At 39.4% G+C, this 65,486-nt stretch overlaps 2 protein-coding genes across 2 annotated transcripts; one reads left to right on the top strand and one right to left on the bottom strand.

Annotated features, from left to right (window-relative positions):
* The first annotated feature begins 17,372 nt into the window (after positions 1-17,372).
* On the top strand, positions 17,373-48,159 carry LOC102797773 (LIM domain only protein 7-like). Its single transcript, XM_087839558.1, has 29 exons — positions 17,373-17,455; positions 17,631-17,718; positions 21,642-21,712; positions 22,159-22,228; positions 24,871-24,977; positions 25,531-25,561; positions 27,648-27,761; positions 27,843-27,996; positions 28,709-28,856; positions 33,322-33,381; positions 34,126-34,294; positions 35,020-35,156; positions 36,071-36,251; positions 36,455-37,051; positions 37,698-38,012; positions 39,561-39,675; positions 40,339-40,500; positions 40,591-40,769; positions 40,866-40,929; positions 43,670-43,695; positions 43,801-43,908; positions 44,002-44,085; positions 44,354-44,547; positions 44,731-44,775; positions 45,058-45,110; positions 45,194-45,365; positions 45,476-45,658; positions 47,429-47,531; positions 47,823-48,159. Exons 2-29 carry the CDS (start codon positions 17,650-17,652, stop codon positions 47,865-47,867), a joined length of 3,756 nt encoding a protein of 1,251 aa, XP_087695684.1. The 5' UTR covers positions 17,373-17,455; positions 17,631-17,649; the 3' UTR covers positions 47,868-48,159.
* Positions 48,160-59,468: 11,309 nt separating this feature from the next.
* LOC102797480 (BTB/POZ domain-containing protein KCTD12-like) lies at positions 59,469-61,164 on the bottom strand. The gene has a single exon (XM_006780322.3). It carries the CDS (start codon positions 61,013-61,015, stop codon positions 60,218-60,220), a length of 798 nt encoding a protein of 265 aa, XP_006780385.1. The 5' UTR covers positions 61,016-61,164; the 3' UTR covers positions 59,469-60,217.
* Between the last annotated feature and the right edge of the window lie 4,322 nt (positions 61,165-65,486).

Here is a 65,486-nt window from a genome sequence, read left to right as displayed (position 1 = left end):
TCATAAATGATTTTAGTGGAAGGGTGGAAGCCATTCTTAGGGAAGGGTAACAGGGACAGGGAGAAAAGGCTCAGATATGTCAAATGACACAAGAACTGAACTGAAAATCAGTAGTGACAGGTCTTATGAAGTGATGAATTCAGATTTGAAATTTTGGTTCAAATATGGTTCAAAATGTATGAAGGAGGTGGGAGAAGTAGAACAGTGAGTGTCTACAGAAATCTGTAAAACATCGTGGATGCTCTGTGATGGTTTTTTGGGGCTGCATTTAAGCCAGTGGTGTTGGAAACCATTTCAAAACTGATGCCATTATGGGTTTGACTCATCATACAATACCATCCATAAAAGTCGTCATGATCTGGCAATAAAAGCCTACCTGAGCAGAAACACACACAGTGGAACACTATTAGTCATGGATTGGCCTCCCCAGAGCCAGGATGGAGTGAAGCAGTGTGGGATCATCTAGACAGACAACAGAACAAAAGGCAGCCAACATTCAAAGAGCTTTGAATGTCCTTCGGGAAGCCTGGAGAACTTTACCTGAAGACTACTTAAAGGAATTACATGAAACTTGATTGCGAGAGTTTAGGCTGTGAATAAAGGTAGTCATACCACCTTCACATGAACCATCAAGGATGCATCTGATTGGTCCCAAACGTACTCTGCAGAATGACAATGACCCCAAAATAAACACTCTTGAACCAGTTATGAGACACAATTAATGTCACCCATCAACACAACAGCAAAGTCATCACACGTTTTATTTTGCACATACTGCACCTCTGCACTTTTCTCTAGATTCTCAATTCTCTGAAGAAATCTTCAAATTATGACATATGGTAGGTAATAATGACAAGTCAAAATATAACCTTAACAAAAAGAAAATTCAAATAATGCTTACAACAAAGCTGATGATAATAAAGTAATAATCAGCAAAAAAGTACAAAAGGAGAAATATGCTGAAAGTTTACAGGCAAAAGATAGGTTGATAACTAACAAATACAAATACACAAGGAGCAAACAATGCAACCAATCACCTTTCCTACTCCTGTAGAAAAAGGCAGGCACTCAAAAACATGGAAGAAAATGACACAAGTTAATGACACACAAAAGAATCAAACCTCAAAACCACAACAATATCCACCACCCTTCTTTAATTTTAACTTTTTCTTTCTGACTGTAATGAAGCCAAATCATGGTCGTTTCTAACCCAGAGTAATAAGAGAGCCCCTACCTCGATTTATTCTACTCTTGTAAATATTTAGACTGGGTAGATAAAATTCTGTTTTATTCTACTTTGGTATGAATACAGACTCCATTTCCTCACAATGCAAACTGTACTAATATCATAATAATGATACTAACGGACACATTAAAAAAAAAAAAGCAAGCCATCCCGAACACAGGGGTGCATTTCTCATGAAGCAGCAGGCTCCATGTATAATGGAACTGGCAAGTCATTGATGCACATTTTTTTTCTTTTAAGTACACATTCAATATTCCAGTTACACTGTACAAATCCTGCTGCTTAGTGAGCCGCATGGACTTATTTCTGCTTCAATTTTGGATTTGCTTTGCAGGCTTCACTACCTTTAAGGAAGTATGGGCCCAAGTTCTTTGTACAGTCAGTCGAAAAAAATTTACCAATTTAGACTAGCTCTCCACTAATGCATATTCCCTTTTAACATTAGACAGGGAGCTATAGATAAGTAGCAACTGGAGTAAATCCCAGCAGTTAAAAAGCATTAATTAGGGGTAAAGTATCTAAAGCCACTCGCCACCCCAAGAGAATTTCTATATTTCTGTTTAAAGGAAGTTCCAGAGAAGAATCACCAGGTAATGTTAGTTTGAAATTTAGATTATTTTGGTGAACATGTAGTTCAGTGCAGACTTCCGAGGACACCTTCTTGTAGCAGAAGAGCTGAGGCACATTGGCTTTCCTGTACACGACAAATGGCGCATCATCGAAATTTCACACGTCCCATGATAACTTGTCATTTTTATCATTTTTGAATGTTGCAAACAGCAATTAGTGTGCATATATGGCATGTACATGTGCTTTATTAGGCGCACATGTTCAACTACTTGCTATTGCAAAAATCTAATTAGCCAAACACATGGAAGAAACTCGGTGTATTTACACATATAGACATGGCAAAGATAACTTAATGAATTTAAAACTGAGCTTCAAAATAGGGAAGAAAGGTGATTTAAGTGACTCTGAATGTAGCAGAGTTGTTGGTGCCAAACAGGCTGGTCTGAGTATTTCAGATCTACTGGATCTACTGGGATTTTCCACCAAAACCTCAGGGGTTAATAGAGAATACTCAGAAAATCCATTAAACAGCTGTTTTCTGGGCAAAAATGCCTTGTTGATACCAGATGTCTTCAGGTTGATATGAGAACCAGTTACTCAAATAATAATGGATTGGATTTATATAGCGCTTTTCAAGGCAGCAAAGCGCTTTACAATGCCATTATTCATTCACTTTCACATTCACACACTGGTGGAGGCAAGCTACGGTTGTAGCCACAGCTGCCCTGGGGCAGACTGACAGAAGCGAGGCTGCCATATCGCGCCATCGGCCCCTCTGGCCATCACCAGTAGGCGGTAGGGTAAAGTGTCTTGCCCAAGGACACAACGACCAGGACAGAGAGCCCGGGGATCGAACCGGCGACCTTCCGATTCCGATTCCCAACCCCCTGAGCCACGGTCGCCCCCGCAAATAACTACTCGTTACAACCAAGGTATGCAGAAGAGCAACTCTGGACACACAAACATGTCGAACCTTGTAGTATGTAATAGAAGACCACACCAGGTCTTAAGAACAGAAGACTGAAGCTATTCTGCTGTCAAACTTTGAAAACAGCAGTAAAACAGGAAGTAACACACAAACACACACACATGAACCTGATAGAGAAACTGAAGATAAACAAACATGGATATATGACTAACTGCAGGGATCACAAAGATTATATAGCCTCATGAGGAACACAGACTGGAAGCAAAAAGAAACTATGACGCACCACGAAACAGTATAATACTGAAAGGACTAGATACAGAGCTAAAACATAAACCACATCGCAAATCCAAAAGAACAAATCATGAGCTCTGAGAAAACTCAAACCATCCCAGAACTCAAAACTCTGGATCAAAATATTGTGACAGAGAGATTCTCATCATGGATGTGCAGCCGACAAATCTGCAAAAACTGTGCGATCCTGTAATGTTAGTGTGGCGGGGTGAGGTGCCGTGCAGGGAAGGCGGACGCACCTGCACGGCATCCGCAATCACCCCTGCCGAATTAAATATTGCACTGGGTCCTGTGGTGTTGGTGTTGGTAATGTTGAGCTGGCAGCAGGAGAGAGCTGCAGCTCTGTGTGTGTTTGTCTTTAAATAAAGAATGCTGCAAAGCATGAACGTGGACGCGGGTCCGCTGTGGGTTTGTTACAGTTAGTATGGACCAAAATCTCTGAGGAATGTTTCCAGCACCTTGTTGAATATGCACCACGAAGGATTATGGGAGCGCTAAAGGCAAAAAAGCATCCTAGGCAGTGCTAGCAAGGTATAGCTAATGAAGTGAGTGTATATTTAAAAAGACGCAGCCGATTCATTAATCCCTTTTCACACCTTTTTCAGACAAAATCAGCATAAAGGACTGTAGAAACAGTTTCTCTATCATACAAATAGCACAAGGTCAATCTGGGGGTTAATCAACAGACCAGTGACTGGTTTTTCTGTAGCCATTCAAAGATGTACATCATACGCCCACAGAAAAACGATGACAGCAGACTACTGTTAATCATAGGCCTGACCAATATGGGAAACAGACAGTACATACATATACAGTACAGTAGTGTTCATTCCAGTGATAGGACCAAGAAAATTGTATGATTCATTCATTCAGAAAAATCACAAAGTGATTGATTTAAATAATAATGACTAAATAATAGGGCTGCCACAAACGATTATTTTGATAGTCGACTAGTCACTGATTAATTTTGCAATTAGTCCATTGGACGTAAAACGTACAGCTTATTGCACCAGCACGCATCTGCTCTTATATAACTATCATTAGCTTACAGCGGAGTATATTCTCGAGCATCTCACACTTCTGATCATCAGTTGTCTGCTTGACATTTATTCAGCTGTGTAAAAACTATAACTTTAATCTCAGCCAAACCGATTTACTCAGGAACAAATAAAATACTAAAAAAAGCCAAACAATAACATTTTTAAGTTATCTAAGTGACTTATATATCATGTTTAACCTGAGTAGCGAAAGACGGCGGTGGGTTTGAAAACGATTTGCCCGGAGTCCGGTGTTCTCGCAGGCTCTAGTGAGCCTTGCCCCCGGCTAGCTATCGAGCTGGTGTGTAACAGACGTCTCCGAAAATGTCGGAGCGCTTTTGAAAATATGCGGTGTCTTGATAAACTGAGCAGATATTTGAAGTTTACACAGCTACATTCTCGCCTGAAAACATGTCAAACGTTTATTTTGTGACCCAGAAAGAATAATAAGAATAATATTAAAACTAACTAGCAGCCACCATTGTTGAAAACTGAGCAGGGCCGCGCTATGAATTCTGGGATAGGCTGGGCCACGAAGTATACACCCGACCCATCTTTCAAATCTGGGGAAATGAAGGGCACATTTTGATCGTCGACGTAATCGTGACTAGTCGACTAATTGTGGCAGCCCTACTAAATAATAAATTGACTAGTTTTTGTATGGTGCTTTTCTACTCTATCTAAGCACTCAAAGCAACTCTACATGTATTAGGTATATGTGCTGTCCAGTAGTTTTATGCTGTTTGCTGTTGCCCTTCAGAGGATAGGTGTAAATATCTCCTTTGCATTTGGATTGTACCAACTGGGCTAGGTTTGGCTGTTTTGTTTTGGGGGTTGTTTTTTGTGGGTTTTTGTCAGGCAGCCCTGCTTTTTTCTGCGAGAGCTCTCTGTCTCACCACCTTCACTGCGCCAATAGATGTGTCACAATGAAATGAAGGCAGGTGCTGCATTTTTGCCTTTCTTCTCACTTAGCGATGCTGTCTGTGTGGCCAGAGGTATCATTCAGTTCGCACTTGGGAAAAAGAAAGGTATTTTTATTGGTTGACTTTTTAAATATATACATTAAACAGTGACACATAACATTTTACATGTTAAATACACAGCTTGTAAAAATGCCTAAGAGCTGCAAATAATGCTGTAGTTCCACATAGGAGCAAGTGGCCAATTTCAATGTGTCTGTGTTACATTACTACATTTCACAAAGCACAAACCTCTGTGCAGAACAATACTAATTACCAACACTCATGGTCAGTCAGGTCTACAAAGCCTATGATCATGCGTCTGGGACACCTATAATTAACTGGAAATTGGTGTGCAGAATATAATGGACAAAGAAGGAAAAATGTCCTACAGTATAAACCACAAAGACTCTTTCGAGTGTTGGTTTAGTGGTACAGATGAACCAAAGTATTGAAATAGTATGTGTGTTGTGCAAACGATTCATCTTTTATTAAGTGCTGTGCTGTCCACTGTGTTTTAGTCTGTTAGACAGCTACGAATGTGCGTGACTTTTTATGAACAATATTTTGTGCACTGTATTACTGACTGACCATCTCGCATGAATCATTTGCCTCTGAATCTAAAAGATGAACTCTTGTAGCTGAAACAGTAAAATAACTATTGACTTATATTTAACTAAACCCAGACCAAAGGTGCTGACGCATCTTAGTGCCTCCTCTGCTCTTCTTCCCAGGTCCTCTATTATCATATTGAATTTGCATCAATTCCTTGCTGTCCCAGAGCAGGAGCAGCACCTTTATCACCATTCCAAACATGTTCTCTCCCAAGCAAATCCTTGCATTAATCTCTGCCCACTAACTCAGAGATGTCACCACTCTCTGTCTTTGTATATGGACTTCAGTACAACCACATGAATCTTTACTGTACATGCCAACTAGTAAGCATGAATGATACGACTTCTAAACAGTAATGATAAAACAAAAGCAGTAGTGCAGGTCCTCTTCATCGTGTATTTATTTTGTTTTCAGGCTGATAAATTGCTGCATTGGAATCGGCTTGTTTTGTTGGGTACGTTGTTTAATGTCGTTTTTGACCATTAATTATAGCATAATATATTGTCGTGGTGTATAATAATTATTTGCACTGCTTAGCTGCACATATATTTGCTCCAATGTTTTTAAAAAATGAAAGCTTGTCAAAAATGTCAAATGTTTATCTTGATAATGTGCACGAAAGTGCAGCCTAAATATTTCACATGAAATATGCTGAAAAAAAACCCACATCAACATTACTACTACGACTAAGCAGTACTTGGGCCTGAGTGGAGTAACTCAGATTTACAGGGTTACAACAGTGTACATTATATTGCTGTGGTAACTCATGCTTCACACCTATTCTTCCACAGAGCAGGTTATCTTTGAGATAACACATACACACAAAACCACCACATACTGTGACCAATTCTCTGGAAAATACTGGCATTATTCCTGGAAGATCCATCAGACCTCACTGCACAGATAGCAAGAGGGTATCTGTGTTCTTAAAGATTCTCTGAACCCTTTCATGCCAGCTGCAAGCAAATTTAAAGCCTACTGTATGGCAGCATAATACTGAGAACAGCAAATCCTGCACTTCAATGGACTTGACATGAAATCTATCAGCATATTTAACCATTTCAATTCTGATTTTTAAGTTTTCTTACTCAGTCTCAGAAAGCTTAACAACACCAGGGTTATAATTGGACAAAACATGTGCCACAAACTACAGGAATAGATCTCAGCAACATGTTATTTTTTTCGTAATTATAGTCAGATGGTGTCATTTAACTTCCACAGTCCACATTATTCTTTTCCCACCTGTCCTTGGTGGCTTTAAACAGCTACGCAAAAAGTACTTTGAAGTATAATCTCATTTATTAATGCAGCACATTTTGTAATAAGACTACATACACTACTGTGTGTTTGATAAAAAACTCATACACTTCTACTTTGGCTGAAATTACGGTAGTGGAAAAAATGTCAAAATAATGTTCTTTCAGTTCAATTAAATTTTATTTATATAGCACTGAGTCACAACAGTTGCCTCAATGTGCTTTATATTGTAAGGTAAAACAAAGTAAAACTGAGAAAACCCCAAGAATCAGTTATTCACTGTAAAATTATGAAAACATTGAATATCTAAGTAATCAAAAGAGAATCAGAGAATCCTGAGAAATCTCTGTGTTCAAGGGACAAAACCAAAAGTCAATATTGGATATCTCAAGTTCTTCCAGTACTGAGGTAGCACTGCATTAAAAACAGGCACGATCGTCTCTTGGAAACCACTGCACAGACTCAGGAACACTTCCAGAAGCTCTGTCATCAAAGGAAGAAGCCAAATGTGAGCATGATCTAGAAATACCGGTGTCTTTTCTATTCGAAAGCTCATTTAAAATGGACTGAAGCAAAGTGGAACACTGTTCTGTAGACAGACAAACTTGAAATTTGAAATTCCTTTTGGAAAACATGGACAGTGCATCCACTGTACTGAAGTGCTAAAGTTCAAAAGCCTACGTCTTACATATTTCAGAAAGACAATGCTAAACCACACACAGCATCTGTTACAATAGCATTGCTTCATAGTAGAAGAGTCTGGTGCTCCTCAATTCCTAGACTTTTCTTGTTCAAAGAAAAGGGGATGCTACACACTGGTAAACACGGCTCTGTCACACTTTCTTTTTGAGATGTCTTGCTGCCATTAAATTTAAATTCACCAAACGTTCTTCTTAAAATAGTACATTTTCTCAGTTTAAATATTTGATATAGTTTCATTTATTAAATATTTATTTATAATATAGCATATATCTTTTGTTGTGAGAAAAATACGTGTTCATTGACTTGTGTGATTTGCAAATCATTGCCTTCAGCTTTTAAAAACAGTTTGATTAAGGTGTGCATCAATTGTTTGTGTGTCTTTTAAAATAGGCTTCACAAGCACTGTTGATGCACGCCATGGTAACTTGCATTTTCCTATTTTCCTATGTTGATGGGTGAACTTGACATTACATTAAACATTAATTAAATTAATGTTTAATTAATTAATTAAACAATTAAATTAATTAAATTAATGTTTAATTAACTAAATTTCACTGTTACGAAGTTTCAATCCTGTGTTAAGCATTACACTATGTGCTACTGCAGCAGGTGTCTTGTTATGCACCATTAGTACTAATAATAACTTCAAAATTATAACCTTAGTTATACAAAATAAATTGATATTATGTTGTGTTGTTATTCAGTTAAGCTGAAGATAAACACTTATATTGCTGATGTTTTATGATCACAATCACTGGTTAAATTAAAAGGTAAAAAGAGGTTATGACTGTTTTAAAAAAGGCGGAATATACTAGAACTTCTGCACCAATAATAGTGCTTTAGTAAATAACTCAATGTATTTATTTACTAATGTGTTAAAATAGTATTTTTATTTTGAGAGTTTTTATTTTAAATGAATTATGACCACTGAGGATTAGTATTTCTTGATTTATTACAATAGCAATCCCTTCTTTATACAGTTTGGGTTTTTAGATTCCACCGAAATCCATGAATTGGTGCATACCGTAACTTAATCACCATATGAACAAATGTGCTTCTAAATAAGTATCTATGCAGACTTTTTAAATTATACCATGACCCACGAATAGCTCCTAAATAACTCATTTGCACCTTGTTTAATATTTTATTTAGAAACAGTTATGCCATCATTTAGAAAGAACAAAAATATTGTTAATAAACATGTTATATATGAAATTATAAATGAAGAATAAACTATTCTGTGCTTATAAATTAGATATTAACATGTACTAATACTGTGTGTGCCGTTATTTTTTATGTTTCTTGGCTGTGACGGTGAAAGTGTGCAGGGAGAGGGTGTAGTGTCTGAACTGGAATTCAGCCAGTGAGTTATTAACCAGCTTGTAATGGGACCACTTAGTGAGAATGCCAATGTTAAGGTAAGAAAACTAAGGAAAAAATAACCTGAACTTACTTTGTAGACAAGGCACTAAAGGGGTCTTGTTGCTGATCAGAACTAATTTTTTGTATCTTATCACAAATCCGCATCTTAGTAACCACAGTTGGGAAAAGATTTGGTTGAGTCAAGACCTTTTTCACAAAGGTCTCATTATGGGAAACAAAGATGCACTTAAGGATGACTCATTTCTAACAGTAGTTCCAATAAACCATGGCAAAAGCTAGGCCTCCCGTAAGTGAGCTGCAGTTAATACATCTGTGCTTTTCTTGCACTAACATGTATTAATGTCTGCTGCAAATCATCTACTGCTTCCCAGTGATGACAGCATTAAGCAAAAAATATTCTTTAAAAGCATACATGATGTGCCATTCACAATTCCTGTGTCCGCCGACTTATAATTGTAAGTAAAATGTATAACGTGCCATTTCTTAAAGCTGGATTATAAAGGCATTTATTTTTTTTTAAAAAACTCTATGTTCCATCCAGTCATATTTAATTTTTTCTATCAATATTTTAAAAAAATATAAATTTGATCCTTGTTTGTTTTTTGTTTATTATCTTTACAACTTTTAACTTTGCTTATTAGTTATGTAAGATAGAGTGGTAATTAAATGTGGGTGTATTGTATCTTTATTACAGGCATGAGGGTATTGTACTTGAAAAATGCAGATAAAGATTCAGAGGAAAAATGGACAAACCCATACATGCAACAAGGCCATTATCAAATGATGGTTGAACTGCATAGCAAATTGATGAAATGTTATAATTACAGGTGGCTGATGAATTTCAATACAGCACACTGCTGGACACATTCATCAAATAAAGTATGCTTATTCCACATCAGACATGCACATATATTATAAGTTACCAACAATGCAAACAAACTCAGACTAATTAATAGCAGCCATCACTAAAGCCAGCTGAAACTTTTTCATGTGACCATGATGAATATAAACAGTAACAACTACCAGGCTGGTCAGCAATCACCCCAAACAAAACAGTTTCAACACACATATAGAGTGACAATCAATAAATCACCACAGCATATTTACAGCAACAATACAGTCAACATTGTAATAATCAATAAAAGCTTACTTTGTGCTGTTGCCCCTTCACTGCCACATCACAGGGATCCAGGGTAGTCCTGCAACTTTTCGATTGCATCTTACTTGCTCTTTTGCTTCTTCTTCTAATGCTTTTCTAAAGCTTATTCCTCTGTCTGACTGGAAAAGTGCACCACCCAACTGAAATTGATAACCAAGAGAAGTTAGTATATCCATTTTTTCCTCCTCTCCAAGTATATTTGGCTAGTTGGTGCTAAAGGCTATATTTTAGCTATTGGCAAATTGCTAAAGCATAGTTGTTTCTGACTGGCAGTGGTGAAGGGGTTAAATTGTAGTTTTTGGTCGTCTTGTGTCTTTTGTGTTATGTGTCTCCGTCATCATGTTTAGTATTAGTCTTATTCCTCTGTTAATTTTTTAAAGGTTACTTCCTGTTTTATTTTGAAAGTTCGTTTTCTCATATGTCTTTTGTCCCCCCCGTCGTCGTTAGTTTGACTTGCTTTTCATTGTTTCCACCTGTGTCTCAACCCCAGTCACTCTAGAGCACACAGAACACACAGAAACTTTAGTCCTTCCCTTTGACCTGTTTGGATTGTCTCCCTTCCCGTGTTACCAGTACTTCCAACTTACTGTGCTCTTCCTATTTGTGTTACTTTTTTTTCATTCTGGTTCATTACTTGTTTTTGTGGTTTGCGTGTTGTTCCATTTCTGTCTATCTTCCTAACATGACATGACACAGGAGCTTAGACTGGTGATCCTATGCAATATTGGTATTTCCACTATTTGCTTGTACTAATTTTATTTGAAATTTTAATTAAACTGAGTTGAAAATCAGTTTAATTAACATTTTTGTAGAATGTTTTCCTAAGGAACTAGATACTCACCCACCCTTTAATAATTTTGACTCTTGAAGAGGGACCTACAGCAATTTCCCTTTAAAAAAATGTTTATGTTGATGACACTCGGCTGCAGAATGTAACATCTTGACGCACAAGCTACTTATTTTCCTTACATTAAAGGACACTATACTGCAAAACCACTTTAGAGGCAAGCAGTAAGACAAAATAAGATCAATCCTGCCTTTTCCCTCAAATGCCCATGATACGCCCACTCTTTGGTTCTTTTGAGCTGCAGCACAGCCGGAGACTCAGAAGTTACATTAAAATGCAATGATAATTGGAAAATCTCCCAGGTGACTGGCACTGCAGAGGAAGCACTCTCAGTGTTATCCCAGCCCACATCCTGTTGTGATAGTGTTTCAGACCTTGGCAGAGACAACATAGACCAGACAGTAGGGAAGAGAGGGCAGAGGAGGTGAAGAAGCCAGACTGTATTATGGCTAAACCTTGATGTTAAGGAATCATTAAAGCTTGTAATCGAGGACATATTTAAATATTTTATGATTTAATCCACTTTATAAAAGCAAGTGGAAGTCCTCAGTCACCAAAACTTCCAGATCACTGTTTTAAACCTGCTTTACTCATCTGGAAATCATTAATATGTTATTTGTAAAACGAGAAGGTAAGTAGTTGTTAACAGCCATTCTTGTGTCTATAAATTGTCACATTTTTAAATATTTCTTGTAATCTTTATGGTCATAGTACTAAACTATGACCATAGGTCATAACATTTTAACTTTAATGCTTGCAGTCTTATACAATAGAACGTTTTATGTTTTTAAGCAGGAAAAAAGGCAAAAGGCTGGTAATGTGGCTTCATGTGATAACACCTGAATATACTGAACCAGTCTTCTTCCATTTGCTGAGAAAGAAATGTATAGAAATTAATTTGTGGAGGCAATATCAAATGAGAAAAAAACATATTAAATTAATTAATTAATGCATTTTTAAAATTGCAGTATGCATGAATATCTGGATAAAATATGTAAACAATCACCACACTTGTAAGGGGAAACTTCTTCCTCTCTCTGCCTTTTTATGCAGTTCACAGAAGAGCACTCTTGGCAAACCCTCCAGCTAATGATCTCAGATTTAAGTGCAGGACCCTAATGATTCACTAATGCAGTCTATACTCCAAGTATAACATTACTACTGTAAAGCTCTCACTCTTTGTGTAAAAAAGCCAATATATAGTACATTAGTTATGAAGACAGACATATCAGGTTGATGCCACCAGTTTCCACCATGAGCAGTGTGTGAGAGTAACAGTTTGATTGTCAGAGACGGAGGAGGCGGTATGATGAATTTAGATGAAGTTCCTGATAAAAAGTGTCTGAGCAACAAAGAGAGTGAGCTACACATAGAGAGAAGCATTTTCCATTGGTGTGATATAGTTTTACCAATATTAAACTTTAAAAAAATATATAATTAAGATGACACACCTTAATAAATTAATTACATTTCATTAATGATCAGATAATTATGTTTTAAAAAAAACACTATGTATAAACATATTGCGTAAAACAGTTATCCATTAGAAATTCAGCTGAGATGCTTTAAAAAAACAGCATGAGGTAATATAAATAATAAATAAAGTAATAAATAGAAAGAAGGAGAATATTTTATTGGTACAAAATTCCCTTGGTTTTTTCTTCAGTTCCTGTAAAATAAAAAAATAATGGAGGACATATTAGCTGTTGACTTCGCAGCTTCTGACAACAGTAATGATGGCGGGTATAATTGAAAATTGAGTATTCTGAGCAGCATCACATTACTCCTAACCTCACTCTGGACTGGACCCAGGGGAACACATAAATGGAAAATATGGGAAATAACTGCGTCATGTGGAGGCAAATCAGACTGTCGTCATTGTCCATTTCACTCTCCCTTTCCCCGTCCCCATCATCCACCCTAAACCACCCCCTCCAGTTGAGCCATGCAGATGCAGAGTTACAGCAACACCCAGTGGCAGCCCAGTGCAACAGATTAGTTCATCGGCTATGATAAGTTGATGCATTCATATGGAACCATAACATAAGTAAAATGTAATGCATTACTTTTGCAGTACTTTTTCTTTCTTTTTTATATTTAGCTGTTCATACATCAATAAATACAGGACACATTTGTAAAAAGGACTCAAAGACAGAGAGCAAAAGCATTAAAGGCATTGTTCTTATAAAATCTGAAACCAAACAATTGAACGGCTAATCATTTTTTAAAAGTGATTTATTTTTTCACTCCCCAAAAAATAATTATGCTAATTATGTGTGTATTATTTAGAATAATGTCTTGACTCCTTATTACATCATAAGCTCCTGGATCATTTTACAGTGATTTCAGTATAGTGATTACTCAAACTACTAATTGTAGTTTACTAGGCATTACATCTTTACATTCAGTTCAGTTTATTTATACAGGGCCAAAACACATCAACAGTCTCCTCAAAGTGCTTTATACTGGAAGGTAAAGATCTACTATCTTTGAGAGAAAACCCCACCAAGTAGATGATTTCCTATGAGCAGGTACTTGGCAACAGTGGGAGGGAAAAACTCCCGTGTAACAGGAAGATAGCTCTCCCAGAGGCAGGCTCAGAAAGGGTCAGCCATCAAACACAACAAGTTAGGAGGTGATGGGAAAGTAAAAGAAAAAAAGGTAAGCATAGAGAGACAGCACAAAACACACACTATTGCAGAGAGAAGACACAATTTCATGACATTAAGTAGTGGTCTCTAAACACCTGGGGAATGAAAAGGGTGAGTGGAAAAGAAATGCTCAGTGCATCACGGGAAATCCTCCAGCAGCCTGAGGCTATAGCAGAATAACAGCAGGGACGGTTCAGGGTCTGATGAAGAAGTAACTTTAAGCTTTATCCAAGATAGAAGGTTTTTCTTTCTGGTTCCAAAGGAGAGGGGACTCAATTTGAGTCTTACCTGTGGTAAATTCAGTTGTTGGACATGATTTGGAAATGCACACATCTATCTATGCAGGTCTAATAGTTTATAGTACATGTTAGAGCACAAACCAAACCATGATGTCCAAAAAATTGTCTGTAGGCATCCAAGACAGGATTGTGTTGAGGCACAGATCTGGGGAAGGACACACAGAAATGTTTGCAGCATTAAAGGTCCCAGTGAGCACAGCGACCTCCATAAAATGAATAAGTTTGTAACCACCAGCTCTGCTAAAGACAGAAGTGAACCTTTCAGAAGGACAACCATTTCTGCAGCACTTTACCAATCAGGCCGGTATGGTAGAGTGGCCAGGCAGAAGTCTGTAAAGGCACACAACAGCCCACCTGGAGTTTGCAAAAGAGACACATGAAGGACTTTCAGACCATGAGAAACAAAACTCTCTCGTCAGATGAAACAGTGATTGATCTCTTTGGCCTGAATGCCAAGCGTCATGTCTTGAGGAAACCAGGGACCACTCATCACCTGGCCAGCATGGTTGTGGCAGCATCATGCTGTGGGGATGTTTTTTGGCAGCAGAAACTGGGAGACTAGTCAGGATCGGGGTAAAGATGAATACGGCAATGTACAGAGACACTCTTGATGATAACCTGCTCCAGAGACCCTGGACTGGGCTAAGTACACCACAAAGATAATAAAGGAGTGCCTTTGAGACTACTGTGAATCTCCTTGAGCCACGCAGCCAGAGCTCAGACTTGAACCCTGTTGAACATCTCTGAAGAGATCTGAAAATGCTCAGGGGCAATGCTTCCCATCCCAAGCTTGTACCATCATATCCAAAGAGGCTTGAGGCTGTAATTGTTGTAAAAAGTAAAGTACTGAACAAAGACTGTGAATATTTATGTACAGGTTACTTTTTTTTTTGTTTTTATTATCAATAAATTTGCAAGAATCTCAAGTAGAAATTTTTCACTTTGTAATTACGGGGTGTTGTGTGTAGAAATTTGAGGTGAAAAAATAATGTATTCAATTTTGGAACAAATCAAGGGTGTAGCATGCCATAATGTGGACCAAGTGAAGCACTGTGAGTACTTTCTGGATGCTCTGTAAACCTTCACTGAAAATTCATCTAGCATATATTAGAACTAAAGAGATGAGCCTTTTCGGCTTTATTCTAATCTATTTATCGACCAGGTGTTCTTGAACAATCACAATAAACACACATCTTATCATTTTATATACACAATGTAAATGGATCATCAGAGGACCAGTGATGTTATTTACATCCTTGTAGTTGATGAGTATTTCGTACTTGGGCTTATAATCCTATTCCTTATCTAATCAGTGGATCAGTATGTGCAACAAACCCTCATGCCTGTAATAAAGATGAAGAGCCATTCTGCTTTTTCAAGTGTGCAGCACTTGTGAAAGGGGTTGTGTAGTACCATTGTTGTTTTTCATCTTGGATAGAGTACTTTATTCATGAAGAACATAAATCAGTGGCCAGCATCTTACATAAAGCCTCATCAGGGCAGGAATTTAACAACCTAGAGTAATTCAAGCTTCCATCAAGAACCACACAAAAGGTGAAAAACCTTTGGTACATAAGAAACATAAAAAAACCCCACTCTGAATGTGCAGAAACAGATTTAGCCTTTTCAGTCAACGCTGCTTCTAAGTTTCCTGTTGTTTTCAAAAATGAGTGGAAAATTGATGTCTTTGGCTGTATCCTTGAGTGAATTTCTAAAGATGGTCATTGCACAGAATTTTTTAAGTGTGAAAATTCTTCTGTAAAATATCAAAACACTGAGAACAGCCTTACTTAATTCTCACAAAAGAGCGACAAAGGATTTATGTTTGAAGCCCAAAAACAAAGGTGGAGAAAAAAGATAATCCCTATTGTTCTGTGTGGATATCAGGTGGTTCAGGAAATTATCTTTTAATTTCCCAGTTTAGGTAATAAATGGAAGGTGTGTGAAGATTATTGATTCACATAATGTTCTTTCTTCTTAATAGGCATCTCATTAAGTTTTCTACAGTGTCCTACACCTCTGCACCTCATTTTACTTTACAATTATGTGATTCCATCACAGTTTCCTATACAGTCCACCTCCTTAGGCATTTGGCAGAAAATTAGATTGGAGTAAGCACGTACTGTAATACAAGATGAGGCCAGTCCACCCTGTTCTCATTATGCTTTCAGATGTGCAAATAAAAAGGAAAAAAAAGAAAGAAAAACAATTTTCTATTCATAGACATAGCTGGTGAAGAGACCTGCCCTTGATGATACTGTCATGTTTTGCGTACGGCAGAGGGCTGGAGCTACAGAGACTGACAGAAAATAACTTTGACAAATGGAATTAAAGAAGAGAAGGAGATTATTTTTTTATCTGTACCCAATGCAAATATATAATTTTGCACATTTGCTATTTAAATATAGCCATCCTCTGAAGTTAATGGATTACATGGCTTGCATTCTGCATACTGTGTGATCGAACGGGATGTCTGGATCAACTAGAAGAGAGAAAGCAAGCTCAATAAGTGCCACTGAATGCACTGCAGATGACAGTTTGTATTTGGTATGTAGCCATGTAGATGGCGCAGTAATGCAGTAGTTGCAAGAAGAGTCTGGTTTTTAAATATACTGTCTTCTCGGGGTCTTCCTGCATGAAGCTTGCATGTTCTCCCTCTGCCTGTGTGGATAACCTGCGGGTGCTCTGTTTCTTCTGCAGTCCAAAGACATGCACGCCCGGCTAATTTGTGATTCTAAATAGGTCGCTGATGTAAGTGTGAGCGGTTGTCTGCCTTTCCTGTCATGAACTGTCCAACCTGTCCAGAGGCGTACTTCTCCTAACGCCCTATGAGAGACAGAATAAGCTCCAGCTCGAGCTGCCGGAGTGGTAAGGATATGGATGGATGGATGTAGACATGGATGTAGTTACATCTGAGGGGTTAAATTATAGACTCTCAGTGGTGTCACTGACCTGCAACTAAAATACGGACCAATACAAAGTGAGAATTCGATGGGGTGTTTTTATACTTTAAACACAGTTCATTTCATTTTGATATCTTAGGCCAAGAGAGATATATATTCTCCATCAGAACTGCATCACTATGATCACACTGGGAAATGAATTCCACCTAGAAAGCTTGATTTGTAAAAAAATAAGACATTATACTCTGCTGTATACGCTAAAAACTACCTTATTTAATGTATTTATCTATCTTTATCTACTTTTTGTTATTATTTAGGCTCTTCAGTATTTGAAATGTTAAAACCTCATCTCTTGGTGATGCAGTGCAGCCTCTGGCCAGCAGGGGGATGAAGAGTCTACGCTCCCCTCCTCGGCTCATCTTTGGTTTCGCTTCAAACTTTGCCTGAAAGTTTTTTAGTGGGCGGAGACCTTCCGCTACACTTCATCCAATAAGCAGAACCTGTCAGTGATGGGCTCCGGGGTGGCAGGATTACGGACGGTCCGGTGTTAAACTAGGTGTCAATTAGCGGAAGACTTTCACCGGTGAGCAGCCAAGCTACAGCGTAAGGTGACCAAACAGGCAGAAATTATTACTGTGCCTTTTCTTAAAGTATCACTTGGATGTGGGTGTGTGTGCTGATACTAATTGACCTTATTTGAAAGGCTTGCTGCAGGTTCGTGGCTTCCGTGCTCCGTAATTAATGAATGTAACGAATTCTCGCCTCTTTTTGCCCTCTCGTTAGAGTTGTTCAGAAGATTAAGATGGAGTGGCGTCAGCAGACCAGTGTGAGCAGTGCAGACGCATTCAACGAGGCCAAACGCTGGATTGAGGTAGCTGCAGGTTCAGTTCTTCACCCTTTCCTGTCCCTTTATTTACTTCTGAGACGTGCTTCTCTTCACTTATTGCAGACAATTAATTACAAGCAATTAAGAAGGTTTGATGTCGCTTTATTTTAACCCGCTGTGAAGACAGGAAATCTAACGTTAACCAGAAGCAGCCATGCAAAAGCACCTGTGCATAATTTGTATCGTTGAAACTCACTATAAACTCATACACTTTTAAACTGACTGAGGCTCTGTGCTCTCAAACATCAAGCGTGGCATCTTTTGCATACTTAATCTTTCGTTTCAAAGGCAAACTGTGCCTTGATAAGACTCAGGGCTTTTTATGACCCTTACCTATCTGAGAAGTCTGTTTGCTCAGAAAGTATTTGACTGCAGGTCTCAGGGCTTCAGAGGTAAATTCAAATACAGGAAAGGCATATAAATCGTTAATATTTAAAAGAAGCTGGAAAATAATAATGTGCACACTTTACTTGAGGTTTGTTTAGTGTCAGTGTGCTGATGTTATATAAGACATGGGTTAAATTTGCTAAATGCAACACTTTGCACGCTACCCTGGCATGTGGTGTAGGCAGGCAGGCTTTGCCTTGCATGCATTGTGGAGGATGTGGTTTGAGTGTGGTGCATTTTCTAGGTTATTTCAGGCTGCTCCTGTCCAAACTAGAAACTGTGATCCTTAAATCATAACCGATGGCTACAACTTGTAGACGGTGGGCACTGGATGTCGACCAACTCTAAATGGGACCAGTAATGTCACTTGTGTCCGAGCAGATCATTATGAGAATTTTGTGCAGGGGTCTCTTGGCAGAAAGCCCGTGCCAGTTTTGCACGTCTATTTTCCTGCACTGACGGATGAAAGAACGGGTGAACCGTGATGAGGCATGTATGTGTTAGACGGGAGTATAGCGAGGCCTGCTGCTCGCAAACAAGTAAATACACTGTTCCTTGAGCCAGATCACAATGGGAACGTGTTGGCACTAATATCTCCAGCTACAGGTTGGGGATAATAAGCTTCCATATATTCAAGCATCCAAACTGTTTTATCATTGGCACAGAACTGGCAGCAACATCATTTAAATGTTTGCTGTACTCGAGGAGAAATTATAATGAATCGGGCTATTTGATATAACGTCATAGTTTCTTGGAGAAGCAGAAGATTCCCCCTCCTGCTGTCCAGCATGTATTCTCCTCATTTAGAATAACACCATCATCCCTTCATTAAGATGAAACATATTGACTGTAATTCAGGTTTTTTTATTTTTATTTTTTAACAAACCCCATGTTTGACCAGTGAATATTTGGCATTTTTGAAAAATTCCTGCTTTATTTCCTGATAGCAACTTGCTGCGGATTAATTGGCGGATCATTGCAGCTCTTAATAATACATTATTGTAAAGACTACATCTAATGATGCTTGTTTTTCTCCCACCCGGGGTCATTTGATCCTTTTTTGGCTCGGAGACACTCTATTTAGACAAATGAAGCAATCTGGCGAGGTTTGTGAGTTGCACACGGATAAAATTCATTTAATTTGTGGTTTCTCGGGGACTATTGTTCATTAAAATGACCACGTTACGCGTTTGATGCTGTAGAACAGACGGCATGCCACGGCACAGCCGCATTGTGTGTTATTGTGTTAACCTTGCGCTGCATTGTTTGTCTGATTCCACTGAGACGCATTCGCTCTGTACCCAGCGCCTGATTCTACTAAAAATGAATTGTAATTGTGGATTCCTGGGGGGACTAATTAGTGAGAAGAATAGCCTTTTGGGGCCCCGTGTTAGTTATGGAGCCGAACCTTAATAGTCCCATTTTTATGTCCTCATTACAAAACCCCGCTTGCCTTGTTCTTGCTCCTGCCATGTCAAATCATTTCCATAGGTTATGCTATAAATATTGTTCAGAGCAAAAACAACTTTTGAGTGGTTGTGTGAATGCTTGTTTACATACATTTTATGGCTGCTTTTCTCTGTAGATGTATTGTAATTATTTGTTTTTATGTGGCAGCTGGAGAATATTTCAGCTGCTCTTGCCCAACTCACTTAATTTACTCTTATAGTTGACAGCAACAACTACAAGAGGTAGTGTGTATATTTTTGTCTTTTTAATTAACTTCAACTGAAACTATGGCTTCCTAATGTTTTTCGCATAGTTGTTTTTGACACAAAGTAGTGTGTATGCACTCACTGGCCACTTTATTAAGTACAACTTGCTATACTGGTATAACTTGCTTGCAAAACACTTAATTCTTCTTGGCATGGATTAAATAAGGAGCTGGAAACATCTCCCAGAGATTTTGCTCCGATCACACGGTTTCTTGATTTGACTTTGCTGTCCCCGCACATCCCAAACGTGCTCTAATGGTCTGAGATCTGGTAACTGCCAAGGTCATTTGAGTAAAGTGAGCTTACGATCGTGTTAAATAAACCAGTTTGACATGATTTGAGTTTTTGGCATCGTGTTTTATCCTGCTGGAAGCAGCCATCAGATAATGGGCACATGATGGACACAAAGGGATGGACATGGTCAGCAACAATACTCAGGTAGGCTGTGGTGTTTGAATGATGTTCAACTGGTATCAAGCAGCTCAAAGTGTGCCAAGAAAATATCCCCCACACCTTTAAACCATTACCACCAGCCTACACTGTTAATACAAAGCATACCTTCTGCGTACCTTGATGGCGGTAGCCAGTAGTCATTTGAGAGACTGTTTCCATCCTATCGGCTTGAAGCAGTCGGGCCGTCTCCAGCTGACCTGTGACATCAACAGGGTATTTTCACCCAGAGATCTGCTGCTCAATGGAGATTTTCTTTTCCAGACCATTCTCTGTAAAGCATAGAGATGCTTGTTCATTATTCATTATTTAGGCACCCATTAGTCGTTACCACAGCAACTGCTGTTCTTCCTGAGGTCCACAGGAAGATCTGGTGGGATTTTCCCAGTAGATCCGCAGTTCTTGAAACACTCAGAGCTCCGTCTGGCTGCGTCAACCATGTCAGGTTTCTTACACATTCTGATCATTGGTTTGAACTTAAGTCTTCTTGACCTTGTCTGTATGCCTAAATGCGCAGTTGCTGCCATGTGATTGGGTGATTACAATATTTGTGATAGCTAAAATAATGGGTGACTGTATAAAGGGCAAATATCATCTTTAATAGTTGAACTCTGCAAGCACTTAACATACTTTAATCATTAATGTGCTGGTTTACACCAGTTTATACAGACAGTGGTGGATATGTGGTGTTGGTGTCAGTACTGTAGAAGTATGTGGTACTATTTTAAGCATGTTGGAACCTTTTTAAAATGTAGCAGGAATTATATACAGTCATACGTATTCATACAGTCATGCTTATTTCTGTTACTTACTGGTTTTGAACACTTGTTCCAAAACTGAATGTCACTGCCTAATAGGCTCTGGGTCCATTGTGGGGTGCCAAAAAAGCTCTGATTGAGATTGACGTGAACTAGAAAAGACCTCTGGAAGTGTGTCATCTAGCAGTAATCCATTAGCAGCGAATGTGAAGCTGAGCTGCCGTGAATCAAGCTTTTTCCAGTACATTTGGACTGGTATGGTGATATAGCCGGTTCTGGTCAAAACGACATACCAGTCGGTCCTGTGTGCCTTTTTTTTTTTTTTTTTTTTCTTTCTTTCTTTCCAGTGTTTTCGGTCCATTTTATTGTTCATTCTTTCTAGTAAAGGCGCGCTGCCAAAACGACAAGAAACAAACAAAAGGAGTCTGAAAATGAAGTTGTACATGCCACACTGCAGCCTATATTTTTCATTTTGTTGGACCTCCAGCTGTGTTTTTAATTGCACTCTTGTTAACTTCAACTTTTCCAAAAAAAAAAAAAAGTCATTAAGCAAAGAAACGCAAATAATTGACTTTTTTTTCTCTCCTCCCCTCTTTAGGAAGTGACTGGAAAGTCGTTTGGATGCAGTGACTTCCGTGCCGCATTAGAGAACGGAGTCCTGCTTTGCGAGTAAGTAATGATGCTCAAACTTTAAGTGTTTTGCAGTTTTACTTTGGTCAAACTTTTATCTGTAAGAATTAATTTGAAAGATAATTATCATGCAGACCTATCATTAGTGAGTGTATGCAGGCTAATTTGCCAGCTTGCCTTCAACAGCCTTGAAACATTTTTTAAAAACGGTAGCATCCAAAACTGCTGTCTGGAGGTTGCTGAGTATCTTTAAAAGTAAGCAAAGATAAACACCCATAAATTAACAAGTGCAGACGCACAAATCTGATGTTTGCTGGTAAACCCAGAAGTTGATTTTACGATGATGGCTTAAAAAAGAAAAAGTTGTGGTTCTTTATCTAAAATACCGTCTGCCAATGGAAGTCAAAATTAGGACTGTTTACCAGTTCTTATCTTTTGTGGCTGCAATATTTTGTAATCTGTTTGCTAATTGTCTTCACTCGCAGCCTAATTAATCAGTTGAAACCCGGAATAATCAAGAGGGTGAACAGGCTGTCTACTCCAATTGCTGGTCTGGTGAGTTTACACTTTATCTGTATGACGTGTGCATAATCAGAGTATGCAAGAAAACAAAAAAGACACCTGTTAGCCAGGAAGTGTTGAAACATTGTGTGGTTTCCTGTTGCAGGCACAAGGAGACAGTGTTGTTGTAGTCTGACTAAACATGAACGTGCATTTCAACCTACTGCAAAGTTTCAGCTTGTTTTTATTGGGTGCTGATGCAAATGAAGATTTTTATTTTGGCTTCAGGCTGTTTCTCAATAGCTTCATACAAGTATAATTGCCAAAACAGCCCAAAGCAAGACCAGGAAAAGATCAATTTCAGGCTCCCAACAGGGTCCAATAGATGGAGCCGAGCGGTGGATGCACTGGTGGTGATGGCGGGAGAGGGAGATGTAGCAGAGGTTCGGCTCTTACTTTCACAACCTAAAGAGCAATACTGGAGCTTTTGTTTGTTTTTAATCTGATAACTTCAAATTAAACAAATTAAAAATCAACATCGACACCTATCGAGAAACTCTTTGAACAGAATAAATATCCTCTGTCCGGCCTTTGAAGCTTTGGCATTATTTATAGTGAATTTTCAGTCTTTATTATATTTTGTTACTTGGGAGTTGGAATTGTTACATGCTAAAATGCACAATGGGGACAAAAACGTTGATCATTATTTTAAATAAATTATGCAGTTTGTTTGTTTATTTACCAAGGCTGTTAAATTATCCACTTCTGACTGTTTTAATAAAGACATGTTGTCTTTACTTTTTCTCATGTTTTCATATTTAGTTTGAGAAATGGTTGTAGTGATCTGCGTGTGATTACGCGTGTAATCATACACAGAAACACGGTGTATATTAGGCAAAAACAGAGTCTGCACAATTCTAACATGCTTGAAAGATAATATTTGGTATGAGCACCTTTCTTCTTGAGCATAGCCTGAGTGCTTTTAGGCAAACTTTTATTTGACTGGTTGTCAGGACTAGCTATCCAGTCTTCTTGAAGTCTAGCAAAATTCTTTGCATGTTGGCTGCCTTTTTGTTCTGTTGTGTCAAGATGCTCTCAAACTGCTTCAGTAATGCTTTCTGTTTCCAGAAAGAGAGCTAACTTTACCTGAGTCGATTACTGTATATAAAGTCTGTGAACTTAACTTGGCAGCGAGCAGGTTTTCTTCAACAAACTGAGTTTCTCTCTGACTCCTAACCTCCTGCTGTACATGAACCTGCTGTGTGACACCCCAGTTCATTTCCTCATTTATAAAGTCACAAAGCTCAAAGTGGAGTAAGCCAATCTGCTGAAGTTTACGTTTTTACAAACACTGAGGCCCAGTTAGATGTTAGTGTCCTATTTTTGTGTTTAACATGGGCGCTTTTCATTCGTTAATGTGTAAGGATGGAGAATGTGATTACCTTGCATATTTATCAGCTCAGAATAAAATCTATATAATCCGCCTTTGTAGCTCCCACTCTGTGCCATCAGGCTGTCAGACAGTCACAACACAATGCAAACACTTACTATACGTTACACACTGATCAATGGTAAATCCTTTCTTGTATTATAAGTGGTCACACTCAAGCAGTCAAATGTCTCACATTTGGATCTTGGAGATGATTCGAGTATGAAATTCAGGTTGAAATTACTTTAAAATCTGAAAACAACTCTAAATGTATTTGTAGATGGTTTGTTCTGAACATTTCATCTTAAGATTCAGTCGTTAAGTTATGTCAAACACTTGAAAAAGGAACAAATTTAGAGTATTGGTCTCGATGTATGTTTCTCCCCTGAAATATCTTTAAATCAGTTGGTGGGTCAACCCAGAACCAAAGGGTTTATAGGGTCTTGCCTGCCAGGACGGATCCAGACTGGACCAGGCCTGAACTGAGATATTTATGTGTTTGCCTTTTCTGATCCTTTATATTTAAGATTTGGAAAACTGCAGTTTTCTGCCTTCTGCATTTTGTCACTGTGAGATTATTACTGAATGATTAGAATTTAAAAATCAAGTGTAAAATTAGATTCCAGCTTCATTTGATGAAAATCCAATGAATGTGCATTTCTCAGACCCTGCTGTAGACAAACATTTTCAAATTGCCTTGTGGTGCAAGAAAGGTACAAGAACTGAACTGAAAATGAGTGGAAAGAAAACATTTGAAAGACAGGAAAACAAGAACTTTACAAGTGACAAGAAAGTCCTGGAAGCAAAATGTAAAGAAATGAGTGGTTTCTCAATACTTTGAACCGTACTGAACTACTTCAGAAATGATAATGGTGACCTTTAGGAGTAGCTGTACTAACATTGACAGACGACTAGATAGGATATGTTAAGCTAATCTAAATAGATCTGTTTGCAGCTCTAGAGTTGTGCTTGGCTGTAATCCTGCCTGCTGTAGTGGTTGAACAGAGCAAGTATGATTTCTAAACCAATGGGTTACTTATTAGATAATATCTACTGAGTGTTTCTTGACAGATGAATAGATGATTAATGATGAATCAGAATTGATTGTAGGTTGTACTCCCAGCTGTTCTCACTTGGAGAATTGTTTGGATGAGGTGGATTTTAACTGTTTAAGGCTGGAGTTGGTCATTACTAGTTTATCAGAAAAAACATCAACTGTTTCTCTAGTTTTTCATGCTTTTTTTCCCCATCTGTTCTGATATTTCAGGATAATGTGAATGTTTTCCTGAAAGCCTGCGAGAAACTGGGACTAAATGAATCCCAGCTGTTTCATCCAGGTGACCTGCAGGACATCTCTACTCGTGTGACACTCAGGTGAATGAACACATACCTCTGCAACTGGACCTTTAAGTCTAACTTTATTGCAATTGCACAGTGATACTTTGTACAATAGTACAGTGAAATTGTTGTACGGTCCCACATCGGTGCTATAAAGCAAGAAAATCAAAACAAATGGCATATACAGAGTAAAATAAATACAGTATGAGCAGAACCACTGTGTATTGGCAAAATACACGAGGGCCTAATGTTTTCCGCGTAGGTTATAGTTACCACTGACTGAGTTTTCAGTGTGTGTATTTAAAAAGATAAAAGTGAACGTGCTGCTTTGCATTCATAAATGTCTGCACTTTCACTAACAAGCTGCTCCTTTATATGAGCTGATGGCCTGTTCTCCATAAAACCTGATAAGTTGCTGATTAGTGAGGATTGCAAATGAGAAGGCTTAAGATGTCACTGTAACTTTTTTCCTTCACAGTTATCTCATTCACCGGGACTTTTCAGTGACGCAATCAAAATGTAAATTGTAGCAGCAGATGTTTGGCTCTTTTGTTTAAGTACTTATTTCTGTCTTGAAATTTTATTTTAGGCGTGACGAAGGCAACAGACGACTCAAAAATGTAAGTCGTTATTCTCTTGTTGGGGTGTCTTTTCCTTTCTGGGTAAATGAGTTGGGTATAAAGCCATAAAGGAAGCAGTGTCCATCAATATATTAGCTTGAACTACTGATGCTGAAGGCTGAAGTATGACAAATAAGGTGGCCTTGAGGAGGGGCTGCTGAGCTTGCTGAGGTTGAGGCAAATCCCAGGAGTCTGGTGTTAAAGCCTTCGTAGAGTTTAAAGAATGATGGAAATATAAGAATACATAAGTAGCAGAGGCCGTCTGGAAACTCCCATCTTAACTGCCTCAAGTCTGTGTGTGGAACTGAGTGATGCACATGGACGTGTGAAGCCTCATTTGAATTGCACAGTAGCTGTGAACTTTAACCCCGGACGGCGGGTTTTGTTTTTTCCTCCAGACTACAGTCACTGAACTGGGTGTAGCCTTCTTTTTATTTGTATTTTTTTTTTAGTTAATTATTCTTTTAAATGAACCACTTGGGGTGAATTTGGGCCAATTGGAACAGTTTACCAAAGCACTGCAGCACACCAGCATGAACTGTTGCACTCCATGTAATTAAAAATAAAAATGTTAATAAAATACAATACAAAATACACTTGGTCTTTTATATAATCCATCAGATCTTTTCTTTAAAGTTCTCATTTTGTTTTTGTGAATACATTCAAAAAATTGTATGACTTAAGAAAAATATTTAAATATTTAAATAATATTTATTTAGATGAGATTCAGGGTTTATGTACATCCGGGTAGTTTTTTTTATTTATTTTTTTATTAATCCAACCTTCTGTTAATTTTCATCTACTTTCCCCTTTTTATAAGGACTTTTGAAAAGCCAAGAGTAATTATGGGTTTCTTGCTTTATTAAATAAAATGGAATCATGCATGGCTAATATAGGATTAACCTGTGATCTGTTGCAAGCAGTGAAGTAATTTCCTTGGCATGAGAGAGAACTGGAGAGAAAGAAACACATTTTATCCTAATTAAGTTTGACATAAGCCCCGAATGCTTGTTTACGCTCTGCTTGTACAAATTAGGGGAAAATAAAACTAATTGCAGCTATAATGGCGCCAACAGTCTAATATGGCAAACAGAAATGCTTACTTTTGAAAAAGGGATTATTATAGTGAGTCGTGGAACATCGTTTTCCTTGGAAAATCGAAGTAGCTTCGTTGGTGCACCTTGATACTGACACTGATGGCTGAAATTCAGAAAAGGAAAAATTGATTCTCACACATGGCAAAAAAAACTGAATGCACTTCAGAGGTGCATATTTCAATTCTTCATTTTCCTCTTCATCATCATCATCCTTTTTTTTTCCTCTCACTGCACTGCTTTAAAGAAATAAAGGCACATTCGATCATCACAGTTTTGAGCAAAGTCAGTTAAATTTCAGCTAGGAAGCATAAACTGTCGTCAAACAGGTTCAGGCAACAACAAGAGAACCAATTAACCGGGAGTGGTGTTACAGGTGGGGGCTGTAGACCACTGCTTGCTTCGTTTATCCCTCCTGACTGAGTTTCCTGTAGTTTAGCTCTCTGCTAGTGTCCTTGACATTACTGGTAACCCACGATGGACCTGCAGCTCATTCAGGCTGTGCTGTCACAAGAAGGTTTGCTGTTTTTCAACAGTGTGGAGGAGATCACAGGAGACGGGTGGTTTTTCACCAGGAGAGCTAGACGGGGCCATAGAAGGGCATCAATCCAAGTTGCTTTATGTGAGGAGGAAGAAATTGTTCTACTTGCATAAGCACAAAATGACAGCCAGCGGGCAGCTCATGAGCACGTTTCTGACCAAACTGTCAGAATTGGACTCCATCAGAATGACATGAGGACCTGAACTGGCAGTTCTTTCAGTGGCATCCCCTTTTACATTTGCTACAGCATCACCGGACTCTTCCACGTGGTTCAGAAGAGAGGGGTCGTAACAACACTTGGAAAGTTGTCTTGTTGGTGTTGTTGTATCTGTAGTACACCTGTTTTCACTTTCAAGTTTAACTGAAAGCGATGATCAGCTGTTCTCTTAATTTGTTTTGAGCAGTGTAGTGTCTTTTGGTCATATTTGTAATTCTGTCTATTCTTTCTCAGGTTCTGATAACAGTTTACTGGTTGGGTCGCAAGGCTCACCTGGACACATTGTACAATGGCCCTCAGCTTAATTTGAAGGCTTTTGAGGGCCTGTTGGGGCTGGCCTTGTCCAAGGTAATTTTTTATTTTTCTCTTTAAGTATTTAAAGATTGCATTACTTTATTTTTATACTTCTATTAACCCTTCCTACTCCAGGCTCTAGATGAGGGTGGTGTACCTGTGAAAGACAGCAGCGATAGTTTGTGCCAAAATCCAGAAGAGGAATGTCAGTACAAGAATTACTGGCGAGGCAACTCTGCAGACAGCATTGACTCCTTTAACTCCCGGGCCCTGCACCCAAATGTTGAAGGTACATTTGTGATACAATGACTGGGGTGTGAAGGAATCTGTGTTTGGTTTCTGCTAAATATTTTGACACTGCACTGCAATTTGTGGAAAGATTATGGAGATTATAGCTGATGGTGGCTTTTTTTTTTTTTTTTTTTCCCCCCCTTTAGTTTATTGCTGTCTTTTGTTTTTGAAATGTAACTCTGCTCATTGATTTTACACTAACTGCTTTTGAAACTTTTGCAAAAGTGAAACTTTTTTTTTTATCCTTGTAAGATCAGCCTGAAACTGCTGAAGTGACAGAAATGTACCCCAAAAATGTGTTTTCACAAACTTATAATGACACATTTTTGGGGGATTCCATGTTAATACTGTTAATCAACGTCATTTTGGTGGATCAACAAAGTTCTGACCTGCTGCTCTTTTATGCAAGTTTTTTTTTTTTTTTTTTGTCTGCAAGTGTTGATGTCAGGCTCAGTGCATGTCAGTGATGGATTCTGCACTCTGGTGTGATAACTGTGTGTGTGATGGGAGAGGTTAAATACTTGCCCTGATACTCCCTAAAGGCTTGACTGTGTGAAGGCTCAGTCATCCAGGAAAGGTTTCTTTCTGATGTGCAACCTTCCTTGTATTTTGATGAGGTTTAGTTCAGCTTTTGTTTTTCATACATGTTTTATTTTCCCCCATTTAAATGTATATTTTTGGGTTAATTTTCGTGTCTCTGTGATATCTAGGTTTTGGAGGCGACGCAGAAGCTGAGCAGGTATTCAAGATGGAAAACAAGCAGGTGACAGCTCATCAAAACAAAGGCTATGTCCCACCACTCAGACGAAAACAAGGACCAGAGGAGAATGGAAGTGGCTTCGCGAGTCCATTTACCAGGTGCTCCAGATGTTTCTGTGGCCAAACAAAAATTCCTCACACGCTGCTGCTACCTAACTTACCCGTAGGCGACCTTTCAAAAAATAGCTTTTATATTTCTAACTTCTTGCTTATTTTATGTGTGATTATGAAGACGAGTGCATAATGTAAATGATTAAAACAATAACATACTGCTGTCTTTATATGAAGCTGGAGTTCCTTAAATATGAGCCCGAGTTTAGTCAGTGGAATACAGTCGGGTTGTTTTTCTTTCAGGCTCGGTTTGGATTAAATTTCACACTTGTCAGAACTGTTAAAGGCTGCTTGGTTTCCGACAGTTTGGAGTTTCTAATTTGCAGCTGAGTGCTTTTTCCTTCACACTAAACCCTAATCCAAATCAATTAACAATATGAACAATGTCTGCATCCATTCATGGGCACAGCCATCACAAGTAGTCACTTTGGTATGACACAAACAAGATGGTTATTGTTTTCAAGCTACTTAAGCTGTTCTTTGCCTGCTAGACTTGTTTAAAACGTCACTGTCAAGACTAATTTCCTATTTATTTATTTTTTTAAGTGTCTGTTACAACTTAAATTAGTTATTAGCTGTCAGTGCGCCCCAGGGTGGCTGTGGCTACAATGTAGCTTGCCATCACCAGTGTGTGAATGGGTGGATGACTGGATATGTAAAGCGCTTTGGGGTCCGTAGGGACTAGTAAAGCGCTATATAAATACAGGCCATTTACCATTTAAATTATTCTTCTAAGGATTATTTTTGAGCTTGGATATTGTCACTTTTTTTATCTCGTGTGAGATGAGCACCAGACTTGGTAACACGTCACCGCAAAGGGTCAGTTTGGCAAGTGAACCTCTGCGTTCTCATGATAGCAGTTCCCAAACTATCAACACGGATCATTTGCTATAAATTCTGATCTGATTTTTCTATGAGAAAATTACATTTTGCAGTCTTTGACAAGAGTGTTGGTTTAAATCATTGATGTGCAGTGACTTTTACAGAAGGGCAAGCAGAGATGATGTCATACATGTTAATCTGAAAGTGCTGGTGGAGCCAGCACCTGTTCAGTTTGCCTGTTTTATTAAATCAGACATGGCAGGAGCCATGTTCCCTCTCCATTAGCATTGCATTGCTTGCTAAAGAAGTGATTAAAATGATCTTTTATTGGATCAGTCGGAGCCAATAAAAGTCGGATCCCCTGAAACTCTCTTACTCTTATTAGTAAGAGAGAATTTATCACAAGTGCTTGTTTACTTGCTAATGCTAGCTGTTTCCACACAACAGGCAAATGGTAGCTGATCTCAAAAGCAACGAAAGCAGAGCCGCAGGCAGCTTGTCCTCAATTTGCAAAAAACAAGAAAAAGCTGCTTGTTTCCCTGCTCAGTCCACTGTTAACAGGACACAGACGCACCCATAGACTAAAGACATGTTATAGATTTCATGGAAATTGGAGGCGAGTGGAGTTGAGCCCCCTCCAGATACTTTAGCCAACTGTGGCGACAAGATGGCAGTAATATAAAGATGGAAGCAACTGGATGAAAGGTTTTGACAGAGTGCTGCTTGAGGTAAAATGAGATTGCTTTCACTTGGTTTTAACTGATGCGTGTCGTTTTTGTTAGACCGTTTGCTTTGCTTGCCCTGATGGAACCTCTGTGCTTGAAACTATGTTCTTGTGCTCCTAATTCATAGACTTGCCCTCTGTATTCTGCATTTGAAAGGCTCAGTTGTAGCGCTTGGGTTATCACCATGTTGGCTATTAAAAGCCATGGTTGTCTATGAAGCGTATAGTTTATGGATGTTTTATACATGCATCACACAGCCTCTGCTAATAGGTACGAAGTAACTGACAAAAGTTTGCTTTATAGCATCCACTCTTTGAGAGGTTTTGCAACTCAGTTTTGAGGAGTGAAATTCTCCAAAATGGTTGACTTGTTTTTAATAAGACATCCACAGTACAGTTGTCACAAAGGGAGACATCCTCTATAAAGGCCTACTCTGTTTATTAAGGCTGTCTTTTTTTAAAAAAAAAATGTTTTAATGCTTTGTATCTTATTTTATTTAACATAAGCAATACCCTAAAATAAGCTAATAGGCCTCTCTGGCTTTTTATTAGCACTGTTATTGTGGCATATTTAAGTTTAGGGTTTAAAATCTCACAATCTAACTACAGCACATGTGCTCACAGTTTGCCAGACACCAAAAGTTTGAATGCTTCAAAAAAGAATCACTAAAGCTAATGAAGATTTGAATGGCTACATGAAGCTGAAGATCAGGAATTTTTCATAGCGAGCAAATGGTTTAGTTTTAGTTCAGGTTTGTCTCCATTTATGTCCATAGTGATAGCAGAGCCATACGTTTTAGTTTTCCAGAAATCTCACAGTGAGAACACAGGATATCATCTTTACATGGAAACTAGGAAGCTAACTTCAAATGCCATTAAATGTCATGAATCCACACTGATACTTGCATTGAAACTGAGCGAATTTAGGACATCTTTAAGTCTCAGTGGTGCTGCAGTGTTTGAGCTTAGGAACCAAAGAAGCGAAATCACTAATGACGTCAGACTTGAGAGGTCGATGGGCACGGACCTCTCTTTGGAGTCGGGCTCATGCGGCCACTCTAGGAACTGTCGTTTTAAACATTATTTTTGACTCCACAGGTTGTTGCTTGTGCCAGGCCTTTTTTTTTTTCCCCTGAAACTAAATATGGATGCAAATGCTCTGCTTTACTACTATTTACTCGGCCACAATAAAAAGCATCTTCACTACATGAACAATGAAAGTAATTTTGTAAATCTAACAATATCCTCAAGAACTAAAGAGTGATTTGCTTTTAGGCATTAATCAAATGTCTGCTTGGTAACATTTGGAGCCGCTTCCATTCCAGCTCATTCCAGCTGATTTATCTATGATCACTATTGGCTGTGGCTAAACGTAGATTTGGATATATCACTGTTTACTGCAGCACTGCAGATGCCCCTCCGTCTCCTCAATGCCACTTCACTATCTGTTCTCCTGAGTGTGCCACTGAAGAGCTTTTCCTGCAAGCTCTGTGTGAGGAAGACTCGGAGGATGATTATACTGAGGCAGACCCAGTGCTAGACGACTTGCATTTCAGACGAATGCAGCAGACACTTCATCAGACATCTGCCAATCTGCATTATGACCGCTTCTTACCCCAATATTGGACGCCTGAAGAGGAGGTTCGTGTACGCAGGATCTACCTTGGCTCCCAAAGACGTCCCTGGTATCATAAAATGCAGCGCCTGAGGTCTGTCTCTTTTTATCATTCAAAGCAGTGTTAACAAAGAAATATGCTTAAAACTAATACAAAACAATGGTAAAATTGCAGTATTGTACTACTTAAAGCTGGAAATAATTCATGGATTGCTTTGCAAAGCAGAAATAAAATAATGGCTGCCTTTACTGGCTTGAGCTTAGTTTTTACTTACATTAAACTCTAACATGAAGATGTGATGCTAAAATAACCAAAAGTGTGACGCAGCAGTGGATTTATATGCCAGCTGTAGCAAACTAAATATTAGTTTGCTAAGCACAAGGAATTAGCTAGCAGTAGTTTGCAAGAATAATAATGTAATTTAAAGCTGATCTAGGATCTTGCAGTGTGTATATATTTTTTATCCTGTTTTTAATCCTTCATTGTAAGACCTGTGTCTATAAGGTCTGCTGCTAATTGTGTTGCACACACTTTATATATTTGCTGTTCTTTTCTTTGACTGTAGCCGTAAAGCCTTGGCTTTTGCAGAAGAGTTTGACGTTGACTTCGTATCTGGAGAGCCCCACAAGCCTGAACACAAGCCTGAACTTTTGCAGCTGTCCTGAAGATCCGTACATAACAAGCACACGATCATAACAATCCTAACCACAAACTGCTCTCGTTGTGGATTGAAGCCTTTCCACACATTTACAAATATCCAGCTAATGAGAAGATGTTAAAACATGCACAGTTTTCTCATTTATTGTATGAAATTATCAAGATCATTGTTTTTTGTTTTTTTTAAAAACCAGCCAAATGTTTTATCTGCCCTGCCACATTGCTGAGTGATGCATTTGTTAGTTTGTTCACATTCTTTATAACATGAGCTGTGCCTTCAATATTTTTTTTCAGTTTACTGTGTGAATGTCATTGCTTTTGAAAAATAAAGTATGATGCCACAGGTCAAGAAACTGCGTGGAGTATTTTATATGCAATACAAAAAATGTTGTGTGTGTGTGAGAGATGGGTTTGAGTGGCTGTGGTCTTGAAGCCATGTGTATTACAAAAACATGGTCTCATTCATACAGCACCTCTTTTGTTGTGTTTTGTGGTCTAACCTCTTATCCTGACCACTTTTTTTTTATTAATTTATATTATGCAGCATGTTGCTGGATGCTTTATCAAACCAGGTCCACTACATGTAGGCACACGATGTTCATCAGTCTTCATGTCTGTTTCTCTGGTTCTTTAGAGCCAGTCAAACCCAGGTCAAGCCTGAGAGACCAGTTCAGGTCAATCCTGGCTGGATTTGGTAAGTTCCAAAGTTTTAAACATAAATTCGTAGCAAAAATGTGAGGCCGCTTTGACGTGACTGCTTTATTGCTGCTTCATCCAGGTATGCTTTTGTTTGCATTCAGTTTGTAAAGAACCAAAATAATGCCACCACAATAGTTTCCCTTTTCATGAAGGTGGAGCATGTGGTGCACATCACCTCTATTAATTTTCTGGGCACAGGCTTGACAGTGGAATTTATGACAGGACTGTTTGTAATCAGTCTTGGTTCTTCCCATCAGATTATGTCATTGTTTTGATAGACCACCTTCTAAATACTGCTGTAAGTTATTTGAATGTCATGTATGACATCCTCTGTTGCCCAGAGCAGTGTTATTACCTGCTATGAGTCATGACTGTTGTGTTATCCAGACAGCAACATCTGTTACATTTTTTTTTCCAATACTTTTGCATTACTGGACTGGCATGCTACATTTGTGCTCGCACTTCGCTGAGGATTCTGTCATTTCATTGCAGAATGTGCTGCTACAGCTGGCAGAACTGCACCCTGTTGTGTATACATGTGTAAGCATGTGCAGTGTGTGTGTGTGTGTGTGTGTGTGTGTGTGTGTGTGTATGCATGCAAGCAATGTGGCTGTTATCATGCATACCCTGCTACATGGTGCTCAGAAGTGTCACTTTCATGCAATATGAAGCTGCAGTGTAATCATATAATGTCATCCATCATTGTTTAAGTGCCTTTCCTCCCGTGTGTCTGAACCAGGAGCAAATCTCTCAGTGACATCCCGATGGTGTACCCTGTGCGAAAGGCTCCTGATGCAAACACTACTCATGATGAAAGTCAGGACACCGGATTGACGAGACTGTGGAATCAAGACAACAGAAGGAAGTGTAGCGTTGCTGCCAAGGATGCCGAAGCTCAGTGGCAGGATGTAAGTTGATGCATAAATGCTGACAGCAATATTTTTCACGGTCCGTTTGGTGTTTTGAAGCTTTTGAGCATTTTTGTCATCAGATGGTAATCGTAGATCTTCACATTTTGCTTTTTCTGCACATTTAAATAACTCCTCTTTCGTATTCTTATAAGTTGAAATTTAAAGCTTATTTTTGACATTTCATATTACAAATTCAAGATTCGCTAAATTAGACACTTGTTGTAAGAGAATGGCAAATGGAGTAAGAATATTGACAGCAGCTCCTGAGTTGGGAAGGTCCTCGGGTACTAAGGAGAAACCTGAGAGCTAAGAAGGGTGGGACATGACATTAATAGAATAAATAAATAAACAGCCTGTAGAGCAGTAATAGAATAAAAAATCAACTTTATTTTCATTGCACACGTCACAAGTGCAAGGCAACAAAATGCAGTTTGCATCCATCTAGAAAGTGGTTTTAGCAATAATATGGTGGTCTTGCTCCTGAAATTTGGATAAATCATCTCTTAAAAAGTGGAAAAATAGTTGAATGTTTAGAGATCAAAAAACTCAGTGTGTTAAGAGCATATCTGAATATACTCATGCTGGTTAATAGTAGTTTACAAATACAGTAACTAAGTCAAGAATGCAGATGTGGTCTAAATTGAAGTGGCTTTTTGGGGGGGTAATTTTTGATAAGCACACAGGCAGTGGTGTAGTTTGTTGATGTTGTGTATTTCTTTCAGGACTTGAAAAAGTGGAAGACCCGTCGTAGGAGCTCAAAGTCTGAACTTCGAACTAAATCACAAGACAGAGAGCATGTAATGGATAAGATGATCAATGGGTCTGTGACAACTATTGAGAAGAATGAAGCAAAACTAAAGTATGTTTGTGCTACAGTTGTTTTTAAAAAGAATAAATTCTTAAATATTTTTAAACCATGCCTAATGTATGAAAACAGCTATTTGCAGTGGCATGAAAGAATGTTTTTAACTCTTTATTCATTTATCTTTGGCTTATTTGTTTCAGATCATCGATCAGATAATAATATTAGACAAAGATGACCTGAATAAATACAAATTTAATTTATTAAGGGCAGAAAGCTATCATAACAAAGCTGGCCCTGTGTGGAAAAAGTAAATCATGAATTGTGATTAATCGCATTTATTTCAGAAAGCAGATTTCAGTTTCACTGAACTGGGCTGTTGCTGCTTCAGCACATGGATGACTTGCTGTAATTGATAGAACCATGAATTCTGCTCTCAACCAGAAGATCCTGAAGCAGGATGTCCGGCCATCAGAACTCAAAACCACTTGGGTCACAGCAGGACAGTGATCCAGACACACCAGCAAGTCCACCTCTGAATGGCTCAAAAAACCAAAACAAACCATGAAGCTTTAGGAGTGGCCTAGTCAAAGTTCATTCTTAAATAATAAACAGGACAAAAATCCTCCAGTGTGACTGAATGAAACTTAAGATGAGTGGGCAGCAATGTGAAGGACCCTTTGCCAGTTATCACAAACACTTTATTGCAGTTCTTGCTGTCAAGGGTGGAACAACCAGTTAATAGATTTCATTTTATTCACACTCTGCTTATATTTGTCTTATATTAATATTTGTTTGATATGAAACATTTCACATATGCAAGAAATGTAAGAAATCAAGAGGTCAAATACTGTTTCACAGCACTGTACCTTTTTTTTTATAACTCGTGAGTTGTGATGCCTGTCCTTCCTCCATGTTTTCTGCTACCTGTAATCCTTCGGTTACTCTTCCCCTGCATATTAATACCCCAGATACCAGCAGTCACCTTGGACCAGGAACACAGCGCCTCGTCCTTACTCAACAACTTCTCCATCAAAATCAAGCTCTGATCTCCGGCCACATACTCGAGCTCTGCTGGCCCGCAGCTATGCCACCGAGGCACCTTTCAGCCCCAAGGTTCCTCTTAGCTCCCAGAGCTCAACCCACGCTCAAGTAGGTTTACACTACTGTTGAGTTTTAACTCCCTGATGTTAATGAGCACCACACACTGTTTTAATAATGGGATTAAAAATGCTTATGATTTTAAATCATTTCTTGAGTACAGCTGAGTTGTGAAAAGTGTTATAACCTATAAGGTGTTTTTATTATTTTGCCAGATGGCATAACTGTACTCATTGTTGGCCCTTTCCTCTCAGGGTGGAGCAGTGGTTGTCCCTGATGGAAAAGTCTTGGGAGAGGAGATCCACTCTGCCTCCACGGCTTTAGATGAAGCAAGAGTTGGCATGCCTTCTCTAGGTTTTCCTGTGATCTCTCAAACCCAAGTGAAATCCCAGAGCAGCACAGCTCCTTTCCAGTCCACCTGTGAACTTTCCCAGCCACAAAATGGCCTTACAAAACAAATCTCCACTCATTTTACAGCGTTACAGCTGAACGAGACCGCAAATTCTAAAAGCAACAAAAGTCCCACTTTATCCATGTCTAGTGAACGGAAAGCATTTTTTTATGTTGATCCGGAGCTTAAAACTGCTGATGAGGATTTATCGCATCAGAACGACAACTCTCAGGAAGACGGACAGAAGTCCACTTGGGAAGCAGCAGCAGAGCAAAGCACGGCCCCACAGACTCAAGGCGTCTACAAGTTCTTGCCCAGAACTGTTTCCTGGTCTGGCTCAGCCAGCCTTCCCCGTGGTTACCGTCGGTCTGAGGGCTCATCCCGTCTCTCTTCTGCTATCACAGCCAGACCCTTTGGGACCAAGCAGTCCAGAGTGTCATCACTGCCCAGAATGTACAATGTGAGTTCACTGGTTGGTGCGGCTGTGGCCCTGTTGCTCTTTAAAAAGATTAGTTTTATCAAACCGTATCCATTTAACTGCATTAATCCAGCCTAACACCCATCTTCTTCCTCAGCTGACTCAGTTTAAATATTAACAATGTCACTGTCAAACCTGCAATTCATTCAGGTTTTTGATCAAGCTTAAAAAACATGTTTGGGCAATTATAAGAGCTGAAAATGCTGATGGTGATGAACATGGATGCCAGGAAACCTTGGGTCTAAATCCAAACTTTAAAAAAAAAGTAGTGTTATTTAATTTTTTGCTTAACAGAAAAACCTGTCGTTCTGACATTATTTTACAGTCACCGTTATTTTTCTGGCTAAATGGCATTTTAGTGTCCAAGGTGGTGTACAGGGATTTGTTAAGACAGCCTAATAAGCTTAAGTAAGTTGGTGTGTGTGTGTGTGCACACTGTGTGAGCTAACTTGTTACCTTTTGTTTTGATTTCCTTCCTCATTAATAAAAGAAGTGCTGCTGCACTGCGGAGTTCATTCCAAGATTACACATTTCTCACGAATCTGCTGGTTTTACACATTTTTAAGGCCCTACTTTAACATTTCAGCGCTGCAGATTCTGAGCACATCTTGTTTTTCTCCATCTCCAGGTAGATGACAATCAGGGTGTGCTGTTGAACAGTGAGAGAGAGGATTCTCCATCTTCACCATCTCTGAAAAGACAGACTGCGACCGCCCAGCTGAGCGGTCAGTATCAGACCAACCAGGGGACGCAGACTGGTGCAGGACAGGAAGAGCAAGTGACTAGCTCCAATCGTTCCAGCCAGACCTCCTTTCAGAGCAGTGGCTATTACTATCGACCCTCCATTCAAAGCCAGATACTGCCTCAACCTTATTCAAATCTGCAGTCTCGTCAAAATAGATGCTTGACCTTCTCAGCTGATGGAAGCACAGATCTTCCAAAGGTATGCTGGAGTATTTTTGAACTTGTAAGATTTTCAACAGTTTAAGAAGCTGTGTCAAATCAAATCAATGGCATTTATGTGATTACCCACTGCTCCATAGAAAACATTAATGAAACAAACTCCTGTAAAAATTTGCTGCCCTATGGCCAAATCTCACTTGGAAATGAGATTTAAATCTCAATTAAACTTTTCACCTGGATAAATAAAGGATGAGAAGGATGATAATGTAAAATCAGATTTAAACTGGCTGGATCTGCACCAGTTCTAGAGCCGCTGCCCTTTTTCACTCCCTCAAAGTCACTTTCTGACCCCCTGCAGTTATTCTGTAGTTACACTATGGACCCCAGACTTGTGCAGAGAGCAGACATCAACTTCTGTATCGAATGTACTTGACTTTCATGAACCTGGGCTACAGTGAACACTAACAGCAGTTTTCAGTGGAAAAATCCAGTTTCCACTCTCAAAGTGCATTAGTTCAGGGGCCTGACCAGCTGCATGTGTGCGGCTCTTTTGTTTCTTTGGTTTTCTTTTTGTTGATGTTGTTTTGTTTTTATCACTGGCCCAGAGCTAGAGCATTGACAGTCTGCTCCTGGGGGTTTCCTCAATCTTTGTCCAAGTTGGAAGGTCAACATTTTACACTAGACAAGATCGACCCAGAGTTGGTATAAAACATAAATGGAGCTTCTGGGTTGGAAAAATGAAGCCAATGCAGAAACATCTTAAACCTGCATTACATGTGAAAGCCACCAGGTGGCAAAAGCTGTGGTTGCAGAAAGACTTTTGGTCCTATAGATGTCTGGGAAAGCAGCTTTCTGTCTTTACCTCTGTAAACAGTTTCCTTGCTGAGTTTTTGACCCAAAATTAGTTTGACTTATTTTGGGTCGTATTGGGAGGGAAAAAAATGTTTAAAAAATTGAGAATTATCTGTGGTATGATTATTGGCTAATGACTTGTTTGACAGGTTGCACACGTTCACTTTCCTCTTTGCATCTATCCAAAAAACAACGGTGAGAGTGCTCTTCCCAAGGCTTTAAAATGGGGAAATGGGGCTTGATGGATGTAGGGAACAGCCATTATGGCTACACCCATCTTTTATATCATGAAATTAGACACTTGGAGAGGGATCGTAAGGTGTAATGAATGATTGTTCTCATTAAATAAGCTCAGCGACGACCAGAAAATTAACATTTTGGAATATTGGGAAAAGTTTATTTTCAGACATTGTGACTTGTAGACTGGTGTCATTTATATCATTAGATAAGGTTAAATGGGTGTTTGATGAAATGGTGTTGTCATGACAACTTCTAGGGTTCCCCCTTACTTTTTTTTTTTTTTTTTTAAATTACCATTCACTATAGTGTTTCAAACTTAAAGCAGCGTTAATATGGCATTTCTGACAGTAACTGTTCATTCAGTGTATCCCTTCCTTACTATATTTGTGTAGCGGGCCACTCAAGTCTCTAATTTCCACTAGGAAGCATTCGACATTGGATCACACGGTGTCACCTTTACACATACGTGTGTGTGTGTGTGTGTGTGTTTTTCCAGGTGGATCACAGTGACATGAGAGTGAGCCTTACTCTTAAACCCAACAGTCTAGCTGACTTTGGTTTCCATACTCACTGGGACTCGACGGGGGCGAGAGTTAAGCTCATTCAGCCCGGTAAGACTCTTGTTAAATGTAACTCTGCAGTGCTGAAGTTTTGTCACAAGAACAGAACATTACATTTAGCATCTTTGTGTGAGACAGGAACAAGTCGGTGACAGATGTTTTCTTTTTTGCTTTTTATAGAGGAAATTTGCTCTCACAGGTTAGCGCTTAGAGAATAAAACGGTAACAGATGACACTGACAGTTCAGGTCACAGACTAAAAAGGCATCAAATTTGTTAGTGGGTCGATTTTTGTTGTGAGGGAAATTGTATGCAGCAGAAGGGGAAGAGTGCAGAATTTCAAAGCTATTTTTTATTCTGGTGGAGGGGGAGAGATGTCAAAACGGCTACATTTTGATTATGTTTTCTGAACATGGTAATTATGTATACGGTTACTTGTAGGGAAGAGAAACTTTAACCTAGGAGTTTTACAATATTTGAGGGCTTCTCAGCATCAAACTACCAAATGTAGCCAGTGATTTAAAACGCAACCATGAATAATGAATTGGACATGAGAGAGGTGTCACTTACTCGCTGCTTAGTGGCCCACTTTCAGATAGGAACAGCTCCTACTGTGTTTCTCACTTCATGCTAAGCAAATAATTTCTGAATTGGCACTTTCTTTTTTTCATTTTATGCCGTACTCGTTTTCATCTTTCTTCATTTCTTCCCTCAGGCAGTCCAGCCGAGCTCTGCCAGCTGCGTGTCGACGACGAGATCGTGGCCGTCAATGGAGCTGCGGTGGCACACATGAACTACGACCAGTGGAAGGATAAAATGGCATCTGCCCTGCAAACCGGCAGTTTGACCATGGACATTCGGCGCTATGGCAACAAGGGTAGGATAATGAGTAAAAGCGGCTCTGTTTTACCACTTCCTGAAATTATTAGCGTGGTCTTAGAGTTGATGGCTAGTTGTTTTTAATTAGATTGGAGCACCGGCGAGGGGACTCATCACAGCCAGCCAGGCCAGAGCAGGGTGACCCTCAATCTGACTGCTGCTTCTTCGCCTGTCCTGATAGGGTGCCCTGATCACCATGCCAACAGTGCTGCCTTTCCAGACACACAAGTCACACAAGGGTTCAAAAGCAATGGGCACACAGACAACGTGAGCACTATTTTAGCAGCTATCACAGCAATTTAGAAAAAAAAAAAGATCAAAGCTCTTCTTATAGTTTATGGTGTCTTTTTTTCACCTGCATAGGTGATGCAGGGTAAAGTCATGGGTGGAGAACTTTGTGAGACACATAGGACAGCCAGAAATAAAGGTAACACCGAGCATAAAGTGTGTAATTGCAGTGATATTTAAAAAAAAACACTTCCTCTAAAAATAACTCGGGTGTAATATGTGTAATTTCTCACTTTGTCCACCCTTCCTCTTCATGTAGATTGTAGTACTATTATTAGAAAAAATCAGAAAAGGAGGGCAGAATTTTTCAGGCAGCAAGGTAAAATGGCAGTTTGAACTTCATGTGAAGCGGCTTCGGTGGCTGGTGCTTGGCTTGGTTTGAGTTGTCATTAGAATTAAATACGCATTTTTAGTATGCTTGTTTTTTTTAAAGAATATTTAGGAGATGTTAATTATAAGGAATCAAAAGATGCATGGTGATTAGCTGATTGCCTTTTACTAGATAACCACTGTGATAACATCAGTCTATTATACTTTATAGCAGTGCTTTAATCAGAGCAGCGTAACCACAAATTACACCAAAGTAAATCAGCTATTAAAGGATTTCTATAAATTGCTGTTTGTTGTACAGTTTGTTCATGAAAAATCGCAGAAGAACTGAGGGCAGGGGCGCAGACTGTACTGCTTTTCACAGTGCTTTGCCAATTTTAACCAAACAACCACAGAGATACGGCACTGATCATGTCCAAAATATAGAGACCACAATAAATATAAGCCTATATTAAGATGATCTCCTCTCATTTCTCAGTTTTTGCATTGATTTCCTCTTTTCCTCTTAGTTCCTATCAGGTGCAGGAAGGGGTCAGGAATTTGAGGCATTTAACAAAATGACAATGATGCAGCTTTGCAGCCATCATCTTGAAGTCATTGCAGATGAATAGTTATGTAAAAGGTTTTCCAGGACCGCAAAAAGTCCTGTGGAAAGCCCCATGATTCAGTAGCTTATAGAATCATCTTAAGCAGCAAAAACTTGACTTCATCGTTTTGGGGATGATATTGGTCTCTCAAATCATTGTGGATGAACATTGGTTCAGTTCACTGTGTGGTTCAGTGTGAAGGCATTTGTTTATGCAGAGGTCCCTCAAGGTCTGACCACAGTATCTCAATCAAGTTAAGATCTGGACTTTGACCGGGCCTTTGCAACACTTCTTTGGCCGTGGTCTCATATTTGACTCTAGAAGAGTTTAGTGAACTCGTTGACTGCGAGGTGCTCAGCTTCCGTGGCTGAAAAACAAGACCAACACGCCATCCTTCTGTGCTGATGTGCTTGTGTGTTTTCACGCGTTTGGTTTTTACCAAATGTTACACTGTGCATTGTTGCCAGACATCTCCACTTTGGTCTTGTCTGTCCAAAAGACATTGTTCCACAAATCGTGCGCTTTGTTCAGATGCAGCTTTGCAAACCTTTGGAAGCTGTGCTGCTGTGTTCTTAGAGAGGTGAGCCTTTCTCCTGGCAGCTCCTGTAGAGTCTTTTTGCATTTTCTTGGAGCATTGCACGGTCTGACCTTGGGGTGAATTCACTGGGACGTTCACTTCTGGGAAAATGATGGCATTGTGTTAGCACACTTCAGTGCTCCACACCTGCAAACTGCCAAAACTTCTGCTTCTGTAAAGGTGCTCACACGTGCTGGTGATCCGTCAACCAAGTGCAGTTGATCACCAACATCTGCTGCTGCAGCTGACCTTTACCTAGTTTTTTTTTATAGGTCTGTATGTAGTCCTATGAAAGTTTTTTTTTTTTTTTTTTTTTTTACTTTTTTTTAACCCCCCTTCATATAACTATGTGATGTCTGTTTTGTTTAAGCTTATCATTATATTTTATGGCAGCTTCTATACTTTAATCATATACCAAAGGTACATCATGATGGTTCTTTTAAATATATCAAGAGTACTTCCTCACTCATATGTCCCTTCAGCAACCTGCCTCTCTCCTGGCTCCTCTCTCCTTGAGATGCATTTTGGAAATTAAGGCATCCCTAAATAATGACACACTGGAATTGATTTCCAGGTTACAGACAGGAGGCGGGAGGAGATAAGGAGGCACAAAACAGAGAAATGAGAAGAGCCCACTGTGTGCAACGGTTCTTTATGTTGTTTTCATTGTTTGATCATTAACTTTCTGGCACGAAGACTGATATCCTCTGCTGTCCTTTGTGGTTGTTGATGATTCTGTGTGTCCTACGATGGCTTTTCTCTTCAGGCTGTGCAGGATTCAGCTCGTGGGTGTACTTATGTGGTAAATATTTGCACTGTGTGTAGCTGCTGTTGCGATGCTGAAATCTAAAGACCCACTGTGTGTCATGCTGCGTCATCAAGCAAACACAGCAAATTTGTGCTTGCTTTACCGCACACTGTGATACCTTTCTTGCATTTACAAGTTCTTGAGGCTTTGTTCTGCAGCTTCTTTTTCAGAATTTGCAGTGCAGCATCTTTAGCTGGGGATACATTAGCAGAATAGTGTGCTGAATTTTGATAAACTGTGGGCATGTTGGCCCTGATCATTGGAGAGTGATGATCCTGAATGAGTGGTGAGAAATGTTTAACTCAGTCCTACTGGTAAGTCTTCAGTGACCAGTTTGGGTCTTTTTTTTAATTTTTTTTTTATAGCTTTTCTGGGATTGGCCAGATGAAGGCCTCTAGCAGAGCTTTCCTGACTGAAGCAGGAACAAAATCAAATATCCGCTACATTTTTCTCCAGTCTTCCTTAATCTTCTAATGTGTCCCCAATAATTGCGTCTGTTTAGACCTGCATGATGCTACTCTACTCTAGGAAAAAACAAAACACTACACAGGTCCTAAACTATTATTTTCTCTCACAGGAGGGTCAGAATCTGCGATATCTGATGTAAGTTTCTGTGCACAGTCAGAAATATGTCACCTGCGTGTGTTTAAAGAGTTGATGTACTGCAGTGTGATCACGTCTGAACTTAGTCTGTCTGTGCATCACCAGCTCCAGGTGCCATCGCTCAGCCCCCCCTCATCCAGCTGGTCTTGGGACCTTGAGGAGGATCGCAGGCGACAGGAGAAGTGGCAGGAAGAACAGGAGCGCCTCCTACAGGTGAAGCCTCTTTCAAACAGAACTAAGGAGCATATGCTTGAAGTTTAGTGCAATTTTATTAAAGTGCTCTGGTGTTTTTGGATTTGCTTTTAGGAGAAATATCAGCGGGACCAGGAGAGGCTGGAGGCAGAGTGGCGGAGAGACCAACAGGATGTAATAGACCCCAAGAAGTCAGGGGTAATGTCGCTTTCATTTTACAGCAGTTTTTATAATCATTTTTTCCCTAATAAGGCACCAAAGAAGGGAAGTTTTTTTTTTTTTAAAGATTCTAATGTATGACATTTTACTACATTTTGAGATTATACTGGTTACACTATAATGTTGCATTTTCAGTCAGCAGCTCTGACACTGACACCGCACTGAATTATTTTGCTCACTTTTATCAGTGTGTTATGTTGTTTTTCTTTTTCCTAAATATTCTACATGTACAATATTCATGTTTCAGAGCCAGAAAACCTTTGAGGTGACCCCTGGTGATGTGGGCCTCACCAGGACCCAGCAGCAAGAGAATGCAATGCCGAAGAAAACCAGAGAAGAAGAGCAGAGCACTGATGGAGAAAAGCTGAAAGAGTTGTTGGGGCCAAAACGGCAAAGTAATGCACACGAAGTGCAGAATGAGATGGTTGCTCAACAAGACTGGTAAATAAAGCTTTGCTTCTTTCTTAATGCTGCTCTTATCCATGTGGTACAAAGAGCATGTTTATTACAAAGAGTCTCATCTGCAAAAAGTTCTAAAGCATTTTTTAATCATCATTACTGCTGTTTCTGCTGTGCCTCCTGTTGCTTTTGCTGGGCCTTATTTCTGCTAATGCTGTACCTAAGGGCTGATGGCTCATGTGGCTTTGCTCAGCTGTCCCCTGCACACAGGTCAGATCAAGCCTGGTCCAATTTCCACTGTATTTGTAGTTTTAGTCACGCACGTCCAGGTTTTGCACACCACTTCAGTGATTTTTGTAAATTAAGCTATTATAAAGGTAGATAATTGTTTGTTTTTTTCTTTTAGAAAAAAACACTTTTAAAAAATGCTTGATTTATGACTCAAAGCACAATTTCTTAAAATAAATAAAACAAAATCACATCAACATATTGTGGACTTGAATTAAAAATTGCTCTCAAGGTTGAATAATGCAGACTTTATTGTTCCCATAGGACAAAGTCCTTGTCTTCCCCAGTATTAGCTGGGCCTCACAAGTATTCTAGAGGTGAGTTTAGCTCTTTCTCTTATATTATCCATTTCTGTCTTGGAGATGTACTTCTCTAACCCTTTCAATGTGCTTTTGTTCAGGGGATCAGAGTAAAAGAAAAGGACTGTCTGTGTCCAAGGCTGAGAAAGAAAGGCAGCAGATTTTAGAGGAGATGAAGAAAAGGACTCAGCTTCTGACTGACAACAGCTGGATACGTCAGCGCAGCAGCAGCTTTTACAAGGATCCCATGATTGTTGGGCTTCCTCTGAAAAGGTGAGATCTCAGCCAAGCTGCATTTAAGATTGGACTCATTGCCCAATGGCCTGTTTTTCAGTCTGTGTGTTTTCAATTGTTCTTCTACTACTGTGATTTCTTACATGCAGATATGACTCTCTGGATAATCTTGATAATTTGCGTCAGCCCCAATCCTCAATCTATAGTTACCCTCGACCACACTCGGCTGCTGCAGGTTACGTTACACCGAGTAGGAATGCCTCTTCGCGATACAGCACTGGATCAGTATTATCCATGAGAAATCCTTACATACAGTCCTGTCATCAGGCCAGGTACACATTTATGTAAACTACAAGCTTTCATCTCTTGTACATGTACTTAAAAAAAAAAAAAAAAGGTCTTTACAGACATTTTTGGCCTTACCTGGTTACCATGTGCCTGCCCCAGGATGGTCAATGGCAGGAGGAATTGCTCTGTCTGTGGGCGTATCCTTGGTAGTAGACCATCTATGGTCATAGAGGCCCTTAGTCTCTACTTCCACCTTGGCTGTTTTCAGGTGAGAGGGTTTACCTGGGTTAAGGTGCAGTCACAATAGCTCCAATACCTGCAAATAACTGCAACTGGTCCTCATCTCTAAGGAAACTATTCCATTTTTGACATGAGGTCCTTCAGTTTTTTATAGTTAAAATGTGATCAGAGTTCATGGTTGGCCAATAGAAACACAGAACTTATTTTCTTATAGTTCAGTCACTTAAACTCTGAACGCAACAACAAAATGGAAACGGCAAATGATGCACAAAACACATGATGACTGTGACAGCAATAATTTCTGTGAATCTGCATACAATGCTGCAGAATCTGTAGGCAAGAGACAAGAAAGCTGCCACTGGAAGACAACAGACTTGGTCCTGATTTCTTACGTGTTGATCAAAGTTAATTTTGAAACTTTGAAGTTCAATACTGCCGGAGTGTAGGATTTCCACCACAGTAGTGGATCGATTTTGCTTTTTTTTTCTTATTATTTTCTGCCCTATGGTAGATGCACATTTTTTATTTTTTATTTTTTTAAAGAGGTAAAGTTTCAGACTTAGATATGCATACATGTGCAAGTTATCCCTGTGAGCTAAATGCTCAGACTCCTCTAAACTTTAGATTTATGACCCCTTTTTTTCTAATCTATGATCTCATCTGGGGTATATCTTAATATGGTGATATCAAGCACACAGCTCTGGCTTAACAGAAGCCACACCCATCTGCTGTTTGAATCTGTTTGCGAGGGACAGCCAATCAGAAGAAAGTTGATTTAAAGGGAGAGGTGCTAAAATGACATGTTTTATGCAGAGGCCTAATATGTACATGACTTATGCAAATTTTCAGTTCTACTCCAATTTTCAGTTTTTATTCTTGTTATGTTACTTAACATAACAGGTCCCAGTTAAATGAACATTTAAGAAAAAAAAACATACAGGGTTCAGTTATACTGGGTGTATGTGTTTTGGGGTTTAATTCTGAACAAAATTTTAGGGTTGAGACTAATGTGACTGCAACTTGCCTTGTGAGGTTGGCAGGAGTCTCATGTCTGTGGTCTGTTTTCCAATCATAGTTATCAGTTTGCATCTGCTAGGAGGAGTGTTTCTATCACTTTCATGAATCTATTTTTATTAGCCAGTCTGTCTCTTTGTCTGTGAAGCTTCTGGGGGTGGTGGTCAAGCCCACTGTTATGTTTGTCATTATTTTCTCAGTTACTTATTATGCGCATAGAGTGGAAGAAGCCAACCTGCTGTCCTGCTTTGCTTTTAGATCCTTGCTGTAAAAGTCTCACTGGCAGGGGACCCCTAGATTTAGCTGGCCTTGGTTCATTAGCATGTAGATGTAAAAGCAATTTCACTTCTGCCTCCCTGTAAGTCACCGATGCACATCACACTTGTTGTGATATTTATATGCTGTGGGGGTTTTACGCAAAACAAAGCTTGGTTATCCTGTGCTCGGGTGGCGGACCGTCTGGTGAAATAATTTAGACGCTAAAGGCCCACGTCACAGCTCGGCTGGATTTGTCTTAGATGGTCCCTAAATCCTTTCTCACTTCCCTGTCCTCCCCTCAGTGCGTGGGCTGCCGTCAACATCTCGGAGGAAGAGAGAAAGGAGCCCAGGTTCAAATCCGAAACAGGAAGCCCTTCTGTGAACGCTGCTATTTCCAACTCAGGTGTAAGTATTGGTCATTGTGAGACATGAACATCACACTTTAGTTTCTGTCCATCTATTAACCTTCCAGATTGGTTTTTCATTTTTTAACATTGCATTATGCATGACTTTCTTAGTCTATAAAATCATTTTTGTTTAATTATTGTTCTGTTGAAAAACTGGAATTATTACCCATCACCCTCCTGAAAGTTAACTTTTCTTATAATACTTTAAAATGTGTTTAAGATGTCACATATTTACAGCTTTACAAACTCGAGCTTGTTTTTCAAGGTACCATGTTTACTTGCATTTTAGTCACCCCCATGTGAGCAGCTTGCTGTACTCCAGATTGAAGAGTAAATACAGTGGCAGGCAGTCTCTGAGCAAAGCTATGCTGTACAGAGGAAATCGCAGCCAATTCAGAGCTTCTACTTCGTGAGCATCGGTAAAACTTTATAATCTTATATAGTTTTGGCAAAGTAGAACCTTTACTTTTATTTTTTAAATGAGATAAGTGGTGCCTTGTTTGACCACCTTTCCCCTGCTAATTTATTTCCAAGTTAGATTTAATATATGAAATAAAGATATGATGGGAACTGTTTGATTTACGCCTTCATCTTAATGCTAGTGTCTTCAGATCCGTGTGCCGTGTTAAAATTATCAGATATTTCTTGAGGCTATTCGTGTAACTCTGTATGGAAATGAATTTTAACGTGTACTGAAGCACTTTCTGTTCTGTTGTAATGTCACCGAATACATACTGGGGTAAATCACTGGTGTATATATATAATGTATGACTGTCTCACATACAAATCAGCCTCTTAATTGAAATGTCTTTGTAAATAAAGTGGACTGAACATATACATAAGTGTTATTTGTTGTTCATTTGTATACCACATGGTGGCAGCATTGATCTTACATTGATCTCATTGTCACTGTAGGCAGAAATGACTTCAGTTGACTCTCTTTACATGTTGGTGAACATACTGACTGTTCAGGTAATGCAATGACCAGTGCACCTTTATTACTGGATGTACTAATGTCCTAACTGGAGTAAAGTATCATCAATAAACGAAAGAAGCAGAACATTTACACAACGTGTTTTACATTGGTAAAAGAAATTTGGAAGAAGGAACAAATTGAAAGCCTTCGCCCAGCCGGATACTGGATGATGTTGCACCTTTAGTCGGTGATGATGAGGTAATAGAAAGCAGTCCAGTCATTTCTGTTTTTAAAAAGAAAACAAAGAAACCCCAAAACATCAAAAAAACAAAGTACATCCTCACTGGTTTCTTAGTAATTCAGAGGGTAAGTAGCAGCCAGGTCCTGCTAATAAAAAAAACACTTGATTTAATTGATCATTGGGAAGTGTGAGTGCTTCTGTAAAAGCATAAGCTTTGCTGGTTTTGGACTATTTAGATTTGTTAACACAATGCAGCAAAATTCCCAGGAGTGGGCACCCTGCAAACAAAACCAAACCAAAAGAAAAACAAAGCTACATCTCAGACTCTACATGCTTCAGTCAGCACACTGATTATTGAACTTCCTGACATTACAATTAGAAAAACACTAAAATATGGCTTGTCTGGAAGAGCTGCCAGGATGAAGCCTCTTCTAAAAACAACATGGCAGCGCAGCTTAGGTTTGCAAAGTTGCATCTGAACTAAACCACAAGACTTCTGAAACGATGTCCTTTGGACAGACAAGACCAGAGGTGGAGCTGTTTGGCAGTTGTGCGCAACTGGTGAGCACAAACGCCTCATACCAACTGTAAAGCACAGTGAGGGGAGGGGTGATGATCTGGGCTTGTTTTTCAGCCATCATGGGCACCTTGGAGGCAGTTCAACCATGAACACTTGCATACCAAAGTATTCTAGGACTCAAAGATGAGGCCAAACTGAGTCGTGTCGCAGGATAATGATCCCAAACACCAGAGTAAATCTACACAGTGGCTAAAAAAGAAAAGAATCAGGATGTTACAATGGCCCAAAGTCTAGACCTTGACCTGAAATGCCAGCAAATCTTAATGAACTGCGGCAACTTTGTAAAGAAGAGTGGGCCAAATTCCTCCACAGCGGCACGAGAGACTGATAGTCACATACAAAACGATAACTTCAAGTTATTGCTGCTGAAGGTGGTTTTACAGGCTATTGAATCTTAGCCTCTACTTAAAATTCTACAGTCATGTAAAAATGTTTTCACGGGACTGTAGAATTAATGAGGACTTGTTCTGTAATTTAGAAGATGACTTTATTTACCTCTGCTACACTTGTATGCAGTAGCAATGACAAAATGATATCACTGGTTAAGCATAAAGGACTTGTATGGCAGTCATTTTTGGCAAAGTTGCTGCAGTGCAGTGTAAGGTGCAATATTTTTTTATATTTTATATTCTTTTCCCTTCCAAGTGTGAAGGGAGTACTTTTTGCTTTTTAAACAGTTTTGAAGAATGTCAAAACATTAGTGGACACTTTGTCCATTTATGGTCCAAATACCAATCCCCTCAAAGCTTGTAAAAAGGAAATGTCCTCTGTTGAAACGAGCAGTGACAGACAAAACTTCTCTCGCCTCCAAAATGCTGGCGTAAGAGAGAAAATGTCCGTGTGTCATTTGAGTGAACTGTTGTACAGGAAGCTGATGAAGCAAGCTTAAAGCAGCAACAAGGAAGAGAAAGTTTACTGTCCTCTAACCTTTCAATAGGGAAGTGCTGTCCAGTGGTAGATTCAGTCTGTCATCCAGCTTTAAGAGGCTGTAATGTTAGCTCCAGCTTAATGTGGGCATTAGAGGTCGGTTCAGGGTTACAGGTGACCTTTTCTTTGAAACATGAGGAAAGCTACTTGCATGAATATGGCCATTATGCAAATACTGGGGCAAAACAAAGGCAGCATTTCATTCGTAGGAGGAAGCTGTGCGCCGATGCAAATGTGTTGTTATTCACAACACAAAGACAACGTTGCCTGATATGTTTTGTTTTGCACTGGATGAATAAAATGAGAAAACGGCAACAGCGTTGTCAGAGGTTGCTGGATCACTGAGCTCTCTAGGAATACACACTCGCTCTGACATGTTGAACACTGGTCATTCGGAGCTCTAGGCTTAAGAGAAGGAATTTTTTTTTTAAATGTTTTACTGTGATCTGGTCTTTCGGAAGAGCGAGGTCAGCTCCCCAAAGACATTTTTTTCAGTTTGACATGCTCCATCTGTTGAGCATGACAGTTGTGGCTCCGCTGTGACCTATTTAAATACCAGAAGTACAGTAAGATGAGGACAGCGGAGAACCAAACACACTGTGCAGCCTTAACATATTTACCACGAGCTAAAAGACTAAACAGAAGTAGGACAATGTTTACAGAGACGTTATGCCAAAACACATCTCTCACCATAATGACTGAACTGTCGCTGAGACTTGAATTCTTTACGTGTCAAGATGTTAACGCTTTCCCAGTCACCAATAAAACTGGGAATGCAGCAGGAGTCTGCTGTATGTCTCTCTTTTTTCCCCTCTAGCTTTTGCCATGATGTTTGGAGCGTCAAATAACAAAAGGCCGCATTCAGTCACCAGTGTAGTGTGTACCAGGAAAAATTCTGGACCACAAGTAGACAGCTGAATGATGTGGAATTATTTTTAAACTAAAAAGCTTTTATGTTTTTAAATCTGACAAATCTTTAAGTGGCAATAATTAACCTAAGGGTGCATGATGGGAAAAATCTGCTGAACATCACTATAGTGCATGACAAGGGCTACAGCTGCAGTTTTTCTTTCTTAAAAACAGGATTTCAGAGTGGCCAAGTGGAAAATCATGACCCTGGTCTTTGTCAAGAAATCTTAAGAATTCTTCAGGCTTATTGCTTCCTTTGGGTAAAGGGAAAGTACCTCGAGATGTCCTAAGGCTGTTATTTATGGTACTAATTTAAAATTGCTTCTGCCGGTGGTTTCGGAGGACAGGGTTTTTCATGCAAAACTCTTCCCACAAAATTTCAGAGTGCTTATTTGTTCAGCTGGACACATTTAATCATAGCGTGCAGACTACTACTACTCTCTTTGTTAGATTGGCATCTTCTTCCCACACGTTTTATACTCAAATTCCCCGTCTGACAAATATACAAAACTATCCCAAGGCATAGGACCAGAAGAAATGGGGTCATTTGTTTTCATCTCTGCAAATGCTAAAGTTAAAAGACCATCGCTTAGTCTCTGAGCTTTGTGATGTTTTACAACACAAAAACTGGTCTTATTGAGATATAGCACCTGTCTCATAACTGCTGATGTTTTTATAATAACACAGCAAACAGCTTGACAGTTAAACATTGCCAGCCTGCTGCACTGAACAGCCAGTGTTTGTGCAATCTCACAGGAAAGATGCTGACATGAGGAAATTTAAGCTACAAATATGCCACAAAACCACCTCCTTGTCTACATGCAGATCATCTGTTACACTATGACCCCATATTTGGCTGCCTATCTGGGCAACACAGGAAGCACCCAGGAGAAGTGGGCGGGCCGACGCCTTGCAGATATCGATGCGTCCTATGAGTGAAGCGTGCTGTAACATTATCCAGAGCCCCAACGGACAGGTATAGAAATCAAGCTAAACAGACGGCCTCCAGGCTGATCTGGAATCTGTTTTGAAAATCCTCATTTCATCTCTAATCATGACTGTTTTTCAGCTGGGATTCTAGTACATTTATTCAGATGATGAACATTTATGAAGGTTACATTTCCTCGCATGTAATTAAGGACTGTTTAAAATTTTGTTTCATACTTTTTTTAAACTGCACTTAAGATTTAAGAACAGTTGTTCTTAAATGAATTGCGTCATTCAATTCATTTCATCATAGTACGTCAAAGTAGTGGGAAAATTCTTGTATGTTGATTTAAAAAAAAAAAAAAGTATGGGAATCATCCCCTGGTTACCATAAACATGTAATTTTCATGGCAGGCTTTTTATTATTAATGACCAAGTTCACTTTGGACTGAAGTGTTGGTCGAACCGGCAGGCATACACTTCACGAAGAGGATGAACGAGCTAATACTTTCTGAAAATATATATCGGTGCATTTAAATAAAGCAGAATATCATGAAAAGACAGAAATATTTCAAGCCTTTTATTTTAATTTTGACAATTGTGGCTTATATAATGGGGAGAGACCACAGTCACCAAGAACACCATTGGTAACACACTATCAGTAATGGACTGAAATCTTGCAGCACCCACAAGGTCCCCAGACTTCAGTCCTATTGGAAATCTGTGGAGGGAGCTGACACTTTGAGTAGGGAAGTGTTTTCTCTGGTTCAATAGTGACTCCGTATGTGACAATATGGAGCCAGGAATGTGACAGTTGCAGCTCCTTTCCTGTCCGTGCCTGCTCTTGGTGCACTAGCAGACCTTGTGAAGATCTTCCAAGTTTTTCAGTCAACTCTTCTTAACAATCTTCCCAAGGTTGCAGTCATCCCTCTCATTTTTCCCTTCCAGTCAACTTTAGTAATATAGCACTCTGACAGCCAGCCAGCTTTGCTTGCATGTACTGAACTATACTGAAATATGTACAATAGTACAAAACCAGCCTGTAAATAGAAAGATTGATATGAGCCAAGTTAAACACCCAGAGATCCCCCCCCCCCCCCAGAATCAGTTACTGACAGAAATTTTTTTTTTGTTGAAACACATTACACCAAGTAAAAAAATAAATAAAAAAGCACTATCTTGCAACTGAAATGGCGGCATAAAGGTTTAAATTAAAGTGACCTTTGTAAAAGTCTTAGACACACTGAGAATAAGACAGTTCAGTGATGGACTTTGAATCAGCTCCTTTCACGTCTTGCCCTTTCCAATAGCCCCTGAGAGAGAGGGAGGGAGAGGGGAGCTGCAGTTCTTGTGAAAGGAAACACACTGCAGCAACAGCAGGGGAGGAGGATGCTCCCTCTCTTCCTCTCTATACCCTGCAGCTGATTGATGCTGGCAGCCTTTTACCTTTTAGTTTACCGGCACAGTGCAAGGCTCAGCTTTGTCACTGGGAGCTCCACCAATCTCCGGTCTGCTGCTGGGTGCTGAGAGCAGCTCAGCGGAGACTGGCGACATTTACTCCCCCCGCCACACTCCCAAAAAAAGAACTCAGAGCAGATGAGGAGAAAGAGCTTTGTAGTCAGAGATACGGGGGTAATGTCCTTGAAGACACATAACATGGCCACTGGAGGATCACAGATTTTAATCTCTCTGTCTGTAGCTATACCTGGCTTTTATCCTCATCCAGACTCTCGATTTGATGAAGGCCAGCTTCCATGTTACCTAGCTGCAGTTTTGAGTTGTGTTTGTCACCGGAGTGCACCTAGAGAAGTGTCTGTAATTGCTTATAACCAAGAGACATTAAAGGCATTCTTAGCTTTTTGCATATTTGTCACAATAAAATGTTTCAGATCATCAAACAAATTTTAATATTGGGGAAAGATAACACAAGTAAAGGAAAAAGTTATTCAAACACATATTAAACCCTGTTGTTTTTGTCTAATATTAAAACTTGTTTGATGATGTGAAACATGTAGGTGTGACAAATGTGAGAAATCAACACTAAACAAAACTACGAAACTAGGAAGGGGAGCAGCGCACTTCTGTTGCTCTACTCGTTCAAGTTGACAAATGAAATAGTTTTAAATGGCCTCTTGCACATCATAGCTGGCTGTAAAACAATTCAAGCAGTTTAGGAAAGAAGAGAAGACGAGCTTTATGGGGATGTTTATCACATTAGAACAAAGCATTCACATTATCATATGATAGCATAACTTTGGACTACAGCAGGGGTGTAATTTCCAGCGGGGTTAGGGGGGTTATGACTTTACTCGTTTCAGGTATTACCAGCAAAATAGTTGCATGTTTAATCATCTGGAAATTTACCCAGATTTATTTATATATTTAGACAGAGATCTTGACCCCCACAATGTTCAGCACAAAGTTACTGGATACTCGATGGACTAGAGGGAGAATTCCGATTGTTCCTGAAAGATGAAAATTATTTTGTAATTTTACAGCCAAATGTACAACAAGTCCAACAAAAAAGTTCCTTGGAATTTTTGTGTAATTGGTTTTTTTTAAACATTTTTATTGTGTTACCGTGCTCATATTTGCATCTAACGGCACAGAAGAACAAAAGCTTGTCTCCAGGTTCCATAAGTACATCTTACTGCTGGGAGTTCGTAAGCTGAAACAGGCTTATGTCAGGCTTGTAGAGTCAGAGCCGAGTTCTGACTGGAATGTATTATTCCTTTCATTTCCTGCATCTTACCTTTCTTGTGGTGTATCTGAAATTTAGTGTACTTGAGCACAAACATGTACTGCCCAGCTAATTTATCACAACTGAAGAGAAAATCGGTTAAAAAAAAAAACAAACACAAGCTGCAATCCAAATGTCGCATTGTAAAACTGCACGACAGTACAGAATGAAAGATATCAGTATTAAATTGTTGTGGATTAGAGTTGCTCAATTCAAGAGTGTAGTACAGCTTTCAGATGATGGATTGTGGCAGTGTTTTATTGCTTCTGCCACACTACTGCTCCGGGGAGGGATTTGTGAAAAGGAGTGTTTGTTTTCCTATGAAAGCACCAGCGTACTAACAGAAAAGTTCACTTATACATATACGTATAATGAAACACAACTGCACGTAGAGAGAGACAAATTCTAAATGTTGGGGATTTAAGGAATGTGAGGACCTTAAATGGATTCGTTCCTTAGTAACACAAACACTTAACGGTGTTAATTATGCTGTTAGGGGGTTAGCAAACACTAAATGTCTGTAGTGAAGCAAGACTCTGCTGATCTGTTACATTAGCCATCAGTGATGGAAAGCCTCCTTAGGCTTATTCAAACAGTCAAGTATTTATTCTACTACCAAGATTAGTGAAGAGATTAAATGGCTAAGATAAAGTTGCAGAAAAAGTGGAGCTTAAGTTGTTTGATCAACTGCTGTTTCTAAAGTCAAGAATGGAATTAAAACTTTTAAATAAATTACAACTTTCAAATAAACATGGTTAAGGAGTCTTGGATTTCATGCAGCATCTTGTAGCAGGTTTGGATTAAGACTACTGTCAGACTAAAATGCTGACAATCCTGACAAAATCCAATGGAGATCACCACTGAAAAACTGTCATACTAGACTTGCCCCCCTGTGGCTATGACAAAAAAACTTACATACAAACTTTTTGAGTATGAAAATAAACTAGTTTGTTATTGTTTATAGGTCCAAGGTGGTATGTATCTTAAGAAAAAAGAAGAGGATTGCCTCATGCTGAACTGGCTACTTTTAATCCGAGTTAAAAAATGGCCTACACCGCTTTATGTAGTTATATAGCTATGCTGTGACCTTGAACTGCATGGGTGGATGGAGGTTTTGACCTTTATACCATTACAAATGCTGAATTTGTTTTGTGACTCACTGTGGACTTTTGGGTCAACAGTGCCTTGCTCAAAATAAGCACTTTTAAAGGGCACTGACCCATCCTAAGGACTATAGAATTAAGCAGTTTTTCTAGGTAATTGCCCTTGACTATGTGTTTTGCAGCTGAGAAGGAACTATGTCATAAATTGCCCAAGTTTATAATTAAACTGTTTATAAATGAACTTGCAGGGTCTCTATGTTGCTGTTTAATATATTTGCTTTTTTTAAGGTAAATTAATAAGAAAAGTTCTGTTCAATATCAATCAGTTCACCTGCAGGAGACCATAAAAGGAGTTCTTCGTACTGACAAACACACTTACCTGTAGATGTGTTGAGGGAGGATGACAGTATTAAATTGACTTTTGTTAAGCTACAGCCACAGCTGAACAAGTAAGATATTTAACTAATTAACCAGTTATTTATTTGTGAAACCTGCAGCTACAGAAACTTAAGTAAAACAGTCGATATGTTTGTTTTAATTAAGTTATCGTGAGCAAAGCTAACAGTTCTCCTTTCTTTCCATTTCTACTCTGTGTGCTAAGCTAACCTGTTGCAGGCGTTAGCTTCATGTTTAAAACCGGCCACTTTATTAGGCACTAGCACCAAGTTGGACCCCATGTTTCCTCCAGAACTGTCTTATTTCTTCATGGCATAGATTTAACAAGGTGTTGGAACCATTCCTTAGCACCTTCCTCATTTTGGTCCATGTTAACATGATAGCATCTCAAGTTGCTACAAATTTAGCAGCTGTGATATTTCATTCCACCACATCCTCAAAATCCTCTACTGGACTGAGATCTGGTGACTATGGAGGCCATCTGAGTACAGCAAACTCACTGTTATGTTCAAGAAAGCAGTTTGAGACTATTTAAGCTTTGTGACACGGTACAGCCATCATGCTACATCCCTTTATCACTGCAGTGTATGGTGATTAACAGATGACCATGGTCAGCATGAATAGCTTATCTTTTTAGACCATTTTCTGAAAACCCCTGATGTTCAGTTTGAACTTCAGCAGGTCGTCCTGACCGTGTCTGCATACCCAAATGCTGTTGCCACCATGTGATTGGCTGATTAGATATTTGTGTTAACAAGCAGTTGAACGGGTGTACCTTTCAAAGTAATATTAAAAAGTCTAAGACAGGAAAAACTAACATCCAGTAAAAATACAGTTAGAGGATAGAAAACTAATTGATGTCAAACACCTGGTATAGTAATATAGATCTTGTAATGCATCAGTATATGAACAGAATATGTCCATTCTGCAAATAGTTTTGTTTGTTTGTTTGTTTCAGAGATGTGGTCACATATTTATGCAGATCTGTTGCTTTTCCTTTTATTGCTACTGTCAAAATGTCTTAAGGATTGTGGAACATTTTGCAGTGTGCTGGTTTTTAGTAGTGGCCATGCTACTTGTTTATTATCTGAATATTAAAGAGTTTCAACCTTCAGAAAATATAATGCAGAAGAATTATATGATTACTTCTTTCTGTTGTTTAATGGGGTTTTCTTTTGTTATTGTTAAATGAAAAATCATTTAGGTGTAATGTTACATTTTTCATTTAGGTATTACTTTAGCATGAGCTTAAGCGCCTATAGTATATGTCACAGTATTGATATATATATAAAAGCAACAGAGCAGCCGTTAATGTGAAAACTAGCAGCGAAGGAGATAACACCGAGAATGAAATGAAAATAGTCTTGCACGCACCTGAGGGCGATCATTTTTTTATACAAGTTCTCACACCAGATCTAAACAAAGACAAACACAGCTTGAATTAATAATTTATGTGTTGTTCTCTCTGTGCGAGCAGTGTGATGTGTCTATATCAGAGGAGCTGAAAGCAGTATTAAAGACGAGCAGGTCACAGCGAGCTAGAAGTAGACACTGTGATAAAGTGTGAAAGATTTAGCACATAGAGGCTGATATGAAAAAAAGCCAGCATGCCTGTTGTATCTCCAGCTCCTCAAATTGGCTAATTTGGCTTTATCCGTCTCCCTCCTGCGCCGTGTGTATTCATAAGTGTGCGTGCACATTTTTAGCGTGTGGTGACCAAGTTTTCTTACTGAGACAAACTAGTGTGCGTCGAGGGAAATGTGTTTTGGAGGTGTTTTGTCACCAAGGACACAGACCACACACACACATACACACATACACACAGAACAAGAGTTCAGTATCAGAAATAATTGTTAGGCAAAGAAACTCGCCATTGTCTCAGAACATTAAAAAGATGGCTTAAATTCAAGTCTTTTAAATGTGTGTGTGTGTACGTGCTTTCACTCTTTCATATGATTTCAGTTCAAAGCAGAGGATGTCATTTGCCTCTCAGAGCATTTTTCAAGCATATTGTTTCTGCATAATAACAAATTTAAGGGCAGACATGTGGGTCTGATTATCCTAAGCTGTGTGTTTGTTTAATTTTGCTTGAGGACAGTGAGTCCTACGTCCTGTTTCTGGGGATAGCACCAGAGGAAGAGTCGCGGTCTATCCTTCCCTTTTCCTGTCCAGATGGCAGCATCAGCTGACGACAGATACAAGCTTTCTTGTCAATCCTTAGAGCTCCTATGAAGCTTCTTGGTTGCAGAATAGTGCGTGGGAGGTTGGAGAAGCGAGAGTGTGTGTTTATGAAAGAGAGTGAATTTGTGCGTATTTGTGTTAATGTATATTTGCTTAGGGAGATTTAAGGAACAAACCCATTATAAGGTATTGTACAGTAATCCGTTTCCGATGTTTGTGGGCATCTGACAGATGATTCGCTTTGCTGTTTTTTTCCTTTTTTGGTACATTTGTATTCAAGTACACTCTCATACAGCCCACACAATGGTTTTTTTGTAATAGACTGGATCCTGGGATAGCTTGGATTTGTGCCTCAGGATCCCACAAGGGAACAGACATTTGATTACTGTACTTGTCAGCCAAACAGAACCACCACCCCCCATCCTGCCTAGGGGAGATAACAGACCTCATCTGTGTTGGAAAGGACGCTGTGGTCTGCCTGATCAGCGAACAAGCACTCATTCTGGTTCATTCACATTTAGCAAAACTAAACACTAAAGGGGAAGCCAGGGAGCTGATTTCTTAAACGTAGAGTAAATTATTTATAGATGTGTGCTTGACGGACCTCTATAAAAATGAGAATGTGGCATCATTCAATTGGGCTGAAATTGCGTTTCGTTTGCATAAATCAGATAACTCATAATGGGGTTTGAAATCAAGACACCATCTCGTGTGTTCGGTGATGTCAGCCTTTTCCAGGAAACACGACTCGGAGGGAGATTGTGTCTGATATTCTGCAGTGTGCAACAGCTCATCGCTCTCTTCTCCATTTAGTGACCTTTGAAAGTGTGCTTTGTTCATGTCACATTTAATGTTAATAACAATACTGCTGCAACCTTATTCGGGTCCGGTTTTCATCAAACCTTTTGTATAAAGCTACCGAGGTCAGCACTCGCTCAGCAGGGGAGGTGTGTTTGGTCTTTGATGTGCCCACACTTGTAAGAGTATTCGCAAGTAATGTTATAGATGATTAGGATGCTGGATGAAATTATCAATTTATTTTGATACTGTGGATCCGATGAGAAAGAAACCTTGGTTGAAAGACGTAATACACTTAAGTTAACAGGATGATGAGTTCAATCTTGTTACACTGTCAGACTTTATTGGATGCACCAGAGAAAACATTTACAGCAACCCCCCCCCCCCTTTACAGCAATGCTACCTATGCACAGTCAGTCTGAAGGAATTCAACATAACCAATAAAAACAAAAAACCCATGAAAGGAATTAACTGTCAATGAACTAAATATACATGATAGTTACAGGAAGAACACAAGAAGAAGTGCATTAGAATATTTACAGCACATGTGCATGGTTAAGGTGTTCAGCAGTATAGCCTAGTAGCAAGAATATATCAGCCCAGATCATTAAAGATGAGAAAAAACAGGAGCTCCTAACATTTCTGCAGTCCCATGGAGCCATTTATGACATTTACTTAAGAACAACGCAGGCTTTGTGAAAATCAGGAAGGCCAAACTGGAGCATAAAAATAGCCTAACCAAGACCCAGGGCCATCAGAAAGGTCGCTGTCTTTGTTAAGCAGCCAGCAAAGAAAATAGCAGAAAGTTAATTCTAGCTTCACCCTGACCCAACTGTACAGAGCAGAGAGCCACAAAAACAGAGAACACAGAAACCGAAGTTGACAAATCGACAGTTTTTGGATGGAAATGCAACTACTGTAACCTATTCATTTCTCCCCGGGTCAACCGTACGCACTCCTGCCAGTTCACCGGGAGAAGATATACTCGGTGTAGCTGGTCCACAGCTTGTCCTCTCCGGGGTCATTACTGCCGTATGAGCAGGTCCCGGTGGAGTTACAGGCCACCATGTGGAAACCAGCCTCGGCCAGCCGGTCAAACGCCTGCTCCAGAAAGTTGTACTTGAGGTAATACCTGGAGGTGTACTTGTCAGGTGGTCTGTCCGGGTCGCGGCTTTCGTTCAGGGTTTCCCCAAACACCTCCTTAGCCAGCGAAATCTTGCTGCACACGGTTATTCTGGCCACCCTGCGGAACTTGGCGTCCGCCTGGATGTCTCTCCCGATGGTGTAGCTGCCTCTGTAGCCGATGGTTATGTAGCCGGAAGTGGCTCCGGGAGACCGCAGGGTTCGGTCCGAGGAAGAAGAGGTGACCGGGCTGCAGAGCTCAGCCTCCTCCGGCTCCCCGCTGTCCTCCGTGTACGAGCTGTCTTTGCTCACCGTCGCCAGTCGCCTCGACAGCTCGGGCAGCTGGAAAAAGTCCGCTTCTTTCTGCAGCCTCCGCCTCTCTTTGAAAAACTCCGGCAGGGAAAGCTCGGAGTCCCGTAGATAATCCAAAATGTACCGGAAGAGAAAGCCGTCCCGGTCGAAGAAGAAGCGGCCCTTGCTGTCTTTCGGCAGGGCGGCCGGGGAGCTCTGAGTGAACTTGGTCCACAAGAGAGAGTTGGGCACCGCAGTGAGAGTTTCAAGACGGGTCACATACACCTGGCCGCCCACGTTTAGCTCCACTATCTCAGGGAAAGTTGAACTTTGGCTGTCGGTTAGTGCCATCTCTCTCTCACTCTCTCCCCCCTCTGTCTCTCTCAGTCTGGCTGTGTCCCTTTTAGGCGACCTAACAAGGAAGGATAGTTGGGGAGTATCCTCACTGTACAGAAATGTTTATATTGGTTTGGCTGTGTGGGAGGAGAAGGAAAAGGATGGCCAACAGAGACATTAACTGTTCGGCGGAAAGCTCTGAAAAAACAGAATGCTGCTTTTAAGGTCTGCATGTAAGCCTCGACTTCCTAGATTCATATCTATCTGTGATATTCTAGCAGGGGTGCAAAGTGACACAGTTTATTTGTTTAGCACCGATCTTAATCTCTGAAGCAACAAGTTTTTTTTTTTCTATTTTCTACTTGTTCTTTGTTTAACTGGGAGCGAATGACTTGAGATAAACCCTTTTTGCAAGTGTTTTCCACCCAAGATAAGCAACAACAAGTCAAGAGGCAGAGTAAAATACATAAAACTCCTAGAGTGTATAAAGATCAGTATAGCCATCTTTTAAATCCCCCACTGGCCTGTAGGCTTGTATTCTGAAGCCTCGATTTTAGCACAGAGGCAGATTCGATTTGTTGAAGCCAGGCCTGGCTGTATTTGAAAGAAAGCGTAAAGCATACTAACAGTTAACATTGGAAGGCTTGATTTGCTGCAAGTGTGCATGGCACAGGCTCAGACTTGCCAGTTGTTGCAAAGTAACACCAAAGCTGCAGTACAGACTTCTTAGACAGTCTGTTAGCACAAATTAGAGTATTTGACATATTTAGTTACAATACATAAAAAATCAATAATAATAACAAGCCCAAAGGCAGCAAAATGAAAAACACAGTGAAGCAGTCCAGTTGAGTCCAGCACTTGTCAGTGGCAAGGGCTCCAATAATGCAAATTTTAAGCCTTAATTGAACTCAGACCTTGATACTGTTATCAGAGGTAGAGAATTTGGCACAGAGACTTAAAAGTGCAATTTGTACCAGGCTGTAAACATGTGTATTTGACTCTAAAGTTTGCTGTTTTAACATAAATGTCTGCAGGGACCGACTTTTTTTTGAGTCTTTTTTAAGTAAGTAAGTAAGTTTTATTTATATAGCAACTTTCAAGACAAAGATCACAAAGTGCTTTATAAAAAAAAAATCTGAGTTTTTGGCGCTTTCACGCTGGCTGCGGTTATTTTTTTAACCCTTGAAGGGGTAGTGATAATCAGGAAAAACTCTACACCCTTCCACCCCCACCCCGTCAGTGTGATTGGACTATAACACTGTTAATCTTACGATGCCCAACACCATTGGCTGAGAGCATGGGTAGGGCCAGTATGAATGTAAATGAGTAGCAGTAAAAAAATGAACTCAGCAGTACTTTGTACATAGTTTAATTATTTCTGTTATGCTTTCTGCTTTTACACCCTTATGCCCCCTTATTTATTTTAAAGCTTTAGTCACTTATTCTTTTTGCACATTAGTTGCATGATTACAGATCAATCAACCGCATATAGCACCATCTAAGATAAAAAGTGTCATTCTGTATAATGAGTGTGTTTACGTTAAGTACTTTAACTCTATTTTGAATGTACAACTTGTGCATTATTAAGCTACTTAAGTAGAATTGTACATTTTATGTTTCAAGTACAAGTCTAAATACTATTTCCACTTTGCAAAATAATAATCCATCTTATTTCTTATGAAATATTCTGATTTGCTACTCCCTCACCCCCATTTCTGTTGCTTCTTCCGTGCCGCCCAATTTAAAAAAGTCTGGAAGCACCCCTGCCTTCAGCTTGTATCGCTGATTTTACAACTGATCCCAAGCAGAGAAAGCAGCATATTTAAATGTTTGTTTAACTTCTAGTAGACCTGTAAAACAGTGTACGCTAATCGTCTTTCCAACATAAAAGAGAAGCAATATTTTTTTAAAAACCCTTTTCATTTTATTAACGCTACGCAAACAAAATATTGTGTCTTACAAGCTTTGCCTTAGGCATCGTGCAGGTGAATGAATGGTGAATGTTGTGATCACCTGCTCTGATGCCTTTGCAGCTCACACACTGCTTTAAGTATTGTAAGTTAAAAATGTTTTGATATCTCTGACAACATTCAGAAAGGCCAGGATAAAACTTATTTTTATATGTGCAAGCATTATGCTTAGCTGGGACCGCATGCTCCAGTGGTTTTAATACCCCATCATTGAGAACCAGCAGCAGACAAGTTGTTTTTATGAACAAGTTATTATGATATCTATAACAGCCCTCTGACTCCATTATGTTTACATGGAGCTCAACAGTATTAATAACACTTTATTTAATCTGTCACATAAAGTAAGTGGCATGATTACAAACAGCTACGATAACTGTAAACAGTAGTTTGACCCGAGGATTCTGCCCAAGCACTTTTTTTTCTGTTTTTTGCTTATTAATGGCCTCTTGTTGATGTTGGCTCCAAAGCTGCACTCACAAAATAAGTTCAACAGCTTTTGTAGTTTCATAAGAGCTGGATTCATCTGCAGGAAGCCTATGTAATGTAACTTTAATATATTTAAATATGTATTGTAATTCTTATTATATGTAAATTTGATGTTAAAAAATATGATTTCATTAAAAGCATTGTTCAAATGAGTGGTTTTTGTGGCTGTAATTTGTAGATTTCTTGTCATAGAAGAACTTTCTCCTCTGGACTCTGCAGAATTTAAAGTCATCTACAGACCTCCCCGTGGTCCAGTTAAGAAATTGAACCAAAACAGGAAAGGCCCACACTGATGAGAACTCCTTGGCTTGGTGACAGTTTATTTGTGCCTGGGGTCTTGGTGTGTTCACTACCAGACTAAAAGTAGAATTAAGCAGGAATTCAATATAAATGATGTACCAACATTCTCAGTTTTAAGGGTAAGATGAAGCTGATCGGACTGATCAGTGGTATTTCCAAAATCCCTTGAAAGGAGGTCATACTTTGCTTAAAACCTACATAAGCCCAAACGCTGCACTGATTTCAGCTTAGGACCAAAGACCTCTTTGATGTAGTCTCGAAGCATGCCGAAGGCTGTATCCATATTTCAGTCCACGCTCCATTATTACTTCAGAGGACGACCATTGACACTATTGCACGTAGTCTTAGAACAAGATGTAATTGGTCTGTTATCTCAGATAATGAATTTTGTTTGACACACAAACTGTTCATAGGAGAGACTGCTGATTCAGATCAACCTGTGCTGCTGAAAAGAACCGTTGTCATAAAGTTTCTTGGGAATAAGCAACATCTGAGAGAGAGCACAAAGATTCAGAAATATGATGCACATAATGTACAGTATCAAGACCAGTTGAGATAATGTTGCACTAAATTTAAATTATAGAACTTACAAAAACTCACTCAGCAAAAAAGGAGACTAAGACATTGTGCTACATAACATAAATGTATTTCATAGCATAGTATTTTTAGCATGAAACATAAATTTCATGTTTTCATACATGAAAACATGAAATTCTACCATCAGCTTTCTAAACAAACTACTGCTTTTGAATACAGCTCTCTAAGTGTCCGGCTCTTGCTGCTGAGAGCACATGAGCTTTCCTGGCTCTTAAAGTTCTTGATTTTACAGGAAAAGCTTCATTTTGTCACCCTACTTTCCTAACAGGCCCAGCCAGTTTCAAACTCTGGACTAGAGTGACATCTAGTGGACAGTTAGAGAAGAAACGGTTCATCTTGATTTTCTTGCTTACTGTAGCTGTGGGGTTAAGCAAAATGGGTTCAAGGTGTTTAGATGCAGTTGCATCAGCAGGACAACATCTTTGTCCTGTTAGACCCACATGTCCAAAATCAGATTTTTATTCTAACACCATAAAGAAGGATTGAGGAATGTGCCTAATTAGATGACACGATCCATTCTTCCATTTTCTTCTGCTATTGCAATTCAGGGCCAACACAGAACCATTCACACTAATTTTAAAATCACAAATTAACCTTAATTACAGTAACTGCATGTCTTTGGACTGTGGACCCTGGAGTACAAAGAATATGCTTACCACTCGGAAATGCTCTGGCTAGATGGTGGATTTGACCCAGGACGTTCTTGCTGTGAGGTAATAATGCTAAACACCGTGCTTTACTGGTGACTGGGTGGTAGGGTAATCGTCTTTAATATAAGTACCCTAAATATTTGAACAAATATAACCACATTTTATGAAAAGAACAATATTTATTAATATTTGAAACACACTTAACTTGGGACACAGGAATGATTGTAGAAAAGTTTTCTTCAACAACTGCAATATACATGTATATTTTCAAAAGGTGACATCTCTGGCCCCTTTCTGGCCCCGGCACAGTTGACTACAACACTTTCTTCTGGATTAAGCATCTCATATTCTCTTATTCATCTCTTATTCTGTGTTTCTCTTCATCCACCGGGATTGATTTTCAGTATTGGAGGGCTGAAAATGGACTTTCCCACCCCGTTCATGAGTGAGGTATGAAAAACATATGAAGCTAATTTTGTTAAG

Source organism: Neolamprologus brichardi, chromosome 1, assembly GCF_056152115.1.
Source record: "Neolamprologus brichardi isolate AB-2024 chromosome 1, ASM5615211v1, whole genome shotgun sequence".
Lineage (NCBI taxonomy): Eukaryota > Metazoa > Chordata > Actinopteri > Cichliformes > Cichlidae > Neolamprologus > Neolamprologus brichardi.
The sequence above is the reverse complement of the archived record's forward strand: the minus strand, read 5'-3'. Positions and strand labels throughout refer to the sequence as shown.

Coding starts and splice junctions, on each gene's coding strand:
- LOC102797773 (XM_087839558.1), top strand. CDS start 17,650: ATGGAGTGGCGTCAGCAGACCAGTGTGAGCAGTGCAGACGCATTCAAC. Junction 17,719..21,641: donor AGGCCAAACGCTGGATTGAG/GTAGCTGCAGGT, acceptor TCCCCTCTTTAG/GAAGTGACTGGAAAGTCGTT. Junction 44,548..44,730: donor ATGGTTGCTCAACAAGACTG/GTAAATAAAGCT, acceptor GCTGTACCTAAG/GGCTGATGGCTCATGTGGCT.
- LOC102797480 (XM_006780322.3), bottom strand. CDS start 61,015: ATGGCACTAACCGACAGCCAAAGTTCAACTTTCCCTGAGATAGTGGAG.